This window comes from Cyprinodon tularosa, unplaced genomic scaffold, assembly GCF_016077235.1.
Source record: "Cyprinodon tularosa strain WSP-4 unplaced genomic scaffold, ASM1607723v1 ctg754, whole genome shotgun sequence".
NCBI classification, from domain to species: Eukaryota; Metazoa; Chordata; class Actinopteri; order Cyprinodontiformes; family Cyprinodontidae; genus Cyprinodon; species Cyprinodon tularosa.
In genome coordinates, this window is record NW_024039512.1 from 18,076 (window position 1) to 79,023 (window position 60,948).

Here is a 60,948-nt window from a genome sequence, read left to right on the forward strand (position 1 = left end):
GCTTCCAGATTTGCATTACTTATTAGTATGGTGTAATACATAGCCTAATTTTCTTAATTATTACTAAAAATATGGAGCACATGAGAACATGTCATTCAGGTTGGGTTTGCAGTTATTTATTTAGGAAAACAGTTATTGGCAGAGGGTTCCGTGAATCTACAATCTGGGCAAAAATTAAACCTTTGAACAACTGAACAAGTGCTTCATGCATGGTTTACAGTATCTTGGCACTGCAACAAATGTGATGGATGGTAAGAAGGAGGAAAAAAAACTTAAAGGCTTTAAAATTTCAGATTATTCTACTGGAATTAAAGGTTATTTAAATATGTAATTTCATAAATAAAAAAACAGATAACCTCATAAAAAACGTAATTAACTATCGGTTGCTGTCTCTTATCCTCCATGTAGAGCAGCATCCCCAGTCTCCCTGGAGAACTCTTGTCTGTTGCTTAACAAGTGTATGTTATCACAGCTGTTTGGACAGTTGGACAGTAAATAGACAACTGTAATGGCATCACACCCCGCTCTAACTCACATGCACCCTCTCACATACACACACACCTTGGTTATGTTGTCCTTCTCCTGAGGGAATTATGGTGTCTATTCTGTCCCACTGGCTGCTGCACTGACTGCAGGGTCGCAAGGTCTCCCTGATAAGACAGCAGGGGTTTTGTAAAGGGAAGCTTGACTTTCAGAGCACAGGAAGGAGGGATGAATAACCCGGAAGAATGGAGAAGAGTAAGGAGTTGAGATGGATGAAACTCCAAACCGCCCGCACATCTGATAAGGCTGTACACACTAAGGTAAGCGTAAAAGAGAAGGTTAGCAGGGAAATGTCAATAAGTGCCCAGAGAGAAGAGAAAGTCAGTATAGGGAAAGAGAAAACGTTAGTGAGACATGGAGACAGAGAAAAACAGGAGGAAGAAAGGCTGAATCCATCAAAGAAAGATCACACAATCAAAATATGAGAGGCGGCAGGGGACATCGGAAACAAAATGAATGAATTACCAATGGCAAAAAACTACAGTGTACACTTGAATAGGCGATCTTTGACAGGAACCAATGCCGCTGTGAAAGAGAGAAGTTCACAGTCATTGGAAAAGACCAAAAAGATTTACACCCACCTCACTCACTGGTGGCCCCCTGACTAAAATGAGTTGTAGTTTCTCCGTATTGACATATTGAGCGCTTATGACAAATGAAGTGTGGGGGACCTCAGGTAGCTCTGTGTGGAGCTATTGATTTTCACTGTCCACACTAGGCTCTTGATTGATAGAGCAGTGCTACAGTCATTAGATACAATCTCAAACAGTATCTCAACTCAAACACACATACACCCAGAGAGGGGGGGAATATCACTGCAAGAAACACATATAATTCCTTGACATTACTTACATGAGTAAAAATATGACTTATATACCCCTTCTTACTAGCTTAGGCCAACATTTTTTAACTAAGTAAGAATCACTCCAACACATTTGACTGATGGTGTCAAAAAATGCCTTAAATCTAGCTTGACCCTTGTGCCTGCCTGTCCTAAGATCAGTATTTATAGAGCTGGTGTGAACCCAGGGCCAAGGTGGAAGTCTTACTTTACAGATCTTGTCGTTAAATGGTTAGCTTAAAAATGTGAGAAACCTGGCAGCGGGAAGGCCTGACTACCTTTAGGGTCACATTGCAGTTTGGGGTCATTCTATAGTAGGGATGGACATGGTGTTCTCCAAAGAGATGCAACACGTTCATCCTTCCACAGGCTCAGGTATACTGGTATCTAAAGGGTAAAGGACAAGATCTAAACAAGTCATGTTCCACATACTTAGAGAAGGCCATGCTAAGTTACTAGAGGTGTAACATAAAACATGGTTACTGTAGGTCTGCAACTCAGGTTTGGTGTTACAGTTTAGTCAAGAAACTTAAAAATAGAAGACAGACACAATGAAACAAGATATATTTATTTATGTATCACTATCCAATTTCAGCAGAATCATTTATTTCTGTGACATAAAACATTTGATTAACTAAAAGTATAAAATATGAAATATGAAATAGTATGAAATATTTGCAAGTTCTATGTTTTTAAACTAATTAGGCTTTAAAGTAAAGGTTATGCTAATGGGAAATGAGAAGTAAATTACTTATATTGTGTAGCTTATTTTGGATATTTTGTTTTGAAAGAAGATGATGTAATTTTATAAAGTTTAAATTTCAAATATATTGCTCTATGAAAACATGAAATTATTCAAAGTGCATAACAATGTGTAACTGGTTTTAATGTAAAATACTACTCTGGTTGCCTTTGTGTAAAAGAGAATTGCAAAATGAAAAGCACACATTAGTACAGAACCTGATAAATATATAAGTCAGACAGTAATGAAGGGGATCAGGGCTCAAATCTTGATCTTGTCAATTAAGTCATCTGATGTGAAAAACTTTGCTAAGTCTTTGAAGAAGTTCTATGAACTTGTTAAGGTGACCTTTATGCGAGCAACTGAAAAGTCACACACAAAAAAAAAAAAAAATTTAAGATTTTATTTTTCTCTCACACAATAACACACCTTAGACAATAAAGAGATTACATAAAAGTTCTAATCTAACTTTGCCTTTTGCCTTGGACAAACCTGCCCTTTTGAAGAGAGATTTTTCTCTTATTCAGGGCATCCTTTAAATTTAAATTTGCAGTGCAATGGGGCTGTATTGGCCAATATATTTGGAAATGTTACTTTTGTAAGAGGATATCCCATCAGGAAGTCAAGATCTATTGTCAACCATGAGAATTCTGAATGTGTCATGGGGAGTGGACACACACACATCTTGTCTCATTTGATGCAATTTTGCAAACGATGAACTCCTTTTATTGGGACAGCAGCCATCAGCTTGAGGGTGAATGCACTTATTTTATTTTTTGGAGTAATAGGTATTTGTGGGGACCAACAACTAATCCCAATGAGGGGAAGTTCTCTTGTTGGAGTGTGGGTTACAGTAGGCTTATGACTAAGGTGTGATTAGGTTAGGGTGTAGAGTTATGTGTATGTTGGAAACGGTTCAGGTTAGGATATGGGTCTGAGTCAGGCCACAGAAATGAATGCAATATGAATAAAAGTGAAAGTCAACTTGACCATTTTTTTGTTACCTTGTGGGGATGATTTCCTGGGAATATACTACATTTGGATGTGTGTGCATGTGTATGTATGCATTTGATATTCTTTGTATAACTTTTCCACTTTAGCTGTAGACAGGACCTCTCATCGTTTAGATCTTCACAAATTAAGCCTCCCTCTGCATTGGGAACTAGAGCGTGAATCTTTGAAGGTCTTAGTACATTTCATATGGATTGTCTTTCCAAGTTCGGACCTCAGAGGTTAAAAAAAATTTGAGTGCACAAGCAGGCAGACATCAGATCATATTGGATCTGACAGGCTAAGACTTTGTCACCTTGTGCTGATATTAGGACATGAAGTCTGGAGACAAGGCCAACAACGGGTTTCGTTTGTGTTTTTGATCAGTGCAAGGGTTTAAATGTTAACAACTTACTCCTGGGGCCAAACGATTTCATCTCCTACAGCAACCTGACGCAAGCATGTGTGCATGAAACGCCTACACCCGAGGTCGCTATCCAAATTCCGTGACTCGTTGGCCTTTCTCCCGAATGAGGCATTCTACGGATCAGCGAGTCCATCAGCCTACCCTCCTCTCCTCTTTGCTCAAATCTCAGCAATTATATTTGACATGTAACATCGATAATCTCATTTATTTTTTTGCCCCTCATTCCCACCAATCCTTACCTTCTCTCACCTAATATACCCACACATACACAGGCTCAGGAACTCATGCTCTTATCTGTGTCAGTGAAAAAATACGAACCACGCAGCATTCAATAAAAAACAATTTTTTGCACCATTGATCTCACAGTGCATGTTCCTCCTGTTCTCTCTCAAAGAAAATGTTACTTCTGGTCTGTTTATTGTTGAGCGCTGAATTAAATATAAAGAGTTGTCAGTGTTACAGGCATAGGGGAAAAGGTGAGCAATGAGATTAGAAGAACTCCTAGATCTGTTGTACTAAAAGAGAGATCCACCACCTGGGCCTGTTACATAACCGTAAATGTGCAAATCACATGCAGATAGTGCCTACATCTAAGCAAAAAGAATCCCAGTTGAGGGAGAGAAGCTATGCATGCTCAGTGGGTGCCACTTTGAGCTCTCTTTACAACAGAGGCACAGATCAATATAGCTAAAGTCGACCACCTCCACATGGTCGGCCTCTGTATCATTCCTGCACCATGTTCTGCTTCACTCCCTCCAGTCACCAGGTTGTTGTTTACCCTATTACTGTCCTAATTGCCATGCTTATGGTAACCTTTCTTCAGCTCGCAGCTCTCTGCACTAATCTAATAAGCATTAGCACAGAAAGGCTAATGCCAGACTTGATATGTTGGCCCCATATGTCCTCTTGGACTCTTTATCAAAGCTGCAATGTACACATCCATCATTTTTTACATCTTTAAGTAATGCTCTTTCTTCCTAAACTAGGAAGTAATAGTGCTCAGTTGCACTGTGTGGCACAGAAGCAGGTTGCAGCTAATGAGTTACCTCCGTACACTTGCAGCCATGACTTTTTAATTAGTGTTGTGGTGCTAAGTGTCCTTTATGACCCATTCAACCCCCCTCACTTTCTTGTCATCCATCACCCATTCCTTTTGTTTGCCTTTCATTTGCATATACGCAGCAACCCCAAATTAGCCAGAGCCTCGTTAATTGCACGTGTGGGGAAGTAAATGGCTGGTGGCGCGGCGTGGCGGAGGTGCAGTCAACATGTTTACCTCCTAAATACCCCCCAGGACCACTGAGCTCTAGCACATGGGGAGGTCACAGTGAATACACTCTTCAGGCGGAAAGAGAATCAATGAGCTGTTTGGTGTAATTAGTGCAACCAACAAGCTAAATCCCTATGTTAGAGGAGATAATAAAAATCCATTAAAACACAAAATACAGAAAATATCACAATACAGAATAAATCAAAACTTATGTCTTTCTGAAAAATGATTGAAAAGAAAAAATAAATTGTTGCAGAGATCTTAAGAAGTGTTCTGTTTGAACACCTTTTATTGACTTTACAAAGTGTATCAAATTAAGTTTTCTGTGCTCCTATTGACCCCATTTGACTGATCTGATCAATAATCAGCCAATAACAGATAATGATGCCTAAATGCTGAGAGGTGACCCGGTGTACCCGGTGTTATCGATCATACTTAAATGCACACAATGTCCAATTTATTTTTAAAGTTAAAATTCCACTGTCTTTGTTTTGTGTTTCTAAATGTCAACTGTTTTGTGCATAACTCTTTGGATACCTTATATTTACCTAAATGTAAAACTTCTGAAACATTTTTTCTCAATACTTAATATTTTTCTTTACTTAAAGTTTAAAGTAATCATGAATGGTTTTAGTTAAACAGCTAATCACTGATCGCATTGTGAAAATGTACCTCAACACTACTTATACTGCTGAGTCCTGCTCTATTTGATGCTGTTAAGATGTTAATGTGCGAGTCCTTTCAGCTGCTTCATTATTCAGTCATGGCCACAGCAAGTCATTACAGCTTGCACACAGACTTGGCAGAGTTTTTATGCTTGATGGATTCAAACTCCAGTCCCTTGTATAAAAGACTTGAACTTAACACAGAAAAAAGTACTCATAAAATACTACATCATGCTCCATCACCTTTTATTATGACAAAATACCTTCACTGAGGTGGCTAATTGGTCTCAAATTTGACCATCTCCCTGTAGCAGATGGTAAAGTCCCACTGAGCCCTGACCTTTTCCCCCAGCTACATTGCTTTGCAGAAGTATTTACATACTATGAGCAGTTTCATATTTTGTCAGTGTAAAGCAGATTTTTATGTGTAAAACATTGTTTTTTAAACTTGTTTACAAACACATATCTAAATAGATCTAAAGTTTGCACTCAACCCCTTTTATTATTACTATATTACTAAATAAAATACAGTCTCCCTTTTATTAAATGTAGCTTTTATGAGTGAAACTTTATTTTAGAAAAGATTCAGCCGTTTTGTTAAGAACCCAAGGATTTATTGGTGACATTGGTGAATGAAAAGCACATAAAGACCAATGAAAAGGTAAGGGATAATTTTGTAATGAAGTTTGATTAGACTGGAGATGGTTGACAGTAGCCTTTTTTTATCTCTGCTTCTGTCGGTATGTCTGCTTCTGTCTCCTTGAACCCCAGTCAGCTTCGGCAGATGGCCGTTCACACTGAGCCTGGTTCTGCTGGAGGTTTCTTTTCTGTTAAAAGGGAGTTTTTCCTCTCGACTGCCGCTGCAAGCATGCTTGGTGTGAGGGATTGCCTTCGAGTCAATGAGTCGATGCAATCAATGGGTTCTCCTTAGATAGAAATCATTGAATCTGTATGACCTAGTTGAATTGTAAAGTCCCTTGAGATTACATGTGTTTTGAATTGGCACTATATAAATAAACCAAGCTTAACTTGGGTTGTTGTTTTTAGCCTACATTTGAACACTTAACAGATAATCTATCTTTCGAAAACTGAAAAAATATGAGATAACTGCACTCCTATTCAAACATTAAGTCCACCAAAACTGACAGGCCAGGCTTAGATAGTCATAATCAGAGAAACTGCAGACTTACAGATCTGTCATTGGGACTCCGACTTTTAGGTCCCAAAATCATACCTTTAAGTCAGGCTGCGGCAAGCTTTTGGGACTTACTTAAAGGAACAGTGGAGGACGTTCTTTTTCCGGGCGGATCATCTAAATAAATGGTCCACCTTATTGTCAATCTTTCTGGTGATATGTTTAGGTAAGGCTGTCCTACGTGCTCGCCCCCATTTTAACTTACCTGTGGTGAGTCTGACATAGTTGAAAAATTGCAAATCTTCTTTTGGAAAGTAAGGTTGTATGAGCGATGCAAACAGCAACTGTTTAGGACAAATGGGCTCGTGCAAGCTCCCACAGACTTTTAATAGGCGTTCCTTCTCTCGGGAGAGAGTACAGAGTTGTGCATGTGCAATTTTTTTTTTTTTAAGTGGAGAATTCAGGTCTTTTCAAAAATGCCCGAAAATGTTCCACATTACCTTTAAAAAGACCTAATACGAAAAAAAAGGGGTCCTCCAAAAAATGGGTCAGGCGGATATTAAAAAAATAAAAAACAATCCATCTCTCTTTCACTACAGCGTTTTGTGCTGTATTTCTATCTTTGTTACAAAAACCAAATAAAGCAAATTAAAGTTTTAGTTTTGATTATGTACAAATAGTTAAACATGTGGAATAAAGAAGCCATCTACAAAGAATATTAGATTTAAATGAAGGTTCAAAGCAATAGAAAGATGACTGCCATACTGAGAATTTTTTTGCAGACTTTAATTCGTTTTCATTTTATTTATATAGCAACAATTCATAAGGCATGTCATCTCAAAGCACTTTCCATAAACAATTGAACTAAATTACAAACAGATTGGTTAAAAGCTGATTGTATCTAGTCATTGACTTTGCAGGATTTGCTTCTCCTTCGCTACTAAAGGTTCACAAATGTTGCTAATATGTAGTATTATATGTATATATAGTAATTTGTAGTATTAATTGAACGCTTCTTATATATATTTATCCTTTTTTATTTAAATCCACCTCATTTTCGAAAGTGTCTTAAATTTAATTGTATGTAAACCTTTTGCTGTAATAACATGTCTTGCAAGCAAAAATAGATCCACAGTTTAACTGTGGAAACATGACAATCCAACTGTTTAGTCATCCAGGCTTTGAATATTAATGGGACTAAGAGTAATGCTCTGTTTTTTTATTTATTTTTATGTTTGTGTTCTTGTCATCATGACTGTCTCCAACCGCCTCGCTGTGTGAGGTATATCGTTGTGTTTGTTCCCATTGCTGATTGGCCAATTATAGCTGATTGTGCTCCTTTAGGGAAGCATTCTCCAAGAGTTGTTAGTGAATAGCCAAATTATGCCTTGGCTTTTAATGTGACCATGGGGAGTCCAGGACCACTCCAAAAAGAAGTTTGTTGCTCTCTTCAAAGCCACGACAAAACTTTCAATGCAGCATTACATCACATTATTGGTAAAGGGATGGTTTAAAAGTCAATGTTGTTTGCTAGGTTAGTTTTAATGATGGTTTGGGGCTAAGGGCTGTTTTAGCTTTAATGAGAAGTTTCCAGGTGGGATAAGAAGTTGGGTGGCTGCCCTTTTTTTGTTTGTCTTAATGACTCCAATGTACCAAACCCAACTACGTGTACTAAAGGTGACTTTGGTAGATTGTGATATATATATTCTTCTTGCGCTAAAAATCCTATTAAAAACATGAATAATTTATAAAGGTGTTATATTTGAGCACAGAGACTAAAACCTTAACGGCAAAGTCAAGGGGATACAGTGTCCTCGACACTTATTGTCACGAAGACACATAAGCCTTGAATTTCCATATTCATTGCAGGGACAAAAGTTAGACAGAAAAGCAAAGACAAAGTATTAGTAATAACTGAAAATAATTAACAAAATAGTTTGTACCACATTTAGCTGCAGTTTCCAATGATTCATTTGGGTTTATGTCCAGGGGGATAGGGTTTGTGAGGATGCCACAAGGAGTTTTCTGTTGGCTATTTCTATGGAAATGGTACCCCGCTGTGGTTTGCAATCACTAAGAAATGGTCACTTTAAACAGTCGGTGGCTAATAACGCTGAAGTTGGTTTTATGAGTTTAATTATCTGCTTATGATTTGGCATCTATAAGAGATGCCATTTCAGTTTATTAAGGATATCTGGGCTTCATATCACCTGGTCACTTTGGAAATCTGAAATATTGAGAGTAACGCCGGATAATAAAAGGACTTATTCAGATTTACTTACATATATTCCAGTTCAATTCTAGTAGTCAAATTCAGCTTACAGTGTAAGTTTGTAAAATGTTATCTAGCTAAGCAGTTGAAGCTAAAGGCACTAAGTCATGACTTTGGGGCAAAAACATCACCACAATGGGTTTCTTTCTTTTAAATACTGCAGATATGTCAGGATGCTTCAGGTAAGTAGAAAAGTGCCTAAAATGAAGTTTAAAGCAACTTACACTTGGAGAAATAAAACTGAAGGGCCCACTTTTTTCTTGCCAAATACACAGATAGGAACATGAAACCTCCCTTTTACTAGAGCAGTGATTTCCAACTGGAGGTACGCGTACCCCTAGTGGTCGGAGTGCATTGCAAGGGGTAAATGAAAATATTTATTTCTAAGGTAGTAAAATAAAACAGGCCTGTGATTTGTTTTGCTTTGTTTGGACCCAAAAGAAAAATTAAACAAGCTTTTATCAAACAAAAAGTTAGTGTTTCTTATATGTGTGAGCTCACCACAACGATGGTTTACAGGTTTATAAAATTATTATTTTTTTTTATTTATTTTTTTTTTTTTTATTTAGATGTAAAGAATAAAATGCCTAAGAATTAAATGCTCAGGTTAAAAGATTTAGTAAAATAGTTTTTGTTGTATAATCAGGTATTGTGCGTCCACTTTCGGACGATCACCAATACTTTTGACTGAGAGGGGCACTCATTGTAAGACAAAATGCCCAAAGGGGTTCACAAGTCAAAAAACGTTGGGAAACACTGTACTAGAGAATGGTATCTTGAGGTCATAATTATTTCCACAGTTATTTATTTTTAAGAATTTTGTGCACATTTTTATAATTAGGAAAATGATTTGAAATAGTCAATGCATGTTCCATATACTGTATATGTCTGTGGGCTCGGTGTGCAGAGTAAGGTAAAGGATCTTGAAAGCCTAAAGCAATGATAGAGCAATATGTTGTGTCACCCTCCAGTGATCCTCACGTACCCCACAAGTGTGGATGTGAGCGGTTGAGATTGATGACACTACTAATGGTGTACGTAAACACAGGCAGCCTGATAATCTCTTATCTGACAGAGAGGGGACGGCTTGTGTCAACAGCTGCTCCTCCTTCTCATTTATCTCATTCTGTCACCTCATCTCTGTCTCTGTCTCATTTACGTCACACATCATCAAACCCAATGTTGGATTATGTTTTAACTGTGGTTAATGAGTCCTTCTTCCTTAAAAACTCTATATCCTATTTGAGCAAATCTTTATGTACTGTATAAATTGTCATAAACAGGTTAAAGGGGTGTTTACACAGAGCCCTTAAGGTATTTTTGTAGCTCCACATGGGCCTCATTTCATCCACATGCCTTACTCCCTTAATGTGCTAGTTGTACCATTACCTTCTCTAAGGGAATCCCATATGCATTATTCCTTCATACATTAAAAGGCAGATTGATAGCCATCAAGCATGCCCAGGCCACTGACACTCATAATATTGAGTTTAACGCAAACCAGATGGATCCAAACTTCTCCTTCCCAATAGGTACTCCCAACCATTTACCTCCTTCACAGGACAGGGGATGAGCTTTCCTAATTAAAAGTTAAATATATGGGCCCCTTGACTTGGAGGGGGGGTTATTATGAGCCCATTTGAGGCCCAAAGAGAAGCTAGGGTAAAAGTACAGAAGAGGTCATTGGTTGGAGCATGCCAGTGTCCATCTGTACTGCATTGTCGGATCAAATTTAGACTAAAGAACATAAAACTATGCTTATAGGTTTTGCTATTGATGTAATAATTGTTTGACCAAAATGCAGTAGCTGTGTGTACTGTATCCTCCAAGGGCCAGGAGGTGTGAATTCTGATCTCTATGGCTGTATTGTGTTCACACTTGAACAGGAGCCAAAAAGCCTGTGAAATATTTGAGCCAAAGGAGGTAGAGAGAAGTGTGGAAATGAAACAATGGTTTACACAACAGTTAAGTAGGGCTTTTCCTCTCTTTTTTTCCCCAGCAGGCCTTAGGAGAGTCTTAAACCACCCCTCATGTCCTGGCTAGTCACAGACCTAGTGGGGAGAAAAGGACAGTGTAAAAAACATAACAATAAAGAAAAAATTATTTATTTTAAGTGAGAATGGTTTCTCTTTTTATGTTCCTATACCTGATATCCTAAGGTCGTGCTGTGCTTCAATAAGAAGTCATTTGATCCTGAGATGATTTTTTTAATCTTGGGTCATCAGTAAATACTGGCTATATGCCATAGGTGAACAAGAGGAGGAGATCGAGAGAGAGGAAAAGTCGGAGTCTGGTCTTTATAACAAAACATTCTGCTCAGATGGTTCCAATAAGCCCCCCACCCTGCAGCCACACAGGGGCTCTGCCACATGCTGTCCTGGCCAACAAAACTACAATCCCATTTTTGGCACCAAATTCAGCCACTTAGCATTTTCTGTTCATTCTAGATCTCAAATTTAAGTCTCCTGCAAGAAATTGAGTAAAACTGCTGGTGATCAGAACAAAAATAAGAAAAAGACAAAAAGAGGAATGTGTGGAGCTTCCTTTCACTCACTGCCTCTGCTTTTAGTGGTTTACTCTGCATATTACAGAGTTTGTGTCTTTGTTCTGATTGTCAGTGTATTTAAAAAAAAAGTTAATTTCCAAAAGTATATTCAAAGTAGAAGATTTGGGGTGGATGTGACATCCTCTGTTTTATGTCAGTCACCTTCCTTTCAGAAATATTTGTTAAGACTTGATGTTAGGCAGGAGTCTAGAACCAATTGGGGGTGGGTGGGCCCTTCAAAGATTGTACCTCTCCCATCTTCTGCTATCTTTCATTCTGTCCCAAAAATAATTATCTTAGCATGTGTTCATTTGCTGCAACTTATAGGAATCTCCTGATGTAGCATTGTTCCCCAAATATCATCTTTCACTGGCCTTCCTTTAGAAGTTCTCCTTTATTTGAAAGTTAATAAATAATTGGTAGTGTTACATTCTTTTACGGAGCCCTGAACAGCCCTTCTCAGTTTCTGTTTGCACAGTTCCAGGAATTGTCCTTTTTTGTGTCTCACTTCCCATGTCAGTCGATAGAGTGGAGGTCAAGTTGTGCTGGCGTTGAATGTGTGCTTCCTTGTCTCATTATTATTTGTCATTTTTCTTGGAATGGATTCATAAAAAGTGAGTGATTTAGCTGCTTTGCTTGAGCTCAGGAAGTGTTGTTTTGTGTTTTCCCTGCTATGTGAGATCTTGACTGGAGAGAGGAAGATTGCTATGATTGGCATTTATTAAATTCTTAACTTTAAAAAAAAAAAAAAAAAAATAATAAAAAAATAATAATAAAAAAAAAAAAAAAAAAAATATATATATATATATATATATATATATATATATATATATATATATATATATATATATATATATATATATATATATATATATATATATATATATATATATATATATATATATATATATATATATATACATGCAGCCATTCAAAATGTCCCTTCCCAGTCAAATGCCAGGCGAATGGCAGCCCATTTTCCAGCAACTCCAAACACAATACCCTCCAACTTCCAGCCACTGGAGGGGACCCCTCCTTCTCCTGGGCATGCATATATCTTTTTTTTACTCTGACTCCACCCTTTTAGTGCAAGGAAAGATGAGTAAGGACATCACTTGGTACTTACAGTGAACATGGTGGTAAAGTAGGGGATTTGTTGGGGTTTTGTTATTCTTAAGGGTAAATTTATCAGTTCAAATTTTGATAAAGAAAAAGAGAATTCATTCATTTAATGATTTATTTTTCAGTCTTATGTTGGCTTCTTTTTTGTGACTGTGATGTACTGCTCATGTGTTTCCCCTTTAACACTTCACCTGCTTCACTAATGAGCCAATATATCTTTTAAGTCTTTGTCCTGAATATGTGTTTAAAAAAACCTGCTGGTAAAAGCTGCAGGAACCGTAAAACAGACAAAGGTAATCACAGCATCTCTACACATAAACATTAGAAGTATACATACAAAAGAAAGAAAAAAACTGTAAATACAGGTGCTGGTCATAAAATTAGAATATCATGAAAAAGTAGACTGATTTCAGTAATTCCATTTAAAAAGTGAAACTTGTATATTATATTCATACATTACATACAAACTCATATATTTCAGATGTTTATTTTGTTTAATTTTGATGATTACAAATGACAACAAATGAAAATCTCAAATTCATCATATCAGAAAATTAGAATATTGTGAAAAGGTTCAAAATTGATGGCCCCTGGTGCCACACTCTAATCAGCTAATTAACTCAAACCACCTGCAAAAGCCTTTAAATGGTCTTTCAGTCTAGTTCTATAGGCTACACAATCATGGGGAAGACTGCTGACTTGACAGTTGTCCAAAAGACCACCATCGACACCTTGCACAAGGAGGGCAAGACACAAAAGGTCATCGCTAAAGAGGCTGGCTGTTCACAGAGCTCAGTGTCCAAGCACATTAATAGAGAGGCGAAGGGAAGGAAAAGATGTGGTCGAAAAAAGTGTACAAGCAAGAGAGATAACCGCACCCTGGAGAGGATTGTGAAACAAAACCCCTTCAAAAATGTGGGGGAGATTCACAAAGAGTGGACTGCAGCTGGAGTGAGTGCTTCAAGAACCACCACACACAGACGTATGAAAGACATGGGTTTCTGCTGTCGCATTCCTTGTGTCAAGCCACTCTTGAACCACAGACAGCGTCAGAAGCGTCTTGCCTGGGCTAAAGAGAAACAGGACTGGACTGCTGGTGAGTGGTCCAAAGTCATGTTCTCTGATGAAAGTAAATTTTGCATTTCCTTTGGAAATCAAGGTCCCAGAGTCTGGAGGAAAAGAAGAGAGGCACTTCATCCACGTTGCTTGAAGTCCAGTGTAAAGTTTCCACAGTCAGTGATGGTTTGGGGTGCCATGTCATCTGCTGGTGTTGGTCCATTGTGTTTTCTGAGGTCCAGGGTCAACACAGCCACATACCAGGAAGTTTTAGAGCACTTCATGCTTCCTGCAGCTGACCAACTTTTTGGAGATGCAGATTTCATTTTCCAACAGGACTTGGCACCTGCACACAGTGCCAAAGCTACCAGTACCTGGTTGAAGGACCATGGTATCCCTGTTCTTAATTGGCCAGCAAACTCTCCTGACCTTAACCCCATAGAAAATCTATGGGGTACTGTGAAGAAGAAGATGCAATACACCAGACCCAACAATTCAGAAGAGCTAAAAGCCACTATTAGAGCAACCTGGGCTATCATAACACCTGAGCAATGCCACAGACTGATCGACTCCATGCCACGCCGCATTGCTGCAGTAATACAGGCCAAAGGAGGCCCAACTAAATACTGAGTGCTGTACATGCTCATACTTTTCATGTTCATACTTTTCAGTTGGCCAACATTTCTATAAATCCTTTGTTTTTATTGGTCTTCAGTAATATTCTAATTTTCTGATATGATGAATTTGAGATTTTCATTTGTTGTCATTTGTAATCATCAAAATTAAACAAAATAAACATCTGAAATATATGAGTTTGTATGTAATGTATGAATATAATATACAAGTTTCACTTTTTAAATGGAATTACTGAAATCAATCTACTTTTTCATGATATTCTAATTTTATGACCAGCACCTGTACTCATAGATAGATAGATAGATAGATAGATAGATAGATAGATAGATAGATAGATAGATAGATAGATAGATAGATAGATAGATAGATAGATAGATAGATAGATAGATAGATAGATAGATAGATAGATAGATAGATAGATAGATAGATAGATGTACGGACGGACGGACGGATAGATAGATAGGTAGTGTCAATGTGTTTGCAGTAACAGAACATAATACACAACATGATTTAAAGTGTCCACACAGAAGCATGTACACACAGAAACCCTCCTGCACACACTTGTCCAGCCTTTTAACAGAGGGCTGTAAATAACACAAAGCCATCTCATTAACGAGGCCCAACCTAGAAACTCACCGACTCTGCTCTCTTAAAGCGTGCACACTTCCTGCTGTAAGTTACCCTAACCTGGCAACCCTGCACATGGCAACCTGCTAATTCAGATAAGCTGCAGGGGTGCTGTACTAGACATAGTGGCGTGATGCTAAAAATAGCCTGGATTTGTTGAAGACTTTTTTTTCCAATAATATATCAAAAGAGGTATTTGGTGTTTTAGAACAGCATTTAATAATAATAGTATGTTAGCATAACAAGCAAAACTGGGAGTACGTTTTGTATGCATGTGTCCAGTGTGATGCATGCAAATTCACTTAGGTAATGGCCGTGTTACCTTTATTTAAATCGAGTTAGAACATTTGGGTCATTAGTGAGTTGGACCACATTTTGACACTCTCAATGCAACATAGACATACATTTTCAAACACATTAGACTCATGCTGCAACCAGATGGTTTTTACAAGGCCGTAGGGCCTCAATGGCCTGCCCACCTGCCTGCCTGGTTTTTAATTATGTTGAAGGCTGCCCTGGCCTGATAAAATGGGTCACGTTTAACACGCCTTTACTCACCTTCACCCTCACTGCACATACTCTCTCACACACATTACATGCATTTGCTTTGTTTTAGTTAAAAAACAATAAAAAATAAATAAATACTATAGCTCATGGAGCAGTATTTACCTCTAGCTTTGAAAGAGACAGCCCGTAATCGGGCAGTATTTATTTAATCACTGTTGCCCCAATAATATGAGTGTTTGAGTGGTGTAAGTGTGTGTGAGTGTGTGTGGATTTACAACCTGCTTCCTTTTTAGCTGTCATTAGGCTGCCAGACATGGCTACACAGGTGTACTGTTACCAGCATCGGTAATAGGCTTTATACTAACACACACTCACTCTCACATACACACATTCTGATTCACTTTGTTTTCAAAGGCCCGATCTTTCCTCACAGCTTGGCTCCTCCTGATGAAACACTTTGACTTTGCCGTTCGTTCTCTTTATTTGGACCAATTTCAGACGAAGCTGAAGGAAGCAGATAAACAGGGATGATTGGATGTTACAGTGCATGCATGTGGAATTATTAAAGATTAGATCAAGAAAAGCAGTGAAGATGGCAGACAAGCAACCATCTGTACACTGTATACAGGTGCTGGTCATAAAATTAGAATATCATGAAAAAGTAGATTGATTTCAGTAATTCCATTTAAAAAGTGAAACTTGTATATTATATTCATACATTACATACAAACTCATATATTTCAGATGTTTATTTTGTTTAATTTTGATGATTACAAATGACAACAAATGAAAATCTCAAATTCATCATATCAGAAAATTAGAATATTGTGAAAAGGTTCAAAATTGATGGCCCCTGGTGCCACACTCTAATCAGCTAATTAACTCAAACCACCTGCAAAAGCCTTTAAATGGTCTTTCAGTCTAGTTCTATAGGCTACACAATCATGAGGAAGACTACTGACTTGACAGTTGTCCAAAAGACGACCATCGACACCTTGCACAAGGAGGGCAAGACACAAAAGGTCATCGCTAAAGAGGCTGGCTGTTCACAGAGCTCAGTGTCCAAGCACATTAATAGAGAGGCGAAGGGAAGGAAAAGATGTGGTCGAAAAAAGTGTACAAGCAAGAGAGATAACCGCACCCTGGAGAGGATTGTGAAACAAAACCCATTCAAAAATGTGGGGGAGATTCACAAAGAGTGGACTGCAGCTGGAGTGAGTGCTTCAAGAACCACCACACACAGACGTATGAAAGACAGGGGTTTCTGCTGTCGCATTCCTTGTGTCAAGCCACTCTTGAACCACAGACAGCGTCAGAAGCGTCTTGCCTGGGCTAAAGAGAAACAGGACTGGACTGCTGGTGAGTGGTCCAAAGTCATGTTCTCTGATGAAAGTAAATTTTGCATTTCCTTTGGAAATCAAGGTCCCAGAGTCTGGAGGAAAAGAAGAGAGGCACTTCATCCACGTTGCTTGAAGTCCAGTGTAAAGTTTCCACAGTCAGTGATGGTTTGGGGTGCCATGTCATCTGCTGGTGTTGGTCCATTGTGTTTTCTGAGGTCCAGGGTCAACACAGCCACATACCAGGAAGTTTTAGAGCACTTCATGCTTCCTGCAGCTGACCAACTTTTTGGAGATGCAGATTTCATTTTCCAACAGGACTTGGCACCTGCACACAGTGCCAAAGCTACCAGTACCTGGTTGAAGGACCATGGTATCCCTGTTCTTAATTGGCCAGCAAACTCTCCTGACCTTAACCCCATAGAAAATCTATGGGGTATTGTGAAGAAGAAGATGCAATACACCAGACCCAACAATTCAGAAGAGCTAAAAGCCACTATTAGAGCAACCTGGGCTATCATAACACCTGAGCAGTGCCACAGACTGATCGACTCCATGCCACGCCGCATTGCTGCAGTAATACAGGCCAAAGGAGGCCCAACTAAATACTGAGTGCTGTACATGCTCATACTTTTCATGTTCATACTTTTCAGTTGGCCAACATTTCTATAAATCCTTTGTTTTTATTGGTCTTCAGTAATATTCTGATTTTCTGATATGATGAATTTGAGATTTTCATTTGTTGTCATTTGTAATCATCAAAATTAAACAAAATAAACATCTGAAATATATGAGTTTGTATGTAATGTATGAATATAATATACAAGTTTCACTTTTTAAATGGAATTACTGAAATCAATCTACTTTTTCATGATATTCTAATTTTATGACCAGCACCTGTAGAAATGTGAAAATACAATTTTGAATCATTTACCAGAAACTTTATCAACATTCATACATTAAAGGTCTATTTGATGTTTTTTTAAACTATGAATTAAGTTTGTTGGTGTGATTGCACTTTTATAGCACAGGTATTTTTATTACTAGTTTTAATATTTACCTATGAGATACATGTTACATGATCACTTTTATTGTTTCAGATTACTGAATAAATATAGATTTTATTTATTTTGAAAAGTACTTTATGGTACTAATTGTTAAGCTCATCTTTATTTCATACTAAATACCTTAATTACATAGTAATTAAGGTATTTAGTCTCTCTAGATGTGCTCAAACCTGATGTTTTTTATAGTGTCCTTTAGATTGCATAGAAGCTATTTCCTTCTGCTAATGGTATGTTCTGAGCAAACAAAGATACAAAAAAGGAGCATCTGCTATTAAAACCAAACACATCTATCATATAATAGAGTGTCAGTCAAAATTACATTCTTTTTCATTAAGATTAAACTGATATTTCTGCAGAAAATTACAATTCTAAACAAACAGTCTTCATTTGATGTAAGGTGATAATTCCACCGTATCAAATGCACATGACTATATGAGATTTCAACGCATGTTTTACATGAAAAAGAAAATAAACAGAAGAGGTTTATCAGCAAATTAGGAGAAAAGGCCAGAGAAAGTCTTATCTTAAAAGTATCTAATGTTTTATTGATATACAGTATAACTACAAGAATTTGTATTGTATATTTGTATTAATATTTTTTAATTCTTAATTTTTAATTAGTTTTTTATTATTAGAATTTTTTTATTTGTTTTGTTTGTTTGAATCGGTTTCAGTGATAAATAACTTTATTCTCTATTACAATTTGAAGCTCTGTTTAGAAAAGCCTCAAAATCCTCCAGCCAGATGTTGTTTCCAAAATTTAAAGAAATGGCTCATTAGGAAAGGACCTCACAAGGGCTGTTAATTAAAATATAAATACAACAAATTAAATGCTTTACCATTTTGATAAATGTGGTGGCTGCAAATTAGTTTAAAAAAATAAACAGGTTGCAATGCTTATTATTTTAGCAGATTATTTGAGCGCATATTTTCTTGTCTTTTTCTTTTCATTCATCCCATTATATTTTACAGCTTTTCTACACACCCCTTAATCAGAACTATAGTCTACCAAAGTTATTAGAATGAGAATATCCTCCCTACAGGCAAAGTTTAATAGCAGGACCCATGTGAGCCTGTCCACCTCTTAGCTCCACATACACACAAATGAGAGCACACCCAGACACACTCATTTAGACTGTTGAGTGATATGGCAGAGGTAGGGTCTTCTCTGCAGGACCCCATCCATCAAACGCACACATACACACAGATACACTCATGCGTATGACGATATACAAACACACTGGAGTGTTTTCATGATCTGCACTCTATCAGTCTCTTTATTAGTCTGCCTTTTGGTGTATGTATGTGTGTGCATGTTAAAGGGGGCCTCCCAACTGGAAGCAGACCCATTTCCAGAAAGGATACAAACTCCAACACACACCTCTTTATTTCCTCTCAGTCATACTGCACCTTAATTTGTAACACTTCTAACAACCAACTCTACAGCCCTCTTCACAGCCACTCAATCTGTCACTGTCGCTGCCGTGTTTTTATGCCTGTCTTTTCCGGCGAGGGTAGAAGAACACGGTATATGCTCGTGTGTGATCACATGTAATTCACTAACAGCCATTCTCATATTCTCTACAGCCGCACAAAGCTTGTGTTTATGTATATTTACGGTATAAGTCTACAGCTGGAGAGTAGAAGGGAAGTTTCATTTCCTAACTCTGCTCCCCCATTTGAAGAGCTCTCATGCCAGGCTGCCCTCTACCTCCTTTAAAAGGAAATGCATCCCATCGTGCAGCCTCAGTTTTGTTACTATTTGTTGGTGTTTCATTACAATATGCTGGATATTTTTAAAAAAAAAAGAAGGAAATCATCTCTCTTTTCCCTGTTCCATCATCAAACAACATGATTTATTAGTCTACAGCTTCCCATAAGAATATGTGTCTGTAAAATAAAGCAAAAGGGATTTTCTGTCTACATGTCCAGAGTTCTTTTGTCCAGTTTCTTACTGGCAGATTTCCCACTTCATATTTCCTCTATTAGCATCTATTAAAAAGAGCAGTTTCTCTTTATGATTAGCCCGGTGTTACTTGAAGTCAGCTTTTCTTAAAATGACAAAACCTGCTTTGCTCTCTACCCCACACGTATACAAATGAATGCAAACTAGGGTGTGTTCACACATTGAAAAACTGAGGCTTGTGCAACAAAAGCACCATGATCACACCTTATAAAAATATGCCCTCAGAGACAAACAATAACCGTGCAGTTATGTCTCACATGCTATAAGTTGGCTTCTATCTTCATCTCCCATCAAAATCACAATCACCATCACGCTCCAAGCCATTTCCATTTTCTGCCCTCTGTCAAAGAGAAAATAATATGTACCTTGTCACCAATGTCTACCCGAACAGGCAACTTCGCTCTACTAATTCAACCCAGCGCTCCACAGACATCCGTCAGATATAACTGGCGGAGGAGAGGGCATGCCGAGACAGCCATTAAAGGTTCCTAGCTGTCAAAGGTTCCCCTTTGTGTTGTGAGGGGCAATATAAGTGTCGTGCTCTTATCAGGGCTTCCTGTGGAGTTTGCTCTGCATCCTGTCCACTTAGAGCCGCTCCTCTTTCAGAGAAATCTTATTGTGTCTTTGTGCAAGTGAATGTGTGTGTTGGCATTGGTACCTACCTGTGTGTTTGTGTGTGTATAATGTCAAGTGAGTCATTTTTTCAATGTGTTTATTCAATTCAAAGTACAGATGATATTCTAAAATAGAAAAAGAAGATGGTAGATACAGTCATGGAAGAAACTTTTAGACCACCATTGCTTTCTTCAATTTCTTGTTCTATTACCTGAAACTCAACAAAAACAAAAATAAATGGGCTTAAACTTCAATGTTGAAAGTATATTATATTGAGTTGCTTTATAAAAAGTCAAATATATCTGACATATTTAACTTCACAGGTTTGGCCTTCTGTTCCACACTGCATGTGAATAAAATCCTGTGTAATCACTTCCTGTGTGTTGACCCTTTCCCAATTCTGTTTGAGTTTAGATCAAAATAATAACTGAAGTGAAGTGAGTTGTTGATTCTTGTTGTTTTTTGAAAAAGAAAAAAGAATGACAGAGCCAGCGTAATGAGAATTAAACATAAGATCTGAATGAATGTTCAACCTGAATGAGAAGAACAAGAATCAGGAAGCCAACTTCATCAGAAAAAATAAAGAAAAACTTCATCAAGCTGATGGCTTTAGAAATACAGCCACTTCCAAAAGTAACCATCCTGCTTGTACATTGTTAGACTTTTGTCATGTAATGACAATAAATGAGCACATATTAAAATATAATTATCAGTAAATATCTAAAAACAAACATTGATCCAGAGTCTGTTCCATCTCCATGAAAGGCGGCATTGGAGCCTTGCCTAGAGCTGGAAGCTATTGGCCAAGTAGAAGGGTTCATGCTGGAAACTAGTACCACACAGGGAAACACCGTGACACACAGACAAGTATGCACACACTCATACATTATGTGGAATTAAACCCTGGCGCTTCTTGCTGCAAGACAGCAGTGCAACCAGTTGCACCAATTGTCTATTTTACAAAACAATGTTACATCTTTCATCTAAATATGAAAAGAATAAAACATTATTTAGAAAGAGAAAAAATAGGACATGGCCATTAAAATGCATGAAAGGACAATCTACCAAATGTTCCAAAATAAGAAGAATTGTGGTTCCACAGATCATGTGATCAACTCAAAAATAAATGTGTTTTTTTATGCAAAAAATATAGTACCCAGCCTTATCTTAAACATGCTATCCCGTCAATAATGCACAGTAGTGGCAGAATCATTTTGTAGATGTTTTACTTAAACAAGAACACAGATACTGTTTAGACTTAATTGAAAGATGTTGGATATGGGGCAATGAAAGAGGGTAACCTCTTGGACTTTTCAAAGACTGGGTAACTGGGGAAGATTTTCACTCACTTTCATGGACAAAGACAACGATAATGAGCCTAAATACATAACCAGGGTTACAATTAAAAAGTGTAAAGTATATCAATTGCATCTGCTGTATGGCTCAGTCAAAGTCAGTACCTAAATCCATTTAGGAATATGTGGAAAGATGCACTTCATCCAAATCTGGCTAAGCTATTTACAAAAAGGAATTGGCTTTTCATCATTGGATTCACAAAGCTAATACAGATGTACATCAAAACACCTGCAGTTCCAGAAAAGGTGGTTCTATAAAGTTTGAAACAGGAGAGGTGAATACAAATGTCCCACAACTGTCACTCGTTGCCTTGTGTTGTTCTAAAACACATGTTCCTGGCATTGTATGGTATTAAAATATACTATAGTGGCACTGGGACAAAATATCAGTTAGATTATGTGAATTATTTTGAAAACGATTCGATAAAATCAGTATATTGCAATAATGGGTTTTCATTTTTGGTCTGCGACATTCAGGGGAAGCTAAATTTACTTTTGCATTGTTAAAAACCCTTTTACAGGGAGAACTGATGATTTCCAGCAGGGTTCCCTTCTTCCCTCTTCTCCTCATGCTCTGTGTGACATGTGTAGATGGAGGGAAGTAGAGTGAATGAAAAAGAAAGGTAAAGGTAAATAAACAAACAATCAGCCGCAAGCTTGTTCTGGCTCTCCTTCTCTGTTGCCCCTCATTTAAGGCCTTATAAATCAGGCTTCCACCCAGAGACAGGGTGTTAGCAGGCCTCCCAGACAACACACACACAGAAAGACACACATGTGCCAACCAGGATACAAAAAAGGAAAGCATACAACCAGCACTGGTCTGCTGTTCATTAAGTACATGTTAAGAACATTGGACGAGTGTGCAAGAGCTAGGCTGGTAGGACGATAAAAAAGAATGAAATATGCAACGCTTGTGAGTTGGCTTAACTACATAGGAGTGTGTGCATCCAGTCTCCATCTGGAGCTCAGCTTCGTTTTAACATCTGTTAATAAAACATGTATAATACCGGTTGCAGCTCCCCAGTAACGCTAAGACAAGTGCACTCTGACTCCTCCAGCTGCAAAGAGGATATTAGGCTAAGGAGTCGGTGAGTGCGTGTGTGTTGAGTCGGTCTGCTTGGTTAGCTTGCAGAGACTTTTTTTTTTTTTAAGCACATAAAAAATATCTGGACTTTATCAGGTTGGGTTGTAAAGTAGGAGTAGAACGGACAGTGGATAGAGGTGTTAGGGGATGTGAACAATTCCCTATTATAAGCTTTTAAACAGTTCTCATTAGATTACAGGTATTCTAAAAGAAGGATTTTCATTGCATATAAGCATTTCTTTTTATTTCTCATGATAAGAAAATAGATCTATATAAAAGGAACCTTTGCTTTTTCTCGCATTGGGATATGGGGTTTCTCATTGAAAGGAATAAAGAATTATTTATATCTAAGAAATTATCAGGAACTGTTAATAAAGACCCTATAGCGAGGCGGGTAAGCTCACACCTCGGGTTGAAAGAGCCACAGCGGGTGTTATTACTTAAACCATACATGCATGTCTGCCTTCACCTCAAACTGCTGCCCAGCTCATGCAAGCCACACTTCCACACCTTAATCCAGATCCAGAACATATTTACTCACTAAACTTGGCACCTGTACTCCACCCACAAAAAAGCACCTTCTACTCAAACTGAGAAAGTAAGAACTTGGTCTTTCACACTTTATGAGCGGTTGAGAAAAATACAACATGAACGTTTTCTTTACTGAGTTGGAGAAGTTCACAAACTTTGCACATCTAAAAATGTCAGATGGCTATTTGGTTCTTCTCCATCGCACCTCAGCTTCCTTCAGCAAACATTTGACTGTGATTAGGAGTGCAGAGAGTCAAGCCAAAGGTCAACGCTGTATTCAGACCAGGTTGATTGGTTGTTGTAATTTGAGGAGTTTTCCTCTGTCTCAGGCCAGTTCTCTCGGGAGGATTCACGTTGGCTCCTAGTATCAGTAACAACAGCAGTAGCTAGGAGAAATCAGAGGCAAACATGGTGAACACCGTCAGCCTAAGGTGGTTCAGCTGAATCCAAACCCCTCTTCATCTAAGTGTAACCCATCTAAGTGTTAGCCATTCTGTGCTGTCAAGTTGCAAAAAGATGTTTTTCTAAATACACTTTTGTAAATTTATCACTTGGGATATTTATAATTGTACCAATTTGTCGTCAGTGATATAGCTCTAGAACAAGGTTGAACACATCTGTTGACTTCTTAGCTAACAATAAAGCCTTCTTCTATTCTTCTACTGTTCCTCATTTGCCACAACCTCTGTTCGCCTCCATTCTCTATGAAAGCGGGTAATTTGAAACCCATTCTCAGTCTCTGGGGGCTATAGGGGTTACAAAGGGTGTTCAATACATGCCAGAGAAAGTCATTAGACAAGTGAAAGAAGCCCCACTTTGTATACTCCCTCCTCCTTACTCCTTCTTTTCCCTTGTTGTCAGAACTGGCACCATTAGCTGGTCCTAACAACAATTCACATGTAGACTCTCCACAACTTAAACGTTAAGCTTAGATCACAGTCTCTGGAAAGTGTAGCTTTTTCAAGTACTTTTCATTACTCAATTCAATTCAGGTCATTTATATAGCACCATTTCGCAACACATGTATTCACACCGATGACCACAAGATATCATGACGTGATTACCGCCCTCCCACATACAGAGTTGCTGGCATCAAGGAATCCGTACCACAATGTCCAAAACAATATAAGATTGAGGAACAGATTTTTGCCACAATTTGTTAAGATGCTTATTTATTTACATTTGCCCTATGAAGTTTTTATTTTTATTCAATTTCTTTAATGAGGAAACATATCCAGTTTTTGTTCTAATATCAAAATAAACTAATTTCATTTAATTAAAAATGTCAGGAAAAAAATCAACATGTTTTTTGGGATCATCTTTTTAACTTATGCTCTCCAACAGGTGATGGATGACATGGGCAACGTCAAGTTTGCATTGGACAGCAGCCAGGATGCAACCAGCAACAGTTGGCTAAAATACGTCCGCTCAGCTTTATCATTTGAGGAGCAGAACCTCGTTGCCTGTCACCTCACAGGAGACCAGGTGAGTGGCATTTCAGCATTGTTCTCCTGGATCTGGGTTCCACTAATGGAAAGAAAAAGAAGAAAAAGCTTTGCGATGTCACTAGAAGGCAGCAAGAAGGGGGAGCCGCAGTTAAAGCTTTCAGTCTATTAATTGTGGGGTTGATGTGTGAGTGAGCACACTCATGTGTGCTGTAATGACTTAGGATTGGTTTTATTGTTGGTCCAAAGCTGGGCCAGTTGCCAAAGCTGTGAAGAAATGACCCAACTGAAGAGGCTAAGGAATATTCAGACACTCCTGATTTCCACGATAACTATTATTCAAGGCGTGCTCCTTCTTTACAAGGAGTTGCTGTTTAAAGAAACTTGGCCAAGACACGGTGGATGCTTTTGGAAAGATGCCCAGCCATTGCCTATAAAACTCCAACTGCTTAACTAGGTACTAACAATAACCCCATGCAATGTGTGGATCACAACTTACTGCTGCAATGGATTAGCATTTCTATGCTGACACACTGATGGTATTACTCTGCTTTATAGTGCGTCTGCTTGAATTCACTGTAAGTAGTGTATTAGATTGAAAGGAGGCATCTTACTTTAAAGCTTGTAAGACTAGGACAAAATAAAAACAGAGCGGAAAATAATAAGTGACAACCGCATGACAGTAGCCAAATGAATCCATATGACTTTGCTTTGTGTTCCCCGCATTCCTGTCACTCCACTCTTATTTGTTTTCTAATCCCTGCCTACATGGCTCACTCCCCTTCCCGTCTGTGCCTCTTGCCGCCTGTTATTTGCTGACTTCCCTCTGTCTTCATGTCTTGATCTGCCACTTGTCACTCTGTCACACCAAGGGGACAGGCTAAAGCGTTTATTAAGGCCTTAGACATTAGGGTTCGACCTATGAAGAAAAAGAGGGGCCTAGCACGGACTGAGCAAAATAGGGGGATGCAATCTCGGGGCCTCCCAAGATTGACAAGCACCAATTGGCAAGCAACGCCAACCTGCCTAATCCTTTTGAGATTTTTCACATCAGTGTCCCCTGTTATTGCCACATAATGTAAAAAAAAACAAAATAAAAAAAAAGAATCCGGGCACCAGAGAAAATTGTGGAGAATTATCAGAGCAAGAAAATGCCCACGTGCATGACTGCTTTTTTATGTGTTTTACACTTGTTTGTTTTTATCGACAAGGCTTTCCTTTTTGTTTGCCCGACCAGTTGCTTGGTATAGTGACCTGCTGGTATGACCCTATAATTTATTTACAAACAGAGCACAGACACACATACACATACTCACATAGACGAAGTCACTTAGTGGTAAAATGTATAATTTAGCAGACCATTTCATGATTTTTATTTCCATTTTTTTCTTGTATCGGCATGCACAATGCATGAGGATTTATGGAAATATGTGCACACAAGGCAATTTCCCTTTGAAAAAGAAAGCTGCAAATGTATTTGTTTGTTTATCATTAATGATGTAAGATAAAAACACCCTTGTGCACCAACATACATAATTTAGATATGTATGGTTGTGTATTTTGTGCAGCATGAAGTGATGAAAGTCTCTTAAATTTTCCAGAAAAGTTAAAATTTGTGTGTGTGTTTGAAGTTTGTGAGCAAACATGAGGGAATGGCGGCCTAGTGGTTAGGGCATAAACCTTGGAATCCTGAGGTTCTGAGTTCATGCCCCACTTTTACAGACTGCAACTCTGGGTCTATAAGCAAGACCCTTCACCGATTGCTTCCCAGTTGCCCCACAATGGCAGCCCACTGCTCCCCAAGGGGATTGCTTAAATGCAGAAATAAATTTCTCCAATGTGAGATCAATAAAGTTAAAATATTATTTTTTTTTTGTCGGAAGCCTTTTACTCAATTTTTAACACATTTATGTCAAGCAAATTTTCTCACTTAAGTCAGCTTACAATTGTGTTTTCATGAAATATTCAAACACTTTAAATTACATCAAAACCAATGAAATCATCAGTTTCATGTGGGTTTGTATGTTTATTCTTTATGAATGAGTTAATGCCCATTCAGATTGCCAAATAGTTGCACAAAACATGTAAGTGAGCCCATGCAGGGGCTGCATAAGGCCCGGTTGTATCTCCTGTGAGAGTGCAAAGAGTGCTGTTAGTGTGTTGGGTTTAAAGTAGATGGGGCTTTTAAGAGAAGATGAACCTTGTCCACCTTCTTGTCAACCCTTCATCTTTTGTGTTGTGAAGTGGAAGCCCTTTCTAACGCTGTTTGATCTGCCCTTCTACCCCTGGACGGATCCATCAATTCACTCAGACTATTGCAAGGGTGTGTGTGTGTGTGTGTGTGTGTGTGTGTGTGTGTGTGTGTGTGTGTGTGTGTGTGTGTGAGGCCACAGTAGGAGATTATTGCAGGCCCCAAAGGCTGGCATTGATCGATGAGGCATCTGTCTCCTGAACATCGGACAGAGAAGGGAAGAAGTCAAAACAGGATCGAGGCCTAAATGTCTTAAACTCAAAAATCCTGTGGACACACATCTCTAAAATAATCAAACCTCTTTCAATTTACAACTTAAAATATTTTAATTATATGTTTTATGTTTTAATATTTCATTGATCCTTAATGTTTTCATTTCAACACATAATTTGCAAGTAAGGCCTCATAAAATGTAGGTGTATAAGACAATTATTTTACCTTGTTTTTTGTAAAAAAAAAAAATTTTATAATTGACTGAATATATGTTGATAAAACAATTGGAAGTGAATTTAGATTTAAATAAATGTCAATCAAATTAACGTTTTCGGCTTATATTTGAGTTCTTTTGAAAAATAAAAAAATAGGAAAATCGCAAAGGATTATTTACCTACTTGTAACTTTCTCCAGTAGGATAAATGCTTTTGTGGAGGAAATAATTGTGTATTTAAATAACAGAGAATGAATTAGCCTACTAGTAAATTGAAATTATAGTTTATAAATTGATATTAACTAGAAAAATCGGTTGAGGAGTTTTAAGGTAATATCTCTCAAAGAGCAGGTGATCTGAGGATTGGGAAAAAAAAAAAATGGATATTGGAGCCTTTTCGGAAGGCCTTTTCCCTGACTGGGTTATATGACGGAGCGCAAGTCTGGCCCGGCTTCTTTATCCATTATTTACATCAATAATCGATTTATCTGGCGGTCCAAGCGGCCATAGAGTTGAGAGATGCAGGGAGGGGTCTGCGCCGCTGATCCCTGGATCCTTTTGGCTGGAGATAAGATGAGGAGGAGTGGCCGACGGGTAACCAGGAGAGCACCAAGGGGCAACAGGGAATCACTAATGAGAGAGAGAGAGGAGGGAGTCTTAGAGAGAGAGAGAGAGAGAGAGAGAGAGTAAGGGAGAAAGAGAGAGACTCATCATCATCATCAAAGACGCGCTCAAGTGACTAGATTAGAGAATAGCCCAGCAGAGGAGCGTCGGGGTTTCATCCAGCCAGAGGGAGCCATCAGCGCGCGTCCTTAGCACTGCCGGCCGACCCGCGACCTCCTCTCCCCGGCCCCGGCCGCAGCGGCGTCCCGCTCTGTCTCTCCTTTCCTCTCTCTGTCTGTTGCTCTCTCTCTCTCTCTTCCTCTTCGGTAAACTTACTATGGGTTGTGTCGCCAACTCCTCCGGGACTGAAGTGTTACTGCAGTTGGAGGCTCTTCGCAGCGCCGCGCAACTTTCTCAACTGTTTCGCCTCACGGAGAAAAGAAAGGTCAGGTCGAAAACCGCGTCTGGAAGCTCCCGCAGAGATTGTGTGTGTGTAAATATAGAAATGTTGTAAAAGCAGGAAGAAAAAAATAATAATCATAATAATATTAATAAGCATAATATATAACAATACTAATAATATAATGTTCTTTTCAATTGTCTGCTTCCTTAACGAACCTATATGTGGATAGTTAGTTTCTCCAGCCTCTGTGTAGGCTACCTATATATGCTTTGTGTTTGTGTGTCAGACCAGTGTGTATGAAGGCTGTTTTCTGCTGTCCTGCTGCGCGGACATTTTTCACTTGGTGCAGAGCGCCCCCATGTGGTAGAAAGCAGCTTTTTTCGACATGTTTGATGGACGCGCTGTGGCTTGTAATGCATAAAATTTTTTTTAATTCTATTTTTTTCTTTATCATATTTATTACGTATAATAGTTTTCGTTCTTTTTCTCGTTTTTTTTTTATATTCTCTAAACCAAGGTGAGAGTTTTACCTGAAAGGTCTAAGACATAAGGCCGCGGATCAGAATGGCCTTTGTCTTCTTCATTTTTTTTTTTATTATTATTCCTTTAGAGTGTTTGAAATAATTCTAAGTAAAGTATTTTAATCAGTTAATTTATCAACAATTTTATTCAGCAAAGAACCACTTTGAAAGTCTATCAAACATGCTTTAATTTCTGTTTATCCGTTTTTTCTTTTACTTTTGTTTTTTATGCAGCGTAAATAAGCACGTTTTTTAACCTTATATTCACTCCAGAGATGAGAAATTATATTTTATCTGCTCGTTTGCTATTTTTTAATAATAAGGAATACAAACCATAAATGCAAAACTTCGTCGGTGCATTTTGTTTTTTTACATTTAATATCGTTTAAGGAATCATATATTTGCCTAGATACTTTAGGATATCTGATCACTTTATACTGTTGTGAATATGCAAATTGAAAACATGACCCCATTAAGGAGAAGAAGAAAGAAAAAAAAAAACATCCTGACTTTTTTTTATTTATTTATTTCTTCTTGACCTGAGCTTAAAGTCTTCCTACTTTTATTTATTTTTTCTTTTCCCCCTCTCCTTAGATTTATTATAAAGCTGTTCGGGACATTGAAGCAGGGGAGGAGCTTTTGGTGTATATGAAGGACGGGATTTTCCCCGAGGGATCCATGGCACCCAACCTACAAGGTAAGATTAATGCGCGTCATTAGCGCATATTTTAAACAAACTCCAACTCGCATCCTGCGCTGCTTTCGCAAATGCTTAACGGACAAAAGTAGAAAATTTTCCATTGAAAAAAACATTATTTCACGCTTAAGAATTTAGATAAATTTTAAAAATATATATTAATTTAAATAATAAATAAGCTCCTAAATAAATCCTTTACATCTAATAACTATTCTATACGAGGATTATATTGACTATAAATAAATGATGAAGGGGTCTGCAATTTAATGAAACGTCCAGAACATGCAGAGGTCTGGTCAGATCTAATCTTTGATTATAGCGCACAACAGAAAAAGCTGCAGCTCAAGCCGTTAATTGGCCCATTTCTGTAAGGGAAGCCTGTGTGAAATTGGAACCTGTCTGTTCGGTAGCGCCGCACACATCCAAACCACATTGTGGAATATTTTTGAAACAAAAACAAAGAAGGAAAATGAAAGCATCATGCATTCAAGACTGCTTTAGGTCTCCTTTTTTCTTTAAATCTCGTACATGTAACAATTATTATAATAAAAAAAAAACTGGAAATAAATACAAAAAGTATATAAAAATAAAACTGTTGTAGCTGTACTTTGGAATTTGTCTTTACTATCAGTTTATTAAAGTAAAACTAAAAACAATACAGCATCATTATTATAAAATAGTTTCATTGTAAAATTGACCAACATGAATCTGCAGGCCCATCACTAAATAAAACAGTAAAAACTGCAGTAAGTGATCATTAGTGATTAAGTTATCCATGTTATATTTCAAAATACAACAATTATGAGGATGCATTGTAAATCTATAGCATGATTTAGATGGATTATTTACAACAGAGCTGTTTGATTGCACTGCAAAGTGCTATTTTTACAGTGACATGCTGTGGCCTAAATTACATCATGTTATAACTGAATTCACTAATTCTACAAGAAGAAGCCTCACAATTATTTTATAAAATCATTTTTTTTTTATATTTCATTTTCCTTAATAAAAACAGATATTAAAGTTTTTGCATTTTATAAACTCAAGTCGCTCAGCATTGTCAATTTTTCTGAGCAAAAAAAATCCTGGTATTTGTTTTTTATAATTTAGCTTGATGTTGCTTTAGATCTTATCTTTCCTTTGAACTGTCCCTATGTGGTGTGCATCAAACTAAATATGTCAGGAACCGTATCTCATAATTTAATTTAGTGATTATTTTTACCTTAGTCTTGGTCTTTCTTCCAAACTCTGAAAAATATCTGTTGTTTCTCTGGGCCTCTTGAAACATCTTGGATTTATCGTAGTAAAGCACTGTTGTCAGGTAACATTGTCTTTGTTGTGCTTCCTGACCCCAGGATTAAAAAGTTTAACTTGTCTATGAACTTACATTGCTGCAGGGAGAACGAGCTGCTCATAAGATGTTCTGCAGCTCATTAAGTTTCCATGTCTGCATAATGTACAGATGGTGCATAGATCTTCATGCCAAAATATGTGAAGGAAACCATGACTGAAAACAAGTTAGATTGCATTAAAAAAAGGGAATTGGTATGTTTTGAGTGAAGGTCATAGATGAAGTTGGTATAGAAGCGATTTGCTCTATTCATTTCAGTGTGTGTTTGCTTATAGATGAGGCTGGCACAGCAAACGTCACCTGCCAAAATATCTGTATGAAAGAAAAGTCTTTTGTGTTTTTTAGCAAGAAAGGGAATAAGGGAGATACTAGAGATATATTACAGATCCTGTTTTATTGGAAAAAACACCCTGGTATATTTTAGAAGGACTCAGTCAAAGTCTTCCAACCAGGGTGCTTTGTGTTTCTTTCTCCACTTATTTGTGCGACTGAAACAGAAAGGCAGTGCTTTGCAGTGCAGCCCTGCTTTCTGTGTCTGGCTTATCGTAGAAGGAATTTGAAGTAGAGGACTTGAGGAGTCCCTTGAGACCTCACCCATGCTCCCAGATTAGCTGCTAAACTGCACATAATTGTGCCTCCCTTCGTCTCCCAGAGATCTATTAGTCTCCACTTTATAACCTCCACCACCCCAATCCCACCCTAGCCCACTTGCACAGAGCAGACTAACTGAAAAAACACATGTACACTGATATGCACGAGCAAACGCCTTTGTTTATGTGTATTCTGACCTACAGAATCACTCTCACAATGGACACTTGTGTTGCTTTTACAAGAGCCATTTTTTTAAACTACATTTAACATAAACAGAAGCTTTTCCACCTATTAAGATCCACAAAAGCCTAACACGAGTGGACGTAGGCCATGTGCTTTTTTAATGTTTTTCCTCTCTGAAACCTACCTAAATGTTGAGACGTTTAATATCCATTCTCTGAGAAATATATGCATACATCAGTGTCAAACCAAGCTAGTCAGTGTAGCGTTTGAGCTCGCGTAATGGTCTATTGACCAGGTGGTCGTTTATGCGTCTCTTGAATGTTAGACACACTGATGTTGCAGTTCTAATCCCCTTTTAATGTTTCCAAGAGGTTCCAGCTGGATAAATGTTCATGTTTAGCAGATAGCAGGTGAGCCATGCACTGTAAGTCATTTTGGATAAACTCATTTAGCAGTTTTTGGATTGATGGATGTGAGTGTGTAGCAGGGGCAGGGAGACTCAGGCAGTTGCTTTTCAGGTCATGGCAAAGAGGCTTTGGCAGGTTGGGGCTGAAATCACCACTGGGCTGGCGTCGCCATGGCCCTATTTACCTCCACTCCTTGCGACTCACTTTGGAAAATGTTCACAGGAGCACAGGCTCGCACACACATTCACACGTCGGCGGGTGTGCACAAAGTCTCTCCTCTGGGCTTTCCCTGATCTGTTGAACTTGGCGTCCAGCTCAGGAATTGGCTATTGAAAAAGCTGTTCCAAGTTTTATGTGTTTGACCTTGCCTGTGAGAAGTATTGTAAAGGTTATCAGCATGAAGAGAAAGACCTGCCCCTATTGTTTCCCCTGTGTGCTATTACCTGCTCCAGTCTGAGGCAAACACTTGCTTTAACGAGTAATTAAGTGTGTTAATGAAGCCCACATTTCACTGCTAATTGATTTCTATTTTATGTGGATGTCAATTGCTGGATTGTTACAATTACCTTTTGGAAAAGGGGGAGTCTGTTTGCTGTAACTAAAGGACAAAGCAGAATAGATTTCTTGAAGAGTAATGACAGCAGTTTTTCAAGGTAGAATTTGATCTCTTTTTGGCATGCCTGTGTGAGTCATTAAGCGCTATGATGCAAACTAGCTCTTAGTTGCCGTGTGATTAGCAGACCAGCCACTGAAAAAATAAAGAAACAAGTAGGCTTAAATCCAGGGACAATTTTGAGATCAGTATCATTGCAAACGACAGTTTGCAATGATACTGATATTTACAGTTAAATAACTTTTTTCTTTGTTAGAACTGTTGTACATCAGTATTTAATGGTGCCTATCAAAGTGCAGTCAGTTTGGTAAAATGTATCATTTAAAGAAAATCCTGCCTATGTGCAAAACCAAATTAACAAAATCATTTTTCAGCATCCCTGTGAGTCCAAGCAAATATCTTATTGATAAATGTATAATAATCTCATTAAAGGAAAGTTTAAAGTTTGGAAGGACTGAGTCAGAACCCAAAATTAAATTCCAGGGAAATCTGTAGACAGAGATGTCCTCAAACTTAAAGAATCATACTCAAAGAAAACCAAATGCTAACATTTCTCTTAAAGGAGCTTTAACACACAGGAAAGGGAGTCTAATTATTGTTTTATCTCTTTCTTACTCTAAATCAGCAACACATATTCAATAATATCAGTGGTTGTAGTGTCTAAAAGGTGTGTTTATCTAAATGTGTGTTTCCAGACGAGCAAATGTATCGCTGTGAAGACTGCGATGAGCTGTTCTCCTCAACGCTTGAGTTACGGCGACATCAGAAGTATTCATGCTCGAATGCAGGTTCCATCTTTGACGCACTGAGAGATGACTTCAAACAGGAGCGTGAAGACAGCGATGAGCCCGTCCATGAGTGCAAAGACTGTGAAAAGATCTTCCCAAATGAGTACAGGTGCACAAAATGCTGATTTCTGTTTTAGAGAGAGAAAAAAAGTCACATCCAATGAAAATAAATTAATTTCATTATTGACAATTCTTGTTTTTTTTTTTTTTATAAAGTCTGGGGCAACACATGATAGTCCACACAGAGGAGAGAGAGTACAAGTGTGATCAATGTCCCAAAGCCTTCAACTGGAAGTCCAACCTCATCCGCCACCAGATGTCTCATGACAGTGGCAAGCGATTTGAGTGTGAAAACTGTGATAAGGTACAGCAAACCCGGCACGTAAGTTGTGCAGAGGACACTCAGGCCTTTTTCGTTAATTTTTTTTAAACTAAGTCTTTATAGCACAATGCACAGTTTTGGTTACTCAGTTAGCAACTAAATATGGACTCATAAACTTGATTTTCAGTTTTAGGGAATAAAAAACATTCATATTGTTATGCTCTCATTTGGCATTTTCAGGTGTTCACAGATCCCAGCAACCTTCAGCGACATATCCGCTCTCAACACGTGGGGGCGCGGGCTCACACGTGTCCTGAATGTGGCAAGACCTTTGCCACCTCATCAGGTCTCAAACAGCATAAGCACATCCACAGCAGTGTCAAACCCTTTATCTGTAAGTACTTAGCACACAATTCATAATGTTTAGTTATTTTAATTCCTTTTTTCTGTGATCCACTTCAACAGATCATTGCCTGATGATCCTTCAACCCAAACTTAAAAGCCCAAGTATATTGTGATTTAAAAAAAAATTTTTTATTTATTTGTTTTTTATATTAAATATAGTGTGATTAAACTGTGCATTTTAATTGGTATTTTTCTCTTAAGCAAATAAATTGTTAATGGGAAACAATGTAAAATATATCAGTTAATCACAGGCTTTGACATTTTTAATCTAATTTTATTTGGCCTATTTTGAGAATATTAAAACTTTATTAAAATTTCATTCAAAATTTCATTCAAAATTATTAGTGACCCCTAACAATTACAAGACATTTTTTTTTTATTCAAATAAATCTTTTTTGTTTAACAAATCAATCAATAAAGACTTTTTATTCTTAAGCACAAAACTTCTTTCCCCATGGAGATTTCTATTTACAACTATTATAAATATATCAAATAATTTCTTTGTCTTTATAAATGGGAAAGCAAATCTGAAACTGTACATTTTCTAAAAATGTAAGATACGAATCACTTTTGAGAGAAATTATTTACCTTTTCTGTAGTAAATATATTTTTAACCATTCTTTTGTTATATTTTACTTGTTGGCATTAGAGAAATGAAACCTTTTTGATGATTTTTGCATCTTTCTGCAAAAGAATGCTCTGGTGGTGGACAGAAGAATTTCTTATCATTATCTTCAGTTTTCACTACATATTCTCTATATAAATGAAGCCATGATTTCTTGTTCCTTAAAATAATACTTTAAACCTGAGTCTACCAAAGGTATATGTAATTATATAATCAAAATGAAGACACTGATGTCATAGCCTAGAAGTTATTACATGTTGGATTATTATTACAACCAGTTTAGGTATTTTTCTTTGTTTGTAATATAATTGTAAATGAGATACACAAAATTATTTGCTTTGATAAAACCAGAAAACTAAATGAAGTTTTAAGATTTGTATCTGCAATGTGTTGTATGCTATTGATTGGATATGCAGAGTTAGAGACAGTGTTAAAATGGGTTTAACCAGGCCCTGATGGGCTACGTCTTTTTGTGTCCTCAGGTGAGGTGTGCCACAAATCCTACACCCAGTTCTCTAACCTCTGTCGTCACAAGCGGATGCATGCTGACTGTCGTACCCAGATCAAGTGTAAGGATTGTGGGCAGTTGTTCAGCACTACCTCCTCCCTCAACAAGCATCGGCGCTTTTGTGAGGGCAAAAATCATTACGGCTCTCCGGCAGGGATTTTCAACCCTGGAATTGCCATGAGCTCTAGCCCCATCATGGCGAAAGCCAAGTCCCACCATCCCCACCTGCCAGGTCTGAACCAGTCAGGTTTAGGCTTTACTGACTACTTCCCCTCAAGACCTCACCCTCATGCTGGCTTGCCCTTCTCAACAGGACCTCATGGCTTCCCATCCCTCCCACATGGGTTTCCAGGTATCTTTCCCCCAACACTTTATCCTCGACCACCTTTATTACCTCCAAGTCCTCTATTAAAGAGCCCTCTAGCAGGCAGCAGTCAGGAGGTTAAGCTCCCTCGGAGCCCCTTAGATGCCCCACCTTTATCCCTTGTCAGCTCGACAAACAGCAATGGCATTAGCAGTCCACTGGAAGACAAGGAAAAGGACAGTAAGCTTGATTTGTCTTCTAGTGGGGAATCTAAACCTAAATCTAAAATGGCAGACATTTCTGATGGGAGTGACCTTGAGGATGTTAATACCACAAGTGGAACCGATTTGGACACCACCACTGGTACTGTTTCAGGCGACGGTTCTGACCTGGAGAGCGAAGGAGAGAGTGAACGTGAGGGAAGCAGCAAAAGGAGGAAGCCATCTGGCACCATGTCAAGTCAAGATGGAAACCAGTTAGAAGACTCAAATAGTGCAGTGATATCAGCTGTGTCTAGTTCAGGGACGCTTTCTGTTGATCGCCCTTTTCATTCTTCTGCTGCATCCCTGCACTCGTTCTTTCCTCCACCTGATGAACAAGCCCTGCCTCCTACCACAACAAATGCCAATGCAGCCACCACTGATTCCATTAAAGCAATTGCTAATATTGCTGAAAAATATTTTGGACCTGCTTTGATGGGACTTCATCAAGAGAAAAAGATGGGTCCATTGCCCTACCATTCCATGTTTCCCTTCCAGTTTCTCCCCAACTTCCATAACTCCCTTTATCCCTTTAGCACTGATCGAGGCACTCTTAATCCTAGCGTTTTCCTGAAGACAGAGCCCAAATCACCTCATGAACAGCTGCACAAGATGGTTTCAAGTTCCCCCGCAGCTTCTGCTCCCACTGCAGAGTCACCCTTTGATCTCACAACAAAACCCAAGGAGGCCAAGTTAACTCCTCCAGCTCCAACAAACCCATCCAACAATAGCAGTACTGGGAACAGCAGTGGTCCTTTAGCGACAACCAACAATGAAGAGCAGCCGCTGGACCTCAGCATTGGCAGCAGAAACCGTAGTGGCCACAATGGCCTACCAGCTGAGCCACAGAGTCGAAAGAATCATATCTATGGGGCTGGAAAGGGGGTTCCCAATAAGGATGAAACCTCAGTGGGATTTCTTCATGCTCATACTCAGTCATTGCACCAATCCTCCATGACGCAGCACCAGCAGTCGCAGGCACAGCCACATCAGCCTCCTCCCCTGCACTATGCCAAGCCCTCAGCATTTTTCATGGATCCTATCTACAGGTATTTTAGCACCAATTAGACCAGGACCTATTTACATATTTTTTTAATTGATCATAAAGTAAAACTTGATGTAGGGTTCAACGTAGTAGACAAACTGACCTTGGTACGTAACCCTCTGCCTTGTTGTTGGTCCAGCAGGGTGGAGAAGAGGAAGCTACTTGACCCAGTCGGAGCTCTAAAAGAGAAGATCCTCAGGCCCTCCCCACCACTCTTCCACCCACAGGTAAACTAACTGTAAATAACTGTACATACCTTTTGAATAACAGAGAATTCCAAAGCTGATATCAGAGCAAGAAAATGGGCTAAACATTTTACAAATGGGCAGCCTACTACCAAAATATATTGACTTTTAGCTTGATTTACAAGAAAACACCAAATTCCTGCCTCCCACGCTACTGTAACCCACATTAATAAGGCCCTCTGCTCTATCACACCATTGTGCTTATGGTTTCTCAAGGGTTCTGTGATTTCTTCCTTTGTGTACGAAACGGCGCCTGTGTACCTTGTCGGTTCTGAATTTTTTTCAGAAGACACAGTGTATTATTCCATGTCCTTTGATAATCAGTAACATTGTTTGACAGTCCCCAGGCCTTCCCTACCTCAACAAATCTTGATTACAAGGAATGATAATATCATAAAGAAATAAAAATACCTATTTGAATTGGAATAGATTGCCTCGCTTGACCACACCACTGTTATTTGTGGCATTGTTTTATGTACTGGGTCCACAATCCAGCTAATAAGTCAATCCCCATCAGAATTTTTTCTCAGTGACTGGCTGGCTGGCTAGATAATAGCACTGTGTCCATCAAGGACATCCTGTGTTTGTATCCAGGAGAATAGGGGGCTCTTATTGGGGAAGCAGTTTAATCTGACCTGGAAATCTGTGTCCTCTATCAACCACGACTTTGCAATACCCTCATCTCTTATACATCTAGATAGATATACACATATTTGTGTATAAAATAAAATACCTCTTCTTGAGCAAATTCCTTTAGAAAGATGTATTTTGCCTTTGTAAATATCATTACAGATGGCTTCATTATTTATTAATGTTTATTACTTACAATTTAAGACTAAAACAAGCCTTTTGCTGGCTCCCATTTAAAGAAATAACATTATAATTTACTATTATACCCCTAATAAAGTGTTTTCACACGCTTCCATGTTAAAACCTCTCATTTGGGAGTGTCTAAGCTGTGATCCACCCAGCGATCCAAACACAATGCCACCTCTAATTCAGTCGCATGACGGAATCCCCCCCCCCACAAACCCCTGCTACCGTTTCTCAGACAGCGAATAAACACATAGAGACGGAGTGTCTGTCCCAGTGTCTCTCCCATCGCATATTCACTAAAAAAAGGAAGGATGTAAGCCTTGTTTTGTCAAATAAACTCCTACGAGGCTGTGCTCTTTTGTTTGCAAGTTTCTAGGGGAAGGGAAACAGCTATCAGTTGGGGGTATCACAAACTATATTGTACTTTGCGAGTTTTCTAGACTGAAACAGCGGCTTTGGCAAAAGAAAAAAAGAGGCAGAAACAAAACACTTCGAGGCAAGCAAAGGAGATATGGCATTCCTGAATATGTTGCAGTTTCAGTGGGCTGCTAGTCTTTAGAAACAACTTTGTCCTCTAATATAGCTTTTTCAGCGCTTATGCTCTATAAGTCCTTCACTTTCTTTTGGTTAATATAAGGTGCTTTAAAGAGAAAAGAATGCACTATCTCTATTGGAGTAGGAGGTTTTTGGAAGTCTTCATGTAGATTAATCCAGATCAGTGTGCCCACTGAAAGGGTTTGTCTGAGAGGCACTAAAACCAAGGTGGACTTATGGTGTTTTAAAACATCTCCTCTCTTAAAAACGATAGATGCAAAGGCAAGAGTATGAATGTACTTTGTTGGTCATTTAGAAGTTGATGATTATGCACATGGGAGAATGTTTTGCGAGATTATTTACATAAACTAATTATCTTCCCAGGTGAAGCAAATTATAAGACTGAAATATTCTGTTCAGAATTACTGATATAAATCAGAAGCAATATATAAAAAAAACAAATGTAGTAACATTTAGAAAAACTGAATAGCTTACTTGTCCTTTAGGTATTCACTATCACACAAATTAGCTTGTTTAGGCTTAGTCAATACATTAGAATATATATATAGGCCAAGATTGGTTTTCTTTTCTGTTATTTCATCTTGACTATCTTGTACAGTCTTGGCTGCCAACAGCGGTATTTTTTGACCACCGGAAGGCACTCTTACAAATTACATATATAAGTTGGCCACAGTTTTACCAGGCATAACCGAGAGTGCATTTACCCCTGTAATCTGTGATTGTTGTGGTGTGACACACAATTGCTGCCATAAACTTTGATTAGCAAGTTCAAAACACACAATAAACAAGAAGCAAAAAAACAAAAATGTCATTTGAATTTAGCTCAAGCATTTTCCAGGTCTTGTAAAACCGGTAAAGTTCTGCTCTCAGTTGGGGTATTGGAAACTATATTGTATTTCGTATGTTTTCTTGACTGAAACAGCAGCTTTATGAGACGTTAGAAAGAGGCAGAAAACAAAATACTGCTCTAAACAAGAACAGAATCAAAGCAGTAAAAGCAGATGGGGTACATTCCTCAGTATATTACAGTTTATGTGAGTTACTGATCTTTATACAGAAAGGTTATCCTCTGATATATCATGCTTTATCAATGCTTATGATTAATAAATCTTTTATTTTCTTTTAGTCAGCATAACAGCTTTAAAGACACAAGCATGCAATACATGTATTGCAGTAGAAGGTTCTTTTAAAGTCTTCATTTAGTTGAATTTTGATCAGTTTGTCAAGCACTAGAAAAAGTAAAGAAAGGCTTACAGTTTGTCTGAGAGGGACTGAAGCCAAGGTGGATGTCTGCTGTTTTAAGACATATCCACTCTAAAAGGTTAAACCATATATGCAAAAGCAAGGTTATGAATCTACCTCAGCCTGCTTTTGCTTTAGGTGGTTGTTTAGAAGTTGATGTTCGTGCACATTGGGGAATGTTTTACAAAAGAATTTACATAAACCAATATCCTAGGTGGAGCAGAAGACGAGTATGAAATATTTAAAGACTTTCTGTTCAAAATGACTTTCTGATATAAAGGTAAAGCAGTATACCCCCTAAAATAATAATACTTTCATTGATTTTCTGACTACCCTACTTTTCCTTTAGGTATTATTAGGTGCTGGGAAACAAAATTACCTTGTTTAGTTTTAGTCAGCACATAAACATCCTATAAATTGGTTTCTTGTTATTTCACCTTGAATATTTTGTACAGTCATGGCTGACAGCAGCATTGTTTTCTGACCACCAGAAGGCGCTCTTACAAATTACAGATATGAGTTTCCCACTGTTTCACCAGACATAACTCAGTGTGTATTCACCCCTGTAATCTGTGATTGTTGTGGTGCTACACAATTCCTGCATAAAATTTGGGTTTCAGCTTAATAATTCTTTTCATGTTTCATTTGAAATTACAGTGATTTAACTCAGCAAAAAATAGAAAATAGAAAAAATAATTATACAAGTGATGCTTGAATCAGTTAAGAGCAGCAAGATAATGTCTCTGGTAAAGTTCTCCTTCAGTTCATCTTTCACACAGAAATTTAATTTGTGACAGACTACCTCATTTTCTGTGTAAATAGTCATTCTTCTCTGAGTGATACATTTTCCCATGGAAATGTATCTATGAATGAAAGGGTCATGAAATAGACAACGCTAAAAACAATATAAGGCTTATAAAATTAGATTTTTAGATAGTTAAAGTCTGCATTAGTTTTAACCCCCCCTGGATTATCCATTAACTATTGCTTCCAGGACCAGATGTTCTGCATCTGTATTAACATCTGTATTGTAAAATTAACTGATAGAACCTCACAAAGAAAAAGTCTTAACTATGCTTTTAACCAGATACACATTGAGTTACCCATTAAACATTACTCATTACAGGTGTGAGTTTCAAAATAAGGCAAAACATCCAATTGATTGGAATTCAAAAATGTATAAATAATAATTAAACGTATAAATCTTTTTTTTAGATGTCAGCCATGGAAAATATGACTGAGAAGTTGGAGAGCTTTGGTGCCCTAAAACTGGACATGCCGCCCAATACTCTGCAACACCCGACCCATCCACTGTTTAACTTCCGCTCACCACCACCCTCTCTCTCAGATGCAATTCTTCGAAAAGGCAAGGAACGCTATGCTTGCAGGTCAGTGTGGTAGGATGTAAAGCTGGTTACCTTTTTGCAATGCATTTAAACTCAGATCTTTTATAATAATAATTACCTATCTTTAATGCCCATCTTGCTTCCAGGTACTGTGGTAAAATTTTCCCCCGCTCAGCAAACCTCACCAGACACTTGCGGACACACACAGGGGAACAGCCCTACAGGTTTCTACATCTTTTTGGTTTTAATCTTCCTTTTTTATTTTCTTTAGATCTTTAATGAAGCATTAAATAAAGTATGAAAATGATATATAAGTATCATTATATAATAATGGTGTATCTCTAACCCATATATATGACTGTTGATCTTTGGCAGGTGTAAATACTGTGACCGCTCATTCAGCATCTCCTCTAACCTCCAACGCCACGTTCGCAATATTCACAACAAGGAGAAACCCTTCAAATGTCACCTGTGCAACCGCTGCTTTGGTCAGCAAACCAACCTCGACCGCCATCTCAAGAAGCACGAGCACGAGAACATTCCTGGTGAGACTGCCACATCTGTTGCTGCTTTTTCTGACCAAACTGAAGTAAAGCAAGGCGACAGTAGTTAGAAAGCCAGGCCATCTTTGCTAAAGATTTGGGACAATAAATGGCTCACCATAGAATATGAAAAAACGTAAAATCATTACCCAGATAAATGCTTAAATGATCCTATACAGATTAGTACAGGGACATTTTATATAAGGAATGGTTTTGGATGATATTAAATCATTTTGAAAGGAGTGATTGTCTGTGTGTGCTAACATCTAAACTGGGTTCCAAATTTTGGTTAGTGTCACAACCTGAAAGAAGTAAACAAAAGTGGCATCTACCAGGGTGACTAAATTCATATGAGGCTGCTTAATCTCTAATGAGGCTAAAATTGGACAAGCTTACACGTTAAATTATCTCCTCAAATTATCTTTTAAAACAAAGAACCCTTATGAAGAATTGTCATTTCTCAACAAAACATCTAATTTTGTAGAGTTGCTGACATACATTACAGGTTTCATTTTAAAATGTTTTTACTTGCTTGTTTCAACTACAGCTGTATGTTGTATTTACCAAAGTCGCCAGTTTTAATGTGCGGAAATCTTCCCCTAACAGTCAGCCAGCAGTCCGGGATGCTTTCCAATCTTGGAACCACCATCTCCTCTCCAAACTCAGAGCCAGACAATCATGCACTTTTAGATGAGAAGGAAGACTCGTACTTCTCTGAAATCCGCAACTTCATTTCCAACAGTGAGATGAACCAGGCCTCCAGCTCCATGGATAAAAGGTTAGACAAAACACACTTATTGCATTCATGTTACTTGTTTTTCAAAGGTTATTGCTTATTTTCTTTGGCTATTTTTCATCAGGTTTTAATTTTTACTTTAGATTTGAAATTGATAGTTTGAGGACTCTTGCCTTATAAAACTTCTAACACTCTCTGAAAGTTTGTATTATAGACGAAATATTGCAGAATTACAAAAAGGAAGGAAAGCATATTTTTAAAGACTTTTGCAGCCTCTTGAAGATTTTCTTTCAGCACAAACCATCTTTGTATTTATTTTGACAAACTTCCCTTGCCCTGCTGAAGAAAGTATCCTCTCAGCATCAGGTTTCTTGCACATTTCATATTTGGAATTGTGTTTTCAGGTTGATGTGGTATGTTCATTTCTTCCCCTCACATTGAGGTCAAAATCGTTTCGGTAGTTGTTTTTTTACTGTTTTTAAGAAGGGTGTCTGATTAAAATGGGACTGGCTACAAACATGCCACACATTTCAAATTCTTATGTAAAAAAACCATGGAAACCATGTAAATCTTTTTGTTCACGTTAAAATATTAGCACCCTTTCTGTTGATCTCCTATTCTCCACTTAATATAATGTAGTTAGGTATGTGATTACCACATGATACAATGTGCAAAAAAGTTTAAGGGACAGATATGTTTGCAAGGCCTCCATAATGGTAGCACTTGATATACAGCGCTCCCTAGTGTCTTAAACAAGCTTAGGATTGAAAACAAAAACAACAGCTGCCTCAGAGACAGATGTTTTCACCTGAACTGTCAAAATGATGAAAAATTAAAAGTTTAAAGCACTCAGATTGATTTTATCCCTGTGTACACCAAACGTACCATAACTTCCTCCTTTGTAGAAATATTTATTTATATGTATGCTGATGAAGGTTCTCAGTCATCCAGGTCATAGTCATTCCGTAAAAATTCAAAAAATATCCACTGGACTTGGACTGGACATTTAAGGATGGCTCCAGGAGAAACCCTGGTATCGTTTGATGTTACTTCACTTTTCACATGCATACCTATAACAGAGGCAGTGGAAACAGTCAGGACACGTCTTGAACAAGATAGTGATTTAAACAACAGGACTAATTTAACTCCGGACCAGATCTGCACACTACTGGGCCTTTGTCTTTCCACAACCTATTTCAAATTCAGAGGTAATTTTTACAGACAGAAACATGGCTGCGCAATGGGATCTCCAGTATCACCAATTGTAGCAAATCTTTACATGGAAGAAATGGAAAAGAGAGCTTTAGACACTTTCAATGGAATACCACCAAGCCACTGGTTTAGATACGTGGATGACACTTTCGTCAAAATCCAGCTAGAGGAAGTGGAAGCTTTCACCAAACACATCAACGCTGTTGACCGCAACATCAAATTCACCAGAGAGGATGCCAAGGACAACAAACTACCCTTTCTGGACTGCCTGGTGAGCATGGAAGGAGATGGAAGCCTAAACATTGAAGTTTATAGGAAACCTACTCACACAGACCAGTATCTTCTTTTTGACTCACACCACCCACTGGAACACAAACTCTCAGTCATCAGAACCTTACAACACCGGGCAGAACATGTCCCCACTAAAACAGATGGGAAGCAAAAAGAACAGAAACACATCAAAGATGCTCTCCGAAACTGTGGATATCCAAACTGGGCTTTTATCAAATCAGCAAGGAAATCCAAAAGACACGCAACAGAAGACAGCGATGGGAAAATTAAACGCAAAAACATCACAATCCCGTATGTTGCTGGAGTGTCTGAAAAGCTCAAGAGGATTTTCTCCAAACACAAGATCCCAGTACATTTCAAGCCAAACCAAACCCTTAAACAGAGGCTAGTGCATCCGAAAGATAAAACCCCCAGACCAAATATGAGCGGAGTGGTATATGCTGTTCAGTGCAGTGAGGAATGCTCTGATCTTTATATTGGAGAAACCAAACAACCTCTCCACAGACGCATGGCCCAACACAGAAGAGCGGCCACCTCTGGACAAGACTCCGCAGTACACCTACACCTTGTGGACAAAGGACATTCTTTTGAGGACCAGAATGTCCATATTCTGGATAAAGAAAATAGGTGGTTTGAGAGGGGCGTGAAGGAAGCCATCTATGTTAAGAGAGAAAAACCAACTTTAAACAGAGGTGGTGGACTGAGATTCCAGCTTCCAAAAACATACAATTCAATCATAGACATGATCCCTTCCAGATATCACCAAACCCCCCACCCCATCACAGAGGAACGAGGGACTTACCCGCTCCAGCCGGTGAACAATACCTCCTTAACGACCAACCCTTAACAATCATAGACAGGTTTCAGGTATTACAGGAGACAATCCCCCCCTTAATGACAATCCCCCCTTTAACGACCGACCCCTAGAATCATAGACAGTTTCAGATATTACAGGCTAACGATGGAACTAACGACCCATTCATCGGTTTCTATTGCATGTTTCCAAGCGATACAAGGCGTTGTCTATATAAGATTCAAACTCACTGCGGATCCAGACATTTGAATTGAGAAAGCTTCCTGGAGAGGTGGCGAAACGTCTTCAAATCTTGAAAACCAAGTCCAGTGGATATTTTTTTAATTTTTACGGAAGTATTTATATGTATATAATATATATTTATATATATTTTCAGAAATAAAATTTAATTTCTCCACAAAACAGAGAAAAATGTTTCATGGGCAGAAAATGTTTCACAGAGAGATTCAAATCTTACATCTCTGTACTGGAATTTATACAGAGAATAAATACACACCAGGTGGTCCAGCTGAATAGGCTGGATTCCCTGATTCTGTGGCTTCCTTTTCTCCTTCATCAGGCTTCTGCACTTCTTTCTCGGTGTTTCTGGTTCTAAAATCTTCTCATCTTTACCACTTATAAAGAATACAATTTTTCCTAATTTTAACACATTTCTATAGCACTTTTAGTGGCCTCCTTTACCCGATCTTTCTTCTTTCATCAAATTTCATAGTCTTTCCTTAACTTGTCATCCCTTAGTTTTTGCAAAGAAACTAGAAGTATCTTGATTTTTAAATGTCCTTTTCATTGTGATCTGTAATGGGTGAGCACCAAGATTTCTAAAAATTAGCCCCCTTATTACACCAGTCTGTTACATAATCAAAACCAGAAATGTTTTCAGATTCACACATAAGTAGTTCTATATAGGAATCTTACCATCACAGTAATTTAATGATTTAATGACATAAGTAAGGGGGCAACAACCCCATCCCCCAGTATAACTTATTCTTATTATTTTTTTTTATTATTATGTAGGAGATCTTCTTTCATGCTGCATAAACACAGTTAAAGTCTTTTCTATCGACCATCAGTCTATCTTCACTGGCAAATATTACTGAGGTCTAATCAGAGATCATCTTCCCTGCAACTAGATCATAAATGTGTAATTTGTGGTAAGCTTCCAAGGATCCAGGCTAAAAGAAAAATATAAGGGATGAAATGTTTTATTTCTCTCAGTCAGCATTTTTTTTTCCGTCTTGAATCTCCACTCAGTTGGTCGGTTTTATGCTTGCTGTGAATTCCTTTCTGGTAGTCTCACTTTCTGTCTTTTCGCTTCTTCCATCATGCTCTACCCCCCCACCCCCTTCTTCTTGTCAACACACATTATGGCAAGCAGACCCAGTGGCAAATTAGCCCCTCTGCCATCTGGGATCAATACAGAGTCTCATCTACAACAGCCTGGCCTGACGTTTTAATATCTGTAATTCAGACTACATGTTATGCTTTCTGTCCTCCTACCAGACAGCCTGCTGTTTATTCTCCCTCTGAGTGACTGAAGTAAAACTGGGAACACAAACACACATTCATGGATGGCCATTTGTAATCATTTTTTTAATCGCCCTCGCAACCATAGTTTCCCTTCCTTCAAAGCTACAGCCAGTCAAAATACGAGTTCCTGGAAGCTCGTGAAAACTTTCATGTTAGAAATGCTGCTGATTCCAAGTTAAAAGTTTGAGAAAACAAAATCAGAGTATAGATTGATATGGATACTTCTCGCAAAGCAGCTTTTAGGAGCTAGGAAGTATCTGTTTCCTCCATGCCGTAATCCTCAGGTCATGGCTTTGGGTTTAGTGTTGGATAAAACCTCAATTGGGGCTGGTTCCCTGTGTATGACTGAGCTACTTTAGCTGGCAGTGAGGACCCAGAGGGGGAATTTAGTTTAGGCATTTATCTGGGAGATCCACTGAAGATTGAGCTCTTCCCCCAATCTGCCGGCGGTGCCTATACCCCCAGCCCACTAACACAAACACCCAACTGACGTGTTTAGACTAAATGACAAAACCCAGGTCCCCCCCTGCATCTGAGCTACGCTTCTTTCTCCGTTCACAAGCGCTGCCGAGCAGCTCTGCAATTTGATTTTGGTGATATTTAATCTAGATTGAAAGAGAAGAACTTTTTTTCTCCCCCTAAAGCCCCCCAAACTGCTTGCATCAATCCACTGTGTGTGACCCAATCCTGTCCCTGTGCACCCCTTCCCAGAGGTAACCCTGTCTGGTTTGATGAATGTCCGCAGTGTGGCAAAAAAAATGCAAGGAGTAAATTTGCCATCCCAAAGGAAATGATATCATGAGCCATGACATTGTGGTTGGGGGGGTGATGGAGGAACGGCTCTTTGTTGAGACGCAGGCTGGAAAATGTACAGATGGCAGGCCGTAATGGTAGTGTGCTGATAGCCCATTCACAGCCGAGCCAATGTCTTCGCTCAGCCACGGCGGCTACGTTCCACCGTTAAGGCTGTGAAGTTACTTGTGGAGGACCTGGTCAGAGGCGGATCCATCTCCTTCTCTGTTTAGGGGTTGCTGGCCAATTAATCATCCATGGGGTTGTTTAGAAACAGCTCCAGGCAGACTGTCGGCACCCATGTTGTTTGTGTGGACACTAAACTTGTACTCTGCATGTTGTCATCAGATTATTTCTTTTGCTGAAAGATGAGTCATGCTTTTGGATGGTTAGAAAATGGTAACAGCAATCAGCTGCACACTGTTTTGTCATATTTTCGTAACTCCTAATATATATACTAAAAAGAAACACTCAAAGCACTTGAAATGAGTCATTTTTCCTCATCTATTTTCTAAGAATGTGAAAAACATTTTCACATCTTGATTAAAAGTGTTTTAATCCGTTTTATACAGTTTGACATGAAAAGGCAAAACTATTTTTTAGCTTTGATAAAGCTAGCTTTTGTCCCTGCAACTCAAGGCTGTGAACATTTTCTCCCATCTTTGCAGGTCAGAACAGCCCGAGGAGGAGCGCCCACCCAGCCACAGTTTGTCCAACTCCAAGCTTGGGCTGCAGGGGCTGGAGGAAGAGGAAGTGGAAGGTGACGATGAAGAGGAGGAGGAAGGCAGCCTGACAGAGAAGTCACACGACGAGGCGCCAGAATCCCCATCTCCCATCACAACAGGAGCCTACGAGGAGGACGAGGAAGAGGATGACACAGAGACGCCTCCATTAACTATGAGCTATGAACACACTCGCAGGTAGGTTTTTCCAAGGCTAACTATTTAGCAAGGCGGAATTACCTCGCAAGTTAGGTTTTATAGTTAATCTTTTAAAGTGTACTTTTAGGGAAAGTAAATAAATACTATATATTATATCAATAATTTTTTGGATCATTAAACCATATATAGAGTGCTTTTAATGTTTACTTTAAACAAAATTTAAAGTAAACAGGGGAAGAAAATGTCTGTTTTGACATGTTTTTAAATATAAATCTTGTATTCATTCTTCCTGAGTCCATAAAACCACTTCTGATTCAAATAGAGCCGAAAGACACTTCACTTAAAGAATTCCTTGCTACTCTTTGCTACGTAGTCAAAATCAGACTGAATTAAAAGCATATGTAAACATTAATTGTTTACACCTACACTGCTTCAGTGTAGCTGCATTAGAAAAGAACCATCCTTAGCACCATTCTGCCACCACTATGTTTCACTGTGACATAGAGTGTTTATAGTGGAAACATTTTCGGAATGTATTGTGGGGTATTGGAATGAAAAAATCCTGATAGCACATGACTCAAAAACTTCAGATTTATTTATGTCCAAAACTTTTTCAAAATTATTTAGTATTTTGTGTCAGTCGAGCGCGCATAATAGAATTAGTCAAAAATGTGTCAAATATGTGAAAAACCTGAAGTAATATAAATACACTTGCTAGGCACTGGAGGATGGATAGGAGGGAAAAAACAGTTTCTCTTTTATTAATTTTAGGTCAGCTTCCTCTCTTTTTCTTAAACCTTTTTATTATCTCATAAGTTGATCTTGTCTGCCTTTCTAACCTTTAATTAACTATACCTTTCTCTTTATCTCCACCTTATCTTTTCCACATTTGCTTCCTCTTCTAAATGTTTCTGTCTCCTTAAATCCCATTAACACTCCATCTGTCTGACCCAAATGTCTGTGTTTTACTCTTTTAACTTATCCATCCCTTCATACTGCTCCATCCTTTCATTCACCCGTGGCTTGGTGTCCAGGTGTATAGAGGAGGATGGCTCTCTCTTGGATCTTGAGAGTCTGCCCAGCTTTCCTAAGGGCCTGGACGGTTTACGTAAAGCAGCCATTGATGAGCAGTCCTTTGATGTTAAAGACATATTTAACACTTCACTAGAGTCTGAAGCATTGAAAGAAACACTGTACAGGCAGGCTAAAACCCAGGTATGTGGCTGACATTTGGATATCAACTAACTTGAGGGAGGGGTAATCTAAACATGTCTTGAGGGAGCAAAAGCATATGATAACAACCTCTTTCCCAAGCTGCAAAAACACTCTAAAGCATTCTCTTATTTTGCCACTTGTTGGCGGCCTTCAGTTGTAAAAGTTGCTATAAGAACACCCACACACACAAGTCTAAATTAGAAGATATGATGTAGATATTATAAAGTATTATTTCCTGTAACTGTGCATTGTAAGAAAAGAATCAAAATATATTGCATACTGATAGATTAAGTGTTTCTTTTCTTTCCCAGTCATAACATTTTCTTCACCACCTTTGGATTCAATTGTTGTGTTCCACACACGGCCTAGGATTGCTCCCAAGTGGTCAAACAGTTATTAGATGAGTGATTGTGAAAATATTTCCAGGTCCTATGGCATGTCGCCCACTCTACACATTCGAACAATGTCAATAAAACAGCATCAGATTAAGTGAACTTATCTTCTGCTTTCTTTTTTGTTACACTCATTTTTTTCAGGTTATTAGAATCTCAAATTTTAAAAAGTTAAACCTCGGCTTTCATATGTTTTGTCTTTTCTTATGTTTTTAACTTTAAACATTGATTTCTGCTTGTCCATCACAGACAAATAATGGAGAGGCATTAAATTAATTTGACAAATTTTTTGGTCTTAATGAAAATCTATGACATCAAAATATTTCTAATTTTTTTTTTTTTTCAATTCCTCTGAAGATAACAGTACAATGTGTTACGTCCCTTACACAAAACACAAAATTTAGTTTTGTAAGTTGAATTAAATCATAATCTACAGAATATGTTTCAACATCAAGCAAGTGTCTTTTGGAAGTGGCTTCTCCAGATCTGTTGCAAGACAGACCGATACAGAAGATCCTTCCTACCTACCTAGTTATCAACTCCTACAGCAACTTGGGGGTGGGGGAACAAACCCTATGAATTACTGCAACATTTAATTTCCATTTGGGATTCATAAAATATTAAAACACATCATATTAAAACACAACATATCAGGAAATAAGTTTGTAAAAATTCATTGTTCAGTCCTGCAAATTAATCTCAAGTATCCTTTTATTTCTTGAGGACTGTTTGTTTAAAGAATAAGGTGTTTTAACATGTGCATATAAGAAACCTTGCAGGTTGTCTTCATTTCAACTTTTTTTCTCTCCTCCAGGCTTATGCAATGATGCTGTCTCTCTCAGAGAACAACCCTTTGCACGCGCCCTCTCAGAACTCTCTGGACGCTTGGCTGAGCATGGGGAGCGGACCGTCTGAGACGAGCAGCTTTCACCCACTCAACCATATCTAGGCATAGAGAGGCCAAGAAAAGGCAGAAGGAATAATGTGTGGGGGGGAGGACATTTAGTCTCACAAACAGACAGAAATAAGAGACTTTGAAGACAACCGGAAGACAAAAGGCAGCGATGGATTTCATTGTCACATTCATTCAAGGCAGGGCGAGTGAGTTTGTGTGGCTCTCCCTGTGTTCACATGTTTATGTGTACATTTGAGTTTGACAGAGGAATCGGGGAGTGTTCCTTCGTGAAGCATCCTGCAAAACTGTCTAAGAGAAAGCACTGCTAAGCTCCTGTTGATGTGAAGGACATGATGAATGCTTTTCTATAGCATTAAAATTCTGCGTCACTCTGATCTTCCCCCAGTGCACAAGACTCCCAGCAGCATCACACTCTGTAAAAGGCTCCCCTAAAGACACTTAGTCTCTGAGCACTATGCCCAACACAAGCATTGCAGCACTGACTCTGCATGTCCACCAGGTGGCACTGTTTCAGGAGAAATGGAATGGACTTATGAGTGATTCTTTATAGGTTTTTCTCCAGTAGACATGGCAACTAATCTTCTGATCATTTGAATTATTATTTAATTTCAGAATCAACAAAAGCACCATTCAAAATAAATGAATATTCAGAATCAGTAGACTGTTGATTTTTCATTAATTACATATAGAGAAACATGTCCAATATTCAAATGTGATGTAATGAGCAACGTGGGCCAATAGCCATTAAAATTAGCTACTAAATTTGCTCTTGCTGAAACCAATCTAAAATTCTTCTTAAAGTGTGTTTTTCTTTTGTTTATTGCATCATCATTTAAATGTATTTACTTTATTTCCTATAGATACCACAGTATTGCTTTTTTTAAGTGCTCAACTGTTAATTTAATTATTTTAGAGAAGGACCAAATTTATATGATGCTGTCACATGATGTAAAAATAATAATAACCTAGATGTTAATAGCAAAAGTGGTATGTGCCAAACAACACTTAGAAAATGTTTGTTTTTTTTCTTTGACAATCATTTCATTTCCAAGAGGCCTCACGGTTGCTTTCATTTTCTCCCTTACAACACTTGTATGTGTAATTTTAGAAGTGTGTGCATGTATTTATTTTTATGTTATTTTGTTGAGACTTGAGAAATGAACATGAAGAAAAGTCTTTTCATCCCTGTTTTTCTTGAAGAAGGAAGGAAGGATCAGATGTCAGAACGCAGGGGGAAGATTCTGAAACTCTGGCTTTGACAAATTAGTGTGCCAAAATGAAAAGACCCCATGAGTTAGTTTTTCTTTTAATTATCTTTATTTATAGTTTCAAATCAAGTGTGGTTAGTTATAGATTCCTGTTTGGCATTGGAACATAGTGCCAGGTTTACCCTGGTTCTCTTTTTATTGTTTCACTTCAACAATTTTGCTGAATATGATGTTTTCTTGCCCTCTCTGTCCAGGGATATAATTGTATAAACATAATTTTGAATGTCAGTTAAAGGGCATTACATTATCATTATTGAGTCTTGATTTCAGATTCCATTGTTGGCTCATGTTACGTAAATTTTAGCATCACTTGTAGTATAACCAACAAGTTGTAATCTTTTGGGATTTGTCTCAGGTTAGTTTTCTGGTCAGAAATTCTCACAGCATCCAGTCAAAATCTTGTGAAGATGGCAGATGTACTGGTTATGTAGGCAGAAATGTGTTGTCTGAAGTATCTCATGGTTCTTAAAGAACAGAGTGGACATCCTAAAATGTGTCTGTCCAGTTTAACCCTCATTAGATTGCTCTGAGAACTCCCCCTATCAAGTCTGCAGAGTTAGCTGTGCCATGAACAGCATGAAACATATACTTAAGGTACTTGTAGTTGGCAGGGTTAAGTGGTGTAGATCACTTTTAATCCCATATAGACTTTCATAAACAGGCCTCATGCTACTTTTGATCTAGCACTTAAAACAACTGGGACCAAGCCCTGAGCAGAACAAGTTCTGGTCTCTTGGTTGAACTCAGACCTGGATCCATTTTTAAACTGATTTGACTTTTAACAGTTGGGGCAGCTCTGCTCAACAAGGAGAAATAAGAATAGAACTAAAGCACTGTAATTTCAATTCACAACAGCAGGTGGTAGTATGATGCTAGGACTGCTGCAGCATCTCATTTTCTTAAGACTAAAGTCTTTTTTATAAATATATATATATATAATTCTACTGAATGAGATTCCATTCATTGTAAACACATTGTTTTTCAATTTGTGCTAAGAAAATGTAAAGACTTGGGTCACTAAGGTTTTAGGTTGACTATGTGTAGTTATTCATGTCATGGACTACTGTAAAAATCATGCGCTGTGTGAAGCGACTGAATCGAAAACATTGAACTATTCCATTTTGGAAACTTCACAAAGTGTTCTGGTCACTGAAACATTTTTTTTTCAGGATAACAAAACATGGTTGCTCTTTGCCCACCTGTTACAGAAGAAAGTAAAAAAAAGACAGTTTCTTTTTAACTATATAGTATTTTAAAGAATGAAAAACAATGGTGCATATGTCTGAAGAAGAAAAAAAACCTTTTAAAAATATGGGTTTAAATGAATGATGCTTGTTTGGTTAAAATCTGAGTTGTATATCGCTTCTGTTATGTTTATTGAAAACAAATGAAAAAAAAGTTATTGTGCATGACGTGTTTAGCAGTCATAATGATGTCCATTTGTGAAATGTGTATCAATTCAAAAACACATAAAAAAGGTAAAAGAAAAAAAATTGTAGATGCACTTATTGTACATGTGTTTAGGTTAGTAGGTTTGACTTCAAGTTCTGTCTGCCTGGCAGATGTGTGGGCAGGTTCTGAAAGACAGAAAAGACTCATGGGACAAGACCTAATGAAAAACAATAAAGGATTGTAGAATATTGTTGAACAATTCTGAAATTGCAGTTCTTTTGATGCTTGTGATTATTGCAGATGTACTTTAGAGAAATTTCATTGAGAAAATATGACTCTGATGTTAATTCTGTAGAATAGCAATGTATACCAAATATAATCTTTCCAATGCTATGAAGAATTTATACATGAAATTGATATGCAATAAAACCTGTGTGCTTTTTAAATTTTGTGATGTATTTAATTCTTAGGGCCTCTTGGTGACCATTTATTAATGATTAACAGTTTAATAATGTTTGATAATCATTTAAAAACTGAATCTAAACATTTTATATAAGGTAAACAGATAATTAATTAAAGCATAAACTCATTGATGTAAGAGTAAAGGTAGGTACAAAATGACAGGGCAGACTAAATTAACATTAACATTACATTCAGGTCCACTGATGTTAAGTGTTAGGGCTAAACTAACATGCCAGGATACAATGATATATTTGCCTTTTCTAAATGGTTTAGATGCAGTTTATAAATGATTACCAAAAATTAATAAACTATTTGTTAATCACTAGTCCAATGAATTAACTCTTTACCAGTTATAAATTATTGTTATGGTAAAGTGTTACCATACATTGTGATGATTTTTTAAGATTTTAGTAATACATTTATTAGCATGTGCTGTAATATTTTATCTGAATGATGTCACAGTCAGAACAGTGGAACCCAGTATTCGAGACAGACAGGTTTCTCAAAAATGTTTATTTAGAAACGGATCTGCAGTGGGCATCCAAGGCAGGAACCTCTGCAGGGATGCGACAGGAGACGCCCAGAGGGTCCCAGATTCTGATGTCCCTGGGGTCGGAGGACAGGCAGATAAAGCAAGGCAGAATATTCCAAAGGGCGAAGCCAAAGCTGATGTCAAGGACTTCCTCAGGAGTCAGAGCCAGGAGATCAGGGGTCCAAAGAGGTACCAAAGAGAAATCCAGGACGGTGTCAAGAATCAGTTCCAGCAGTCCGAGCACAGCAGCAGTCCGAGGACAGGTCAGGCAAACAGATCAGAACCTGAACAGGCAGAATCAGAGGTCCAGAGGCCGAACTGGTCGGAATCAGGCATTCAGAAACACTTAGGTATGCTGGAAAACTCCCATCAAAGGCTTGAATAATCTGGCACTGATGACTGTGTCAGATTATTTTTAGTAGGATTTCTTTAGTAGGATTTAGTTTTGTTAAACTCAGGGTTACTCCTAATATCTTCTTCCTAACCCAGTAATCCTGCTTCGTGGTGCAGAAAGTTTGCCTTTTCAAACTGAAAAATCAAAAACAAAACACTGATAAAATAAACAAGTTCTGGTTCAGGGCAGGAACAACTGACTCTCTGAGTGGGCATGGTCTCCCGTTCCCGCCAATGTTACCAGGGCCCAACCTCTTTCCATCTAGATGGAAACTGCAATGCCTTCTCTATCCAGGGGGAAGAGCAGTGATTTATGATTTGCAACTTTTTTAAGAACTTAACTTCTGAATGAGAAATAGAATATATAATTTAATTAATTCTGTCAACAAAGGAGATCTGTGAGGATAAAAACTTTCATTGTAAACCTTATAAAAATGAGAACAGACAGTCAAACACATGTATTGGTATTTAAGCTATGTTCTGACAGAAATGTGCTGACCTTTTGTACCTGTTCCACAGAAGAAGGAGTCATAAAACAGCACACTGGAGTGTTTTTAAGGTAATAAAAGTGTTTGGCGTAACTGTGCTCCTTCTGGTGGAAAGTTGAGGCAGTTTAAATAAAGATGGTTTAGCTCTAGACTCAGAGTTGAGCATTTTTCTTAGTAAACAAAGCCAAAATCATGGTGCTGAGTAAAGCTACCCGATGCTTAAGAGGAGAGATAATACAGAAAACACTGCCTAGATGACAATATGAAACACCTCAAGAGACTTGGACTCATCCTACATGGAGCCTTAACCAGACACTCATAGTGTACAGCAAAATGTTTAAAGGCAAATAAGGTGAAAAAAGGCAAACAAAAAAGCCAGTGTAAGCTAACTATACTGCTAAATTATGGTCTAAAAACCTTATAATTTTCAATTAAGACCAAATCAAAAATCTATTAGGATTTTACAGTAAAAATATTGTATGCAGTTATGGAAATTATATTTAGTTATACATTTTGATCAACTCCTGTGGCATTTTAGGACAATAAGGAACAATTAATGTTTCTCTTAGACTTCTTAGACTTTCTTGGACAACTTGTATTGTCATGTTATGTCAATTCCATAAAGTGCAGCAATGATCAAATGTAAACTGTGTGGGAGAAAAGACATGGTGCAAAAACACATTGTTATGGTGGTTCAGAGCATTAAACTATTTATTGTACAAATATGCAAAATTTTGGTTTGGTGTTATCACTGTGATGCAGAGTCTGTGACTTGATTTAGAGTTTTCTCAACAGTAAGGCAAACTGATGGCAGGGGGGGAAGAAGCTGTTGCAGAATCTGCTGGGTGCATTGAATGCTGCTAAGCCTCTTCCCAGAGGGCAGCATGGAGAAAAGTCAATGGTGGGGGGTGTGAGGGGTCATTGATGATGTTAGGGGCTCGGGACATGCAGCGCTGGGATAACATTTCTTTAATCGAGGGGATGGGAGCCCCGATGATCATCTCGGCTGTTCTCCCCACTCTTCTCATTTCCTTCCAGTCTGATATACAGGATAATACAGGAGTTCCATTCTTGACCAACACAGCAGCTGTATAATAAGTTGCATGTCCATGACAATGTAAGTAGAACTCAAAGTGATATGCTCCTCGCACAGGTGCAATGAAAAAACCTGGGAAACATAATGTTTCTATTATGATTTTGTCTGTGCATTTGATCATATAAAGAAATATGAAATGGTATATGTTAGGATTTGCTGGGAGTATAAAAATGTTAAACAAAATGTTGGTGTACCTGTGTTTGGGTTGTAGGCATTGCCAATATTAACAACAACATTCCTGAAGACTAGAGGTGTCTTTGTGTTAAATGGTCCAATATATCCGGAATCTGAGGCCATCAGGGAAGCTGAGAAAGCCACTTGTTTCTCTGTAAGAAATGAAGTTAGTATAATCAGAATCAAAAAGTTATTCATTTTTATAAACAGTCTTACATTTAGAAATTTAAACAAAACAATGTCTTAAAAGACAACAAACCCAGTACCATCTAGTAGGTAGAAAAATATTTGTTCCAATAACTAAATGGATAAGTTGAAAAAGTAAAAAATTAGAAATTGAGCCGTAAATTAATTTTCAAGAAGTGAAATTGGGTTCAATCTTAAATAAAAATTATATTTGTCTTTCATTTTCCACTTTACTCTATAGAATCACACTAAAAAACACTAATAATTCAATCAGGTTTACCCTCGAAATTGACTGCATATAAGAAAGATTATTTACAAACATCTGAGCAAAACTGACTCATGTCAAATATGGTCATCATCTATTATGTAAAAGCATCACATAAGATTGTTCTTAAAATTAAACGATAAATACCTTGATACTGCTGCTCCAGCTTTTTTACTTTTGCTACTTGTTCTGAAAAACAACAATTGAGATCAATTTAAGCATTTTTTAATTTATTCTAATATGAAGTTTTATTAATAAAATCAGGTGTTTTTTCTAATAATTACCTTGGTAATGTTCTTTCAGCAACTCCATTTCTTTAGTCTTAGCTGTTTGCAAAAGTAAAAGGAAAACATTGAAATGTGAGGCCATTAAAAATATACAGTTGACTCAGAGAATTGATTGTTTAAATCTTTGGTTTTCTTAATTAACATACCTTCATTATCTCTCTGTAAGTACTCCACGCTAACCTTGAGTCCACCCAAAGAGGCGCTCATCTCTCTCAGCACAGCATTGACGTCCTGTGTACATCTTTGTTGGTGGTCAGACAGATTTCCTGTGTCTCTTTTCTTTTTAGTTTGCCTTGAATGTGGAAGGATTTCATCCTCCGAGTCTGACTGAAGCAAAGCTGTAGAAAAAGAGCAGATTAGAAGAAACGATTGTAAAATCATTATTGTCTCCATTCTCAGCATTGTTTTCTTCAAGTCCCGTACAATTTTGACTACTCTTTTTATCCAACCCTTAAATACTCTCAAAGGTACTTTTTATAGGCATTGAAGGAAAAAAAACATCATAATCTCCATTCTCACTGTGAGTCAGCCTGTGTTAAAGTTTTTCATTTACAGACACACATGGAGGTGTTAAGGCTTCACTTATTTGACCTGTTATATGACATCAAAACACAGTTATTGCATGTTCATAAAATACATTCTTACTGTGCTGCTGACATAGTTTCCTAGAATCTGTATCAAACTGATTTGGACATCACTGTAACAAATAACTTTTAAAGTTGACCTTTTATTTTAAGCGATTTGAGTTTTTTCTGGATACAAAAGTGTTCTCTTATGTGATTCTATAGCCCATTGCTCAACAGATTTAAACTGTGCTCAACAGTTTAAATCTGCTAAATTATATAAAGTTAGTTCAGAACAAATGCTTTCTCAAAGCCTAATACAAGATTAAGACAGGAAAAGTTGGAAGTATAGTTGACGAAATAACAAATCTGATCCTTGTTTGTTTTTTAAAAGTATAAGTCATAGTTTACATAATATGTATAAAATTTCATATAATATTCACATATATAGTTTATTGTTTTTTTTGCACAGCTTCCTTATTTTACAGATTAGCAGATTAACAAATTTAGTTGACATCCTCAAAAGTAAAATTACCTTGTAAAAGGGTATATGTCATGATTGGATCAATGGACTTAACCCACATGCAGAACACCAAACTGGAGACAGAGGAAAATTTTACAATGTTTATTTAGGACAACACACAGAGTTAAAGAGGACTGGTTCTGGTGCAGGTCCGGGACTGGTTTCACTGATATCCGAAGAGATGAGAGTTTGGTTAGCCAGGCAGTAAGATGGCTTGACGAAATAAGTTGAATTCTGATTATACCTTGAAGAGGTTCTGACAGATCCTTGAGAGGGGAAACCGGTTGGGTCCAGAGAATGTGGAAGTAGCAGAGAACTCAGCAGCAGCAGCGACTAGCTTCTGGCAAGAGAGTCTCAGACTTGGGTTTAGCTTCCTAGCTCTTCCCTGAGAGCTGAAGGAGGAATCCAGACTGAAATCTTCAGGTTTACCTTCCTAGCTCTTCCCTGAGAGCTGAAGGAGGAATCCAGACTGAGATCTTCAGGTTTAGCTTCCTAGCTCTTCCCTGAGAGCTGAAGGAGGAATCCAGACTGAGATCTTCAGGTTTAGCTTCCTAGCTCTTCCCTGAGAGCTGAAGGAGGAATCCAGACTGAGATCTTCAGGTTTAGCTTCCTAGCTCTTCCCTGAGAGCTGAAGGAGGAATCCAGACTGAGATCTTCAGGTTTAGCTTCCTAGCTCTTCCCTGAGAGCTGAAGGAGGAATCCAGACTGAGATCTTCAGGTTTAGCTTACTTGGGCAGGCAGGCAGGTTTCCAGGTAAAGCTCATCCAGAGCTTCAGACTTCAGTCAGGTTTTCTGTGAGTAAACGTGACAGAGGCAGGTTAGAATCCAGTTTCTCTCTAGAGTCTACTGTGATTCACTAGATTAACAGAGGCTTAGGTTTTGCTAACCAAACTTGGTCAACACTCCGGCGTCGAAGGAAGGTCTGACTGCTGCTTATGTAGGAAGGTCTCCTAATGGGTTGATGAGCTTCAGGTGTGCTGGAGGCTCCAGCCCAGGAGACCCACAGCGCTCTCTGCTGGAGACAGATGGTAGATCTCCAGATCCCAACAGTATGCCCAACACAAGCATTGCAGCACTGACTCTGCATGTCCACCAGGTGGCACTGTTTCAGGAGAAATGGAATGGACTTATGAGTGATTCTTTATAGGGTTTTCTCCAGTAAACATGGCAACTAATCTTCTGATCATTTGAATTATTATTTAATTTCAGAATCAACAAAAGCACCATTCAAAATAAATGAATATTCAGAATCAGTAGGCTGTTGATTTTTCATTAATTACATATAGAGAAACATGTCCATTATTCAAATGTGATGTAATGAGCAACGTGGGCCAATAGCCATTAAAATTAGCTACTAAATTTGCTCTTGCTGAAACCGATCTAGAATTCTTCTTAAAGTGTGTTTTTCTTTTGTTTATTGCATCATCATTTAAATGTATTTACTTTATTTCCTATAGATACCACAGTATTGCTTTTTTTAAGTGCTCAACTGTTAATTTAATTATTTTAGAGAAGGACCAAATTTATATGATGCTGTCACATGATGTAAAAATAATAATAACCTAGATGTTAATAGCAAAAGTGGTATGTGCCAAACAACACTTAGAAAATGTTTGTTTTTTTTCTTTGACAATCATTTCATTTCCAAGAGGCCTCACGGTTGCTTTCATTTTCTCCCTTACAACACTTGTATGTGTAATTTTAGAAGTGTGTGCATGTATTTATTTTTATGTTATTTTGTTGAGACTTGAGAAATGAACATGAAGAAAAGTCTTTTCATCCCTGTTTTTCTTGAAGAAGGAAGGAAGGATCAGATGTCAGAACGCAGGGGGAAGATTCTGAAACTCTGGCTTTGAAAAATTAGTGTGCCAAAATGAAAAGACCCCATGAGTTAGTTTTTCTTTTAATTATCTTTATTTATAGTTTCAAATCAAGTGTGGTTAGTTATAGATTCCTGTTTGGCATTGGAACATAGTGCCAGGTTTACCCTGGTTCTCTTTTTATTGTTTCACTTCAACAATTTTGCTGAATATGATGTTTTCTTGCCCTCTCTGTCCAGGATATAATTGTATAAACATAATTTTGAATGTCAGTTAAAGGGCATTACATTATCATTATTGAGTCTTGATTTCAGATTCCATTGTTGGCTCATGTTACGTAAATTTTAGCATCACTTGTAGTATAACCAACAAGTTGTAATCTTTTGGGATTTGTCTCAGGTTAGTTTTCTGGTCTGAAATTCTCACAGCATCCAGTCAAAATCTTGTGAAGATGGCAGATGTACTGGTTATGTAGGCAGAAATGTGTTGTCTGAAGTATCTCATGGTTCTTAAAGAACAGAGTGGACATCCTAAAATGTGTCTGTCCAGTTTAACCCTCATTAGATTGCTCTGAGAACTCCCCCTATCAAGTCTGCAGAGTTAGCTGTGCCATGAACAGCATGAAACATATACTTAAGGTACTTGTAGTCGGCAGGGTTAAGTGGTGTAGATCACTTTTAATCCCATATAGACTTTCATAAACAGGCCTCATGCTACTTTTGATCTAGCACTTAAAACAACTGGGACCAAGCCCTGAGCAGAACAAGTTCTGGTCCCTTGGTTGAAACTCAGACCTGGATCCATTTTTAAACTGATTTGACTTTTAACAGTTGGGGCAGCTCTGCTCAACAAGGAGAAATAAGAATAGAACTAAAGCACTGTAATTTCAATTCAC

General features: G+C 38.0%; 1 protein-coding gene and 1 long non-coding RNA gene across 8 annotated transcripts; one reads left to right on the forward strand and one right to left on the reverse strand.

The window, feature by feature from the left end:
- The first annotated feature begins 24,675 nt into the window (after window positions 1–24,675).
- prdm16 (PR domain containing 16) lies at window positions 24,676–53,710 on the forward strand. 7 transcript variants are annotated; one of them, XM_038270202.1, is made up of 14 exons: window positions 24,676–24,818; window positions 29,578–29,680; window positions 33,521–33,722; window positions 33,830–33,995; window positions 34,176–34,329; window positions 35,415–37,086; window positions 37,225–37,309; window positions 41,156–41,328; window positions 41,433–41,510; window positions 41,662–41,831; window positions 42,435–42,606; window positions 47,869–48,120; window positions 49,116–49,296; window positions 50,503–53,710. In XM_038270202.1, exons 1-14 carry the CDS (start codon window positions 24,681–24,683, stop codon window positions 50,635–50,637), a joined length of 3,681 nt encoding a protein of 1,226 aa, XP_038126130.1. In that variant the 5' UTR covers window positions 24,676–24,680; the 3' UTR covers window positions 50,638–53,710. The 7 variants fall into 7 exon arrangements, with proteins under 7 accessions (XP_038126130.1, XP_038126131.1, XP_038126137.1 ...); XM_038270203.1 differs by having other exon boundaries at window positions 33,830–33,977; window positions 37,222–37,309; XM_038270209.1 differs by having other exon boundaries at window positions 33,830–33,977; window positions 35,448–37,086.
- Window positions 53,711–56,189: 2,479 nt separating this feature from the next.
- LOC119773274 lies at window positions 56,190–57,051 on the reverse strand. Its single transcript, XR_005279369.1, has 3 exons — window positions 57,008–57,051; window positions 56,430–56,561; window positions 56,190–56,307 (listed from the first exon to the last, which is right to left on the reverse strand). It is a non-coding gene; the product is annotated as an uncharacterized LOC119773274 (long non-coding RNA).
- Window positions 57,052–60,948: the final 3,897 nt, after the last annotated feature.

What these genes read in the sequence shown, in the direction of transcription:
- prdm16 (XM_038270202.1), top strand. Translation starts at nt 24,681, where the DNA reads ATGGATGACATGGGCAACGTCAAGTTTGCATTGGACAGCAGCCAGGAT. An exon ending in GTCACCTCACAGGAGACCAG is followed by an intron (nt 24,819 to 29,577) that starts GTGAGTGGCATT and finishes CCCTCTCCTTAG; the next exon opens with ATTTATTATAAAGCTGTTCG. An exon ending in CAGTGTCAAACCCTTTATCT is followed by an intron (nt 34,330 to 35,414) that starts GTAAGTACTTAG and finishes GGGTTTAACCAG; the next exon opens with GCCCTGATGGGCTACGTCTT.